Here is a 72089-nt window from a genome sequence, read left to right as displayed (position 1 = left end):
GCTTACGCAGAATACATATTGGCTGGTTTTCTTGAAATGTCGTTGATTGAGGATGTAGAAGGCTTTATGCGACCTCGAGAGAAGTGGCCGATCAGCTCAGCTACATCGTGTATGGATAAATTGTAGCAAACACCGCATAGGAAAACACCCGTTCTCGTTCGCAGTGAGTCCACCAACTGTAAGCAAATCTTAAGTTGTGCGCTACCGCTTAACTTGGCAGACATAGCGATATCTTTGAATCGAATAAGCGCGCAATGACAAGCAGCATTCGCCAACGATACTCAGCAATTACAGTTAGTTTTGAAGTGTATGTCTGGTTTCAAATTTCCAACCGTTACCTTTTGGCTTGCTAACTGTTTGGAATCCTGTCCGAATACGCCTCAATTTGGGCTGAAAAATGCGCAATTCTGGCTGACGACGGTAACGAATATATAACGCTGGAGTTTCTAGCCTCAGGTCTATAACTAGCAGAATACAGTCCCACTCTTTGACTAAGCGGAACCGGAAACTAGCATATCAGCACGTACTATACACATCTTAATTTGTTAGCAACAACCCAAGGGATTTCCAGGTGGTCCTGCGGGATGGGCTGCGCGCGGCTGATCCAGGGTCGCATCTGGCGGTCGTGAGTTCAAGTCTCAATATGTTATTAAAGGGGTTATTCTCGAACGGCTTGGGGGTCGAATAACTTCTCCCCCGATTGAGATTGGAACTCGGGCCGGGAAGAAAATCCCAGCCACGCCGAACATTTTTGTTGCTTTAATTAATCCATTGACTTATTTAGTTCTAATTTTTTTGGGGGGTTTTTTTAAGCCGCTTTGGTTTATTTTTTATTTTTTTATTGATTGATTAATTTTTTAAATTTCTTTTTCTTTTTATTTCTTGGTCTTCTTGGTTTTTTTTTTCCAAGCTGTTTGGTGCCGCAGTAGTATTTCTTAAATTGATTGACTGATTTTTGGATTTTTTGGATTTTTTGCAATTTGTTTGTATTTTGCTGTCGCTGTTGTGGTTGATGTTTCGGGTAAACGTTTCCCGTATTGCCGTCCATCTACAGATTTATTTTCTGCGTTATCGAGACTTGTTTGCTTTCAGTCTAAGCTTTGCTTTTGCCGAACTTTAAGAGTTTTAAGACCGAGGCAGTTCAGGGCCTAAACGATTTGTTAGTGGGAAGCAATTCCATGACTCGGTTTTCCAGCGGCCAATAGCGACATAAACAATTAACATGGGCCAACCTCTGGCTTACGCAGAATACATATTGGCTGGTTTTCTTGAAATGTCGTTGATTGAGGATGTAGAAGGCTTTATGCGACCTCGAGAGAAGTGGCCGATCAGCTCAGCTACATCGTGTATGGATAAATTGTAGCAAACACCGCATAGGAAAACACCCGTTCTCGTTCGCAGTGAGTCCACCAACTGTAAGCAAATCTTAAGTTGTGCGCTACCGCTTAACTTGGCAGACATAGCGATATCTTTGAATCGAATAAGCGCGCAATGACAAGCAGCATTCGCCAACGATACTCAGCAATTACAGTTAGTTTTGAAGTGTATGTCTGTTTTCAAATTTCCAACCGTTACCTTTTGGCTTGCTAACTGTTTGGAATCCTGTCCGAATACGCCTCAATTTGGGCTGAAAAATGCGCAATTCTGGCTGACGACGGTAACGAATATATAACGCTGGAGTTTCTAGCCTCAGGTCTATAACTAGCAGAATACAGTCCCACTCTTTGACTAAGCGGAACCGGAAACTAGCATATCAGCACGTACTATACACATCTTAATTTGTTAGCAACAACCCAAGGGATTTCCAGGTGGTCCTGCGGGATGGGCTGCGCGCGGCTGATCCAGGGTCGCATCTGGCGGTCGTGAGTTCAAGTCTCAATATGTTATTAAAGGGGTTATTCTCGAACGGCTTGGGGGTCGAATAACTTCTCCCCCGATTGAGATTGGAACTCGGGCCGGGAAGAAAATCCCAGCCACGCCGAACATTTTTGTTGCTTTAATTAATCCATTGACTTATTTAGTTCTAATTTTTTTTTGGGTTTTTTTTAAGCCGCTTTGGTTTATTTTTTATTTTTTTATTGATTGATTGATTTTTTAAATTTCTTTTTCTTTTTATTTCTTGGTCTTCTTGGTTTTTTTTTTCCAAGCTGTTTGGTGCCGCAGTAGTATTTCTTAAATTGATTGACTGATTTTTGGATTTTTTGGATTTTTTGCAATTTGTTTGTATTTTGCTGTCGCTGTTGTGGTTGATGTTTCGGGTAAACGTTTCCCGTATTGCCGTCCATCTACAGATTTATTTTCTGCGTTATCGAGACTTGTTTGCTTTCAGTCTAAGCTTTGCTTTTGCCGAACTTTAAGAGTTTTAAGACCGAGGCAGTTCAGGGCCTAAACGATTTGTTAGTGGGAAGCAATTCCATGACTCGGTTTTCCAGCGGCCAATAGCGACATAAACAATTAACATGGGCCAACCTCTGGCTTACGCAGAATACATATTGGCTGGTTTTCTTGAAATGTCGTTGATTGAGGATGTAGAAGGCTTTATGCGACCTCGAGAGAAGTGGCCGATCAGCTCAGCTACATCGTGTATGGATAAATTGTAGCAAACACCGCATAGGAAAACACCCGTTCTCGTTCGCAGTGAGTCCACCAACTGTAAGCAAATCTTAAGTTGTGCGCTACCGCTTAACTTGGCAGACATAGCGATATCTTTGAATCGAATAAGCGCGCAATGACAAGCAGCATTCGCCAACGATACTCAGCAATTACAGTTAGTTTTGAAGTGTATGTCTGTTTTCAAATTTCCAACCGTTACCTTTTGGCTTGCTAACTGTTTGGAATCCTGTCCGAATACGCCTCAATTTGGGCTGAAAAATGCGCAATTCTGGCTGACGACGGTAACGAATATATAACGCTGGAGTTTCTAGCCTCAGGTCTATAACTAGCAGAATACAGTCCCACTCTTTGACTAAGCGGAACCGGAAACTAGCATATCAGCACGTACTATACACATCTTAATTTGTTAGCAACAACCCAAGGGATTTCCAGGTGGTCCTGCGGGATGGGCTGCGCGCGGCTGATCCAGGGTCGCATCTGGCGGTCGTGAGTTCAAGTCTCAATATGTTATTAAAGGGGTTATTCTCGAACGGCTTGGGGGTCGAATAACTTCTCCCCCGATTGAGATTGGAACTCGGGCCGGGAAGAAAATCCCAGCCACGCCGAACATTTTTGTTGCTTTAATTAATCCATTGACTTATTTAGTTCTAATTTTTTTGGGGGTTTTTTTTAAGCCGCTTTGGTTTATTTTTTATTTTTTTATTGATTGATTGATTTTTTAAATTTCTTTTTCTTTTTATTTCTTGGTCTTCTTGGTTTTTTTTTTCCAAGCTGTTTGGTGCCGCAGTAGTATTTCTTAAATTGATTGACTGATTTTTGGATTTTTTGGATTTTTTGCAATTTGTTTGTATTTTGCTGTCGCTGTTGTGGTTGATGTTTCGGGTAAACGTTTCCCGTATTGCCGTCCCTCTACAGATTTATTTTCTGCGTTATCGAGACTTGTTTGCTTTCAGTCTAAGCTTTGCTTTTGCCGAACTTTAAGAGTTTTAAGACCGAGGCAGTTAAGGGCCTAAACGATTTGTTAGTGGGAAGCAATTCCATGACTCGGTTTTCCAGCGGCCAATAGCGACATAAACAATTAACATGGGCCAACCTCTGGCTTACGCAGAATACATATTGGCTGGTTTTCTTGAAATGTCGTTGATTGAGGATGTAGAAGGCTTTATGCGACCTCGAGAGAAGTGGCCGATCAGCTCAGCTACATCGTGTATGGATAAATTGTAGCAAACACCGCATAGGAAAACACCCGTTCTCGTTCGCAGTGAGTCCACCAACTGTAAGCAAATCTTAAGTTGTGCGCTACCGCTTAACTTGGCAGACATAGCGATATCTTTGAATCGAATAAGCGCGCAATGACAAGCAGCATTCGCCAACGATACTCAGCAATTACAGTTAGTTTTGAAGTGTATGTCTGTTTTCAAATTTCCAACCGTTACCTTTTGGCTTGCTAACTGTTTGGAATCCTGTCCGAATACGCCTCAATTTGGGCTGAAAAATGCGCAATTCTGGCTGACGACGGTAACGAATATATAACGCTGGAGTTTCTAGCCTCAGGTCTATAACTAGCAGAATACAGTCCCACTCTTTGACTAAGCGGAACCGGAAACTAGCATATCAGCACGTACTATACACATCTTAATTTGTTAGCAACAACCCAAGGGATTTCCAGGTGGTCCTGCGGGATGGGCTGCGCGCGGCTGATCCAGGGTCGCATCTGGCGGTCGTGAGTTCAAGTCTCAATATGTTATTAAAGGGGTTATTCTCGAACGGCTTGGGGGTCGAATAACTTCTCCCCCGATTGAGATTGGAACTCGGGCCGGGAAGAAAATCCCAGCCACGCCGAACATTTTTGTTGCTTTAATTAATCCATTGACTTATTTAGTTCTAATTTTTTTTTGGGTTTTTTTTAAGCCGCTTTGGTTTATTTTTTATTTTTTTATTGATTGATTGATTTTTTAAATTTCTTTTTCTTTTTATTTCTTGGTCTTCTTGGTTTTTTTTTTCCAAGCTGTTTGGTGCCGCAGTAGTATTTCTTAAATTGATTGACTGATTTTTGGATTTTTTGGATTTTTTGCAATTTGTTTGTATTTTGCTGTCGCTGTTGTGGTTGATGTTTCGGGTAAACGTTTCCCGTATTGCCGTCCATCTACAGATTTATTTTCTGCGTTATCGAGACTTGTTTGCTTTCAGTCTAAGCTTTGCTTTTGCCGAACTTTAAGAGTTTTAAGACCGAGGCAGTTAAGGGCCTAAACGATTTGTTAGTGGGAAGCAATTCCATGACTCGGTTTTCCAGCGGCCAATAGCGACATAAACAATTAACATGGGCCAACCTCTGGCTTACGCAGAATACATATTGGCTGGTTTTCTTGAAATGTCGTTGATTGAGGATGTAGAAGGCTTTATGCGACCTCGAGAGAAGTGGCCGATCAGCTCAGCTACATCGTGTATGGATAAATTGTAGCAAACACCGCATAGGAAAACACCCGTTCTCGTTCGCAGTGAGTCCACCAACTGTAAGCAAATCTTAAGTTGTGCGCTACCGCTTAACTTGGCAGACATAGCGATATCTTTGAATCGAATAAGCGCGCAATGACAAGCAGCATTCGCCAACGATACTCAGCAATTACAGTTAGTTTTGAAGTGTATGTCTGTTTTCAAATTTCCAACCGTTACCTTTTGGCTTGCTAACTGTTTGGAATCCTGTCCGAATACGCCTCAATTTGGGCTGAAAAATGCGCAATTCTGGCTGACGACGGTAACGAATATATAACGCTGGAGTTTCTAGCCTCAGGTCTATAACTAGCAGAATACAGTCCCACTCTTTGACTAAGCGGAACCGGAAACTAGCATATCAGCACGTACTATACACATCTTAATTTGTTAGCAACAACCCAAGGGATTTCCAGGTGGTCCTGCGGGATGGGCTGCGCGCGGCTGATCCAGGGTCGCATCTGGCGGTCGTGAGTTCAAGTCTCAATATGTTATTAAAGGGGTTATTCTCGAACGGCTTGGGGGTCGAATAACTTCTCCCCCGATTGAGATTGGAACTCGGGCCGGGAAGAAAATCCCAGCCACGCCGAACATTTTTGTTGCTTTAATTAATCCATTGACTTATTTAGTTCTAATTTTTTTTTGGGTTTTTTTTAAGCCGCTTTGGTTTATTTTTTATTTTTTTATTGATTGATTGATTTTTTAAATTTCTTTTTCTTTTTATTTCTTGGTCTTCTTGGTTTTTTTTTTCCAAGCTGTTTGGTGCCGCAGTAGTATTTCTTAAATTGATTGACTGATTTTTGGATTTTTTGGATTTTTTGCAATTTGTTTGTATTTTGCTGTCGCTGTTGTGGTTGATGTTTCGGGTAAACGTTTCCCGTATTGCCGTCCATCTACAGATTTATTTTCTGCGTTATCGAGACTTGTTTGCTTTCAGTCTAAGCTTTGCTTTTGCCGAACTTTAAGAGTTTTAAGACCGAGGCAGTTAAGGGCCTAAACGATTTGTTAGTGGGAAGCAATTCCATGACTCGGTTTTCCAGCGGCCAATAGCGACATAAACAATTAACATGGGCCAACCTCTGGCTTACGCAGAATACATATTGGCTGGTTTTCTTGAAATGTCGTTGATTGAGGATGTAGAAGGCTTTATGCGACCTCGAGAGAAGTGGCCGATCAGCTCAGCTACATCGTGTATGGATAAATTGTAGCAAACACCGCATAGGAAAACACCCGTTCTCGTTCGCAGTGAGTCCACCAACTGTAAGCAAATCTTAAGTTGTGCGCTACCGCTTAACTTGGCAGACATAGCGATATCTTTGAATCGAATAAGCGCGCAATGACAAGCAGCATTCGCCAACGATACTCAGCAATTACAGTTAGTTTTGAAGTGTATGTCTGTTTTCAAATTTCCAACCGTTACCTTTTGGCTTGCTAACTGTTTGGAATCCTGTCCGAATACGCCTCAATTTGGGCTGAAAAATGCGCAATTCTGGCTGACGACGGTAACGAATATATAACGCTGGAGTTTCTAGCCTCAGGTCTATAACTAGCAGAATACAGTCCCACTCTTTGACTAAGCGGAACCGGAAACTAGCATATCAGCACGTACTATACACATCTTAATTTGTTAGCAACAACCCAAGGGATTTCCAGGTGGTCCTGCGGGATGGGCTGCGCGCGGCTGATCCAGGGTCGCATCTGGCGGTCGTGAGTTCAAGTCTCAATATGTTATTAAAGGGGTTATTCTCGAACGGCTTGGGGGTCGAATAACTTCTCCCCCGATTGAGATTGGAACTCGGGCCGGGAAGAAAATCCCAGCCACGCCGAACATTTTTGTTGCTTTAATTAATCCATTGACTTATTTAGTTCTAATTTTTTTTTGGGTTTTTTTTAAGCCGCTTTGGTTTATTTTTTATTTTTTTATTGATTGATTGATTTTTTAAATTTCTTTTTCTTTTTATTTCTTGGTCTTCTTGGTTTTTTTTTTCCAAGCTGTTTGGTGCCGCAGTAGTATTTCTTAAATTGATTGACTGATTTTTGGATTTTTTGGATTTTTTGCAATTTGTTTGTATTTTGCTGTCGCTGTTGTGGTTGATGTTTCGGGTAAACGTTTCCCGTATTGCCGTCCATCTACAGATTTATTTTCTGCGTTATCGAGACTTGTTTGCTTTCAGTCTAAGCTTTGCTTTTGCCGAACTTTAAGAGTTTTAAGACCGAGGCAGTTCAGGGCCTAAACGATTTGTTAGTGGGAAGCAATTCCATGACTCGGTTTTCCAGCGGCCAATAGCGACATAAACAATTAACATGGGCCAACCTCTGGCTTACGCAGAATACATATTGGCTGGTTTTCTTGAAATGTCGTTGATTGAGGATGTAGAAGGCTTTATGCGACCTCGAGAGAAGTGGCCGATCAGCTCAGCTACATCGTGTATGGATAAATTGTAGCAAACACCGCATAGGAAAACACCCGTTCTCGTTCGCAGTGAGTCCACCAACTGTAAGCAAATCTTAAGTTGTGCGCTACCGCTTAACTTGGCAGACATAGCGATATCTTTGAATCGAATAAGCGCGCAATGACAAGCAGCATTCGCCAACGATACTCAGCAATTACAGTTAGTTTTGAAGTGTATGTCTGGTTTCAAATTTCCAACCGTTACCTTTTGGCTTGCTAACTGTTTGGAATCCTGTCCGAATACGCCTCAATTTGGGCTGAAAAATGCGCAATTCTGGCTGACGACGGTAACGAATATATAACGCTGGAGTTTCTAGCCTCAGGTCTATAACTAGCAGAATACAGTCCCACTCTTTGACTAAGCGGAACCGGAAACTAGCATATCAGCACGTACTATACACATCTTAATTTGTTAGCAACAACCCAAGGGATTTCCAGGTGGTCCTGCGGGATGGGCTGCGCGCGGCTGATCCAGGGTCGCATCTGGCGGTCGTGAGTTCAAGTCTCAATATGTTATTAAAGGGGTTATTCTCGAACGGCTTGGGGGTCGAATAACTTCTCCCCCGATTGAGATTGGAACTCGGGCCGGGAAGAAAATCCCAGCCACGCCGAACATTTTTGTTGCTTTAATTAATCCATTGACTTATTTAGTTCTAATTTTTTTGGGGGTTTTTTTTAAGCCGCTTTGGTTTATTTTTTATTTTTTTATTGATTGATTGATTTTTTAAATTTCTTTTTCTTTTTATTTCTTGGTCTTCTTGGTTTTTTTTTTCCAAGCTGTTTGGTGCCGCAGTAGTATTTCTTAAATTGATTGACTGATTTTTGGATTTTTTGGATTTTTTGCAATTTGTTTGTATTTTGCTGTCGCTGTTGTGGTTGATGTTTCGGGTAAACGTTTCCCGTATTGCCGTCCATCTACAGATTTATTTTCTGCGTTATCGAGACTTGTTTGCTTTCAGTCTAAGCTTTGCTTTTGCCGAACTTTAAGAGTTTTAAGACCGAGGCAGTTAAGGGCCTAAACGATTTGTTAGTGGGAAGCAATTCCATGACTCGGTTTTCCAGCGGCCAATAGCGACATAAACAATTAACATGGGCCAACCTCTGGCTTACGCAGAATACATATTGGCTGGTTTTCTTGAAATGTCGTTGATTGAGGATGTAGAAGGCTTTATGCGACCTCGAGAGAAGTGGCCGATCAGCTCAGCTACATCGTGTATGGATAAATTGTAGCAAACACCGCATAGGAAAACACCCGTTCTCGTTCGCAGTGAGTCCACCAACTGTAAGCAAATCTTAAGTTGTGCGCTACCGCTTAACTTGGCAGACATAGCGATATCTTTGAATCGAATAAGCGCGCAATGACAAGCAGCATTCGCCAACGATACTCAGCAATTACAGTTAGTTTTGAAGTGTATGTCTGTTTTCAAATTTCCAACCGTTACCTTTTGGCTTGCTAACTGTTTGGAATCCTGTCCGAATACGCCTCAATTTGGGCTGAAAAATGCGCAATTCTGGCTGACGACGGTAACGAATATATAACGCTGGAGTTTCTAGCCTCAGGTCTATAACTAGCAGAATACAGTCCCACTCTTTGACTAAGCGGAACCGGAAACTAGCATATCAGCACGTACTATACACATCTTAATTTGTTAGCAACAACCCAAGGGATTTCCAGGTGGTCCTGCGGGATGGGCTGCGCGCGGCTGATCCAGGGTCGCATCTGGCGGTCGTGAGTTCAAGTCTCAATATGTTATTAAAGGGGTTATTCTCGAACGGCTTGGGGGTCGAATAACTTCTCCCCCGATTGAGATTGGAACTCGGGCCGGGAAGAAAATCCCAGCCACGCCGAACATTTTTGTTGCTTTAATTAATCCATTGACTTATTTAGTTCTAATTTTTTTTTGGGTTTTTTTTAAGCCGCTTTGGTTTATTTTTTATTTTTTTATTGATTGATTGATTTTTTAAATTTCTTTTTCTTTTTATTTCTTGGTCTTCTTGGTTTTTTTTTCCAAGCTGTTTGGTGCCGCAGTAGTATTTCTTAAATTGATTGACTGATTTTTGGATTTTTTGGATTTTTTGCAATTTGTTTGTATTTTGCTGTCGCTGTTGTGGTTGATGTTTCGGGTAAACGTTTCCCGTATTGCCGTCCATCTACAGATTTATTTTCTGCGTTATCGAGACTTGTTTGCTTTCAGTCTAAGCTTTGCTTTTGCCGAACTTTAAGAGTTTTAAGACCGAGGCAGTTCAGGGCCTAAACGATTTGTTAGTGGGAAGCAATTCCATGACTCGGTTTTCCAGCGGCCAATAGCGACATAAACAATTAACATGGGCCAACCTCTGGCTTACGCAGAATACATATTGGCTGGTTTTCTTGAAATGTCGTTGATTGAGGATGTAGAAGGCTTTATGCGACCTCGAGAGAAGTGGCCGATCAGCTCAGCTACATCGTGTATGGATAAATTGTAGCAAACACCGCATAGGAAAACACCCGTTCTCGTTCGCAGTGAGTCCACCAACTGTAAGCAAATCTTAAGTTGTGCGCTACCGCTTAACTTGGCAGACATAGCGATATCTTTGAATCGAATAAGCGCGCAATGACAAGCAGCATTCGCCAACGATACTCAGCAATTACAGTTAGTTTTGAAGTGTATGTCTGTTTTCAAATTTCCAACCGTTACCTTTTGGCTTGCTAACTGTTTGGAATCCTGTCCGAATACGCCTCAATTTGGGCTGAAAAATGCGCAATTCTGGCTGACGACGGTAACGAATATATAACGCTGGAGTTTCTAGCCTCAGGTCTATAACTAGCAGAATACAGTCCCACTCTTTGACTAAGCGGAACCGGAAACTAGCATATCAGCACGTACTATACACATCTTAATTTGTTAGCAACAACCCAAGGGATTTCCAGGTGGTCCTGCGGGATGGGCTGCGCGCGGCTGATCCAGGGTCGCATCTGGCGGTCGTGAGTTCAAGTCTCAATATGTTATTAAAGGGGTTATTCTCGAACGGCTTGGGGGTCGAATAACTTCTCCCCCGATTGAGATTGGAACTCGGGCCGGGAAGAAAATCCCAGCCACGCCGAACATTTTTGTTGCTTTAATTAATCCATTGACTTATTTAGTTCTAATTTTTTTGGGGGGTTTTTTTAAGCCGCTTTGGTTTATTTTTTATTTTTTTATTGATTGATTGATTTTTTAAATTTCTTTTTCTTTTTATTTCTTGGTCTTCTTGGTTTTTTTTTTCCAAGCTGTTTGGTGCCGCAGTAGTATTTCTTAAATTGATTGACTGATTTTTGGATTTTTTGGATTTTTTGCAATTTGTTTGTATTTTGCTGTCGCTGTTGTGGTTGATGTTTCGGGTAAACGTTTCCCGTATTGCCGTCCATCTACAGATTTATTTTCTGCGTTATCGAGACTTGTTTGCTTTCAGTCTAAGCTTTGCTTTTGCCGAACTTTAAGAGTTTTAAGACCGAGGCAGTTAAGGGCCTAAACGATTTGTTAGTGGGAAGCAATTCCATGACTCGGTTTTCCAGCGGCCAATAGCGACATAAACAATTAACATGGGCCAACCTCTGGCTTACGCAGAATACATATTGGCTGGTTTTCTTGAAATGTCGTTGATTGAGGATGTAGAAGGCTTTATGCGACCTCGAGAGAAGTGGCCGATCAGCTCAGCTACATCGTGTATGGATAAATTGTAGCAAACACCGCATAGGAAAACACCCGTTCTCGTTCGCAGTGAGTCCACCAACTGTAAGCAAATCTTAAGTTGTGCGCTACCGCTTAACTTGGCAGACATAGCGATATCTTTGAATCGAATAAGCGCGCAATGACAAGCAGCATTCGCCAACGATACTCAGCAATTACAGTTAGTTTTGAAGTGTATGTCTGTTTTCAAATTTCCAACCGTTACCTTTTGGCTTGCTAACTGTTTGGAATCCTGTCCGAATACGCCTCAATTTGGGCTGAAAAATGCGCAATTCTGGCTGACGACGGTAACGAATATATAACGCTGGAGTTTCTAGCCTCAGGTCTATAACTAGCAGAATACAGTCCCACTCTTTGACTAAGCGGAACCGGAAACTAGCATATCAGCACGTACTATACACATCTTAATTTGTTAGCAACAACCCAAGGGATTTCCAGGTGGTCCTGCGGGATGGGCTGCGCGCGGCTGATCCAGGGTCGCATCTGGCGGTCGTGAGTTCAAGTCTCAATATGTTATTAAAGGGGTTATTCTCGAACGGCTTGGGGGTCGAATAACTTCTCCCCCGATTGAGATTGGAACTCGGGCCGGGAAGAAAATCCCAGCCACGCCGAACATTTTTGTTGCTTTAATTAATCCATTGACTTATTTAGTTCTAATTTTTTTGGGGGGTTTTTTTAAGCCGCTTTGGTTTATTTTTTATTTTTTTATTGATTGATTGATTTTTTAAATTTCTTTTTCTTTTTATTTCTTGGTCTTCTTGGTTTTTTTTTTCCAAGCTGTTTGGTGCCGCAGTAGTATTTCTTAAATTGATTGACTGATTTTTGGATTTTTTGGATTTTTTGCAATTTGTTTGTATTTTGCTGTCGCTGTTGTGGTTGATGTTTCGGGTAAACGTTTCCCGTATTGCCGTCCATCTACAGATTTATTTTCTGCGTTATCGAGACTTGTTTGCTTTCAGTCTAAGCTTTGCTTTTGCCGAACTTTAAGAGTTTTAAGACCGAGGCAGTTAAGGGCCTAAACGATTTGTTAGTGGGAAGCAATTCCATGACTCGGTTTTCCAGCGGCCAATAGCGACATAAACAATTAACATGGGCCAACCTCTGGCTTACGCAGAATACATATTGGCTGGTTTTCTTGAAATGTCGTTGATTGAGGATGTAGAAGGCTTTATGCGACCTCGAGAGAAGTGGCCGATCAGCTCAGCTACATCGTGTATGGATAAATTGTAGCAAACACCGCATAGGAAAACACCCGTTCTCGTTCGCAGTGAGTCCACCAACTGTAAGCAAATCTTAAGTTGTGCGCTACCGCTTAACTTGGCAGACATAGCGATATCTTTGAATCGAATAAGCGCGCAATGACAAGCAGCATTCGCCAACGATACTCAGCAATTACAGTTAGTTTTGAAGTGTATGTCTGTTTTCAAATTTCCAACCGTTACCTTTTGGCTTGCTAACTGTTTGGAATCCTGTCCGAATACGCCTCAATTTGGGCTGAAAAATGCGCAATTCTGGCTGACGACGGTAACGAATATATAACGCTGGAGTTTCTAGCCTCAGGTCTATAACTAGCAGAATACAGTCCCACTCTTTGACTAAGCGGAACCGGAAACTAGCATATCAGCACGTACTATACACATCTTAATTTGTTAGCAACAACCCAAGGGATTTCCAGGTGGTCCTGCGGGATGGGCTGCGCGCGGCTGATCCAGGGTCGCATCTGGCGGTCGTGAGTTCAAGTCTCAATATGTTATTAAAGGGGTTATTCTCGAACGGCTTGGGGGTCGAATAACTTCTCCCCCGATTGAGATTGGAACTCGGGCCGGGAAGAAAATCCCAGCCACGCCGAACATTTTTGTTGCTTTAATTAATCGATTGACTTATTTAGTTCTAATTTTTTTTTTGGGTTTTTTTTAAGCCGCTTTGGTTTATTTTTTATTTTTTTATTGATTGATTGATTTTTTAAATTTCTTTTTCTTTTTATTTCTTGGTCTTCTTGGTTTTTTTTTTCCAAGCTGTTTGGTGCCGCAGTAGTATTTCTTAAATTGATTGACTGATTTTTGGATTTTTTGGATTTTTTGCAATTTGTTTGTATTTTGCTGTCGCTGTTGTGGTTGATGTTTCGGGTAAACGTTTCCCGTATTGCCGTCCATCTACAGATTTATTTTCTGCGTTATCGAGACTTGTTTGCTTTCAGTCTAAGCTTTGCTTTTGCCGAACTTTAAGAGTTTTAAGACCGAGGCAGTTCAGGGCCTAAACGATTTGTTAGTGGGAAGCAATTCCATGACTCGGTTTTCCAGCGGCCAATAGCGACATAAACAATTAACATGGGCCAACCTCTGGCTTACGCAGAATACATATTGGCTGGTTTTCTTGAAATGTCGTTGATTGAGGATGTAGAAGGCTTTATGCGACCTCGAGAGAAGTGGCCGATCAGCTCAGCTACATCGTGTATGGATAAATTGTAGCAAACACCGCATAGGAAAACACCCGTTCTCGTTCGCAGTGAGTCCACCAACTGTAAGCAAATCTTAAGTTGTGCGCTACCGCTTAACTTGGCAGACATAGCGATATCTTTGAATCGAATAAGCGCGCAATGACAAGCAGCATTCGCCAACGATACTCAGCAATTACAGTTAGTTTTGAAGTGTATGTCTGTTTTCAAATTTCCAACCGTTACCTTTTGGCTTGCTAACTGTTTGGAATCCTGTCCGAATACGCCTCAATTTGGGCTGAAAAATGCGCAATTCTGGCTGACGACGGTAACGAATATATAACGCTGGAGTTTCTAGCCTCAGGTCTATAACTAGCAGAATACAGTCCCACTCTTTGACTAAGCGGAACCGGAAACTAGCATATCAGCACGTACTATACACATCTTAATTTGTTAGCAACAACCCAAGGGATTTCCAGGTGGTCCTGCGGGATGGGCTGCGCGCGGCTGATCCAGGGTCGCATCTGGCGGTCGTGAGTTCAAGTCTCAATATGTTATTAAAGGGGTTATTCTCGAACGGCTTGGGGGTCGAATAACTTCTCCCCCGATTGAGATTGGAACTCGGGCCGGGAAGAAAATCCCAGCCACGCCGAACATTTTTGTTGCTTTAATTAATCCATTGACTTATTTAGTTCTAATTTTTTTTGGGGTTTTTTTTAAGCCGCTTTGGTTTATTTTTTATTTTTTTATTGATTGATTGATTTTTTAAATTTCTTTTTCTTTTTATTTCTTGGTCTTCTTGGTTTTTTTTTTCCAAGCTGTTTGGTGCCGCAGTAGTATTTCTTAAATTGATTGACTGATTTTTGGATTTTTTGGATTTTTTGCAATTTGTTTGTATTTTGCTGTCGCTGTTGTGGTTGATGTTTCGGGTAAACGTTTCCCGTATTGCCGTCCATCTACAGATTTATTTTCTGCGTTATCGAGACTTGTTTGCTTTCAGTCTAAGCTTTGCTTTTGCCGAACTTTAAGAGTTTTAAGACCGAGGCAGTTCAGGGCCTAAACGATTTGTTAGTGGGAAGCAATTCCATGACTCGGTTTTCCAGCGGCCAATAGCGACATAAACAATTAACATGGGCCAACCTCTGGCTTACGCAGAATACATATTGGCTGGTTTTCTTGAAATGTCGTTGATTGAGGATGTAGAAGGCTTTATGCGACCTCGAGAGAAGTGGCCGATCAGCTCAGCTACATCGTGTATGGATAAATTGTAGCAAACACCGCATAGGAAAACACCCGTTCTCGTTCGCAGTGAGTCCACCAACTGTAAGCAAATCTTAAGTTGTGCGCTACCGCTTAACTTGGCAGACATAGCGATATCTTTGAATCGAATAAGCGCGCAATGACAAGCAGCATTCGCCAACGATACTCAGCAATTACAGTTAGTTTTGAAGTGTATGTCTGTTTTCAAATTTCCAACCGTTACCTTTTGGCTTGCTAACTGTTTGGAATCCTGTCCGAATACGCCTCAATTTGGGCTGAAAAATGCGCAATTCTGGCTGACGACGGTAACGAATATATAACGCTGGAGTTTCTAGCCTCAGGTCTATAACTAGCAGAATACAGTCCCACTCTTTGACTAAGCGGAACCGGAAACTAGCATATCAGCACGTACTATACACATCTTAATTTGTTAGCAACAACCCAAGGGATTTCCAGGTGGTCCTGCGGGATGGGCTGCGCGCGGCTGATCCAGGGTCGCATCTGGCGGTCGTGAGTTCAAGTCTCAATATGTTATTAAAGGGGTTATTCTCGAACGGCTTGGGGGTCGAATAACTTCTCCCCCGATTGAGATTGGAACTCGGGCCGGGAAGAAAATCCCAGCCACGCCGAACATTTTTGTTGCTTTAATTAATCGATTGACTTATTTAGTTCTAATTTTTTTGGGGGTTTTTTTTAAGCTGCTTTGGTTTATTTTTTATTTTTTTATTGATTGATTGATTTTTTAAATTTCTTTTTCTTTTTATTTCTTGGTCTTCTTGGTTTTTTTTCCAAGCTGTTTGGTGCCGCAGTAGTATTTCTTAAATTGATTGACTGATTTTTGGATTTTTTGGATTTTTTGCAATTTGTTTGTATTTTGCTGTCGCTGTTGTGGTTGATGTTTCGGGTAAACGTTTCCCGTATTGCCGTCCATCTACAGATTTATTTTCTGCGTTATCGAGACTTGTTTGCTTTCAGTCTAAGCTTTGCTTTTGCCGAACTTTAAGAGTTTTAAGACCGAGGCAGTTCAGGGCCTAAACGATTTGTTAGTGGGAAGCAATTCCATGACTCGGTTTTCCAGCGGCCAATAGCGACATAAACAATTAACATGGGCCAACCTCTGGCTTACGCAGAATACATATTGGCTGGTTTTCTTGAAATGTCGTTGATTGAGGATGTAGAAGGCTTTATGCGACCTCGAGAGAAGTGGCCGATCAGCTCAGCTACATCGTGTATGGATAAATTGTAGCAAACACCGCATAGGAAAACACCCGTTCTCGTTCGCAGTGAGTCCACCAACTGTAAGCAAATCTTAAGTTGTGCGCTACCGCTTAACTTGGCAGACATAGCGATATCTTTGAATCGAATAAGCGCGCAATGACAAGCAGCATTCGCCAACGATACTCAGCAATTACAGTTAGTTTTGAAGTGTATGTCTGTTTTCAAATTTCCAACCGTTACCTTTTGGCTTGCTAACTGTTTGGAATCCTGTCCGAATACGCCTCAATTTGGGCTGAAAAATGCGCAATTCTGGCTGACGACGGTAACGAATATATAACGCTGGAGTTTCTAGCCTCAGGTCTATAACTAGCAGAATACAGTCCCACTCTTTGACTAAGCGGAACCGGAAACTAGCATATCAGCACGTACTATACACATCTTAATTTGTTAGCAACAACCCAAGGGATTTCCAGGTGGTCCTGCGGGATGGGCTGCGCGCGGCTGATCCAGGGTCGCATCTGGCGGTCGTGAGTTCAAGTCTCAATATGTTATTAAAGGGGTTATTCTCGAACGGCTTGGGGGTCGAATAACTTCTCCCCCGATTGAGATTGGAACTCGGGCCGGGAAGAAAATCCCAGCCACGCCGAACATTTTTGTTGCTTTAATTAATCGATTGACTTATTTAGTTCTAATTTTTTTTTGGGTTTTTTTTAAGCCGCTTTGGTTTATTTTTTATTTTTTTATTGATTGATTGATTTTTTAAATTTCTTTTTCTTTTTATTTCTTGGTCTTCTTGGTTTTTTTTTTCCAAGCTGTTTGGTGCCGCAGTAGTATTTCTTAAATTGATTGACTGATTTTTGGATTTTTTGGATTTTTTGCAATTTGTTTGTATTTTGCTGTCGCTGTTGTGGTTGATGTTTCGGGTAAACGTTTCCCGTATTGCCGTCCATCTACAGATTTATTTTCTGCGTTATCGAGACTTGTTTGCTTTCAGTCTAAGCTTTGCTTTTGCCGAACTTTAAGAGTTTTAAGACCGAGGCAGTTCAGGGCCTAAACGATTTGTTAGTGGGAAGCAATTCCATGACTCGGTTTTCCAGCGGCCAATAGCGACATAAACAATTAACATGGGCCAACCTCTGGCTTACGCAGAATACATATTGGCTGGTTTTCTTGAAATGTCGTTGATTGAGGATGTAGAAGGCTTTATGCGACCTCGAGAGAAGTGGCCGATCAGCTCAGCTACATCGTGTATGGATAAATTGTAGCAAACACCGCATAGGAAAACACCCGTTCTCGTTCGCAGTGAGTCCACCAACTGTAAGCAAATCTTAAGTTGTGCGCTACCGCTTAACTTGGCAGACATAGCGATATCTTTGAATCGAATAAGCGCGCAATGACAAGCAGCATTCGCCAACGATACTCAGCAATTACAGTTAGTTTTGAAGTGTATGTCTGTTTTCAAATTTCCAACCGTTACCTTTTGGCTTGCTAACTGTTTGGAATCCTGTCCGAATACGCCTCAATTTGGGCTGAAAAATGCGCAATTCTGGCTGACGACGGTAACGAATATATAACGCTGGAGTTTCTAGCCTCAGGTCTATAACTAGCAGAATACAGTCCCACTCTTTGACTAAGCGGAACCGGAAACTAGCATATCAGCACGTACTATACACATCTTAATTTGTTAGCAACAACCCAAGGGATTTCCAGGTGGTCCTGCGGGATGGGCTGCGCGCGGCTGATCCAGGGTCGCATCTGGCGGTCGTGAGTTCAAGTCTCAATATGTTATTAAAGGGGTTATTCTCGAACGGCTTGGGGGTCGAATAACTTCTCCCCCGATTGAGATTGGAACTCGGGCCGGGAAGAAAATCCCAGCCACGCCGAACATTTTTGTTGCTTTAATTAATCGATTGACTTATTTAGTTCTAATTTTTTTTTGGGTTTTTTTTAAGCCGCTTTGGTTTATTTTTTATTTTTTTATTGATTGATTGATTTTTTAAATTTCTTTTTCTTTTTATTTCTTGGTCTTCTTGGTTTTTTTTTTCCAAGCTGTTTGGTGCCGCAGTAGTATTTCTTAAATTGATTGACTGATTTTTGGATTTTTTGGATTTTTTGCAATTTGTTTGTATTTTGCTGTCGCTGTTGTGGTTGATGTTTCGGGTAAACGTTTCCCGTATTGCCGTCCATCTACAGATTTATTTTCTGCGTTATCGAGACTTGTTTGCTTTCAGTCTAAGCTTTGCTTTTGCCGAACTTTAAGAGTTTTAAGACCGAGGCAGTTCAGGGCCTAAACGATTTGTTAGTGGGAAGCAATTCCATGACTCGGTTTTCCAGCGGCCAATAGCGACATAAACAATTAACATGGGCCAACCTCTGGCTTACGCAGAATACATATTGGCTGGTTTTCTTGAAATGTCGTTGATTGAGGATGTAGAAGGCTTTATGCGACCTCGAGAGAAGTGGCCGATCAGCTCAGCTACATCGTGTATGGATAAATTGTAGCAAACACCGCATAGGAAAACACCCGTTCTCGTTCGCAGTGAGTCCACCAACTGTAAGCAAATCTTAAGTTGTGCGCTACCGCTTAACTTGGCAGACATAGCGATATCTTTGAATCGAATAAGCGCGCAATGACAAGCAGCATTCGCCAACGATACTCAGCAATTACAGTTAGTTTTGAAGTGTATGTCTGTTTTCAAATTTCCAACCGTTACCTTTTGGCTTGCTAACTGTTTGGAATCCTGTCCGAATACGCCTCAATTTGGGCTGAAAAATGCGCAATTCTGGCTGACGACGGTAACGAATATATAACGCTGGAGTTTCTAGCCTCAGGTCTATAACTAGCAGAATACAGTCCCACTCTTTGACTAAGCGGAACCGGAAACTAGCATATCAGCACGTACTATACACATCTTAATTTGTTAGCAACAACCCAAGGGATTTCCAGGTGGTCCTGCGGGATGGGCTGCGCGCGGCTGATCCAGGGTCGCATCTGGCGGTCGTGAGTTCAAGTCTCAATATGTTATTAAAGGGGTTATTCTCGAACGGCTTGGGGGTCGAATAACTTCTCCCCCGATTGAGATTGGAACTCGGGCCGGGAAGAAAATCCCAGCCACGCCGAACATTTTTGTTGCTTTAATTAATCGATTGACTTATTTAGTTCTAATTTTTTTTTGGGTTTTTTTTAAGCCGCTTTGGTTTATTTTTTATTTTTTTATTGATTGATTGATTTTTTAAATTTCTTTTTCTTTTTATTTCTTGGTCTTCTTGGTTTTTTTTTTCCAAGCTGTTTGGTGCCGCAGTAGTATTTCTTAAATTGATTGACTGATTTTTGGATTTTTTGGATTTTTTGCAATTTGTTTGTATTTTGCTGTCGCTGTTGTGGTTGATGTTTCGGGTAAACGTTTCCCGTATTGCCGTCCATCTACAGATTTATTTTCTGCGTTATCGAGACTTGTTTGCTTTCAGTCTAAGCTTTGCTTTTGCCGAACTTTAAGAGTTTTAAGACCGAGGCAGTTCAGGGCCTAAACGATTTGTTAGTGGGAAGCAATTCCATGACTCGGTTTTCCAGCGGCCAATAGCGACATAAACAATTAACATGGGCCAACCTCTGGCTTACGCAGAATACATATTGGCTGGTTTTCTTGAAATGTCGTTGATTGAGGATGTAGAAGGCTTTATGCGACCTCGAGAGAAGTGGCCGATCAGCTCAGCTACATCGTGTATGGATAAATTGTAGCAAACACCGCATAGGAAAACACCCGTTCTCGTTCGCAGTGAGTCCACCAACTGTAAGCAAATCTTAAGTTGTGCGCTACCGCTTAACTTGGCAGACATAGCGATATCTTTGAATCGAATAAGCGCGCAATGACAAGCAGCATTCGCCAACGATACTCAGCAATTACAGTTAGTTTTGAAGTGTATGTCTGTTTTCAAATTTCCAACCGTTACCTTTTGGCTTGCTAACTGTTTGGAATCCTGTCCGAATACGCCTCAATTTGGGCTGAAAAATGCGCAATTCTGGCTGACGACGGTAACGAATATATAACGCTGGAGTTTCTAGCCTCAGGTCTATAACTAGCAGAATACAGTCCCACTCTTTGACTAAGCGGAACCGGAAACTAGCATATCAGCACGTACTATACACATCTTAATTTGTTAGCAACAACCCAAGGGATTTCCAGGTGGTCCTGCGGGATGGGCTGCGCGCGGCTGATCCAGGGTCGCATCTGGCGGTCGTGAGTTCAAGTCTCAATATGTTATTAAAGGGGTTATTCTCGAACGGCTTGGGGGTCGAATAACTTCTCCCCCGATTGAGATTGGAACTCGGGCCGGGAAGAAAATCCCAGCCACGCCGAACATTTTTGTTGCTTTAATTAATCGATTGACTTATTTAGTTCTAATTTTTTTTTGGGTTTTTTTTAAGCCGCTTTGGTTTATTTTTTATTTTTTTATTGATTGATTGATTTTTTAAATTTCTTTTTCTTTTTATTTCTTGGTCTTCTTGGTTTTTTTTTTCCAAGCTGTTTGGTGCCGCAGTAGTATTTCTTAAATTGATTGACTGATTTTTGGATTTTTTGGATTTTTTGCAATTTGTTTGTATTTTGCTGTCGCTGTTGTGGTTGATGTTTCGGGTAAACGTTTCCCGTATTGCCGTCCATCTACAGATTTATTTTCTGCGTTATCGAGACTTGTTTGCTTTCAGTCTAAGCTTTGCTTTTGCCGAACTTTAAGAGTTTTAAGACCGAGGCAGTTCAGGGCCTAAACGATTTGTTAGTGGGAAGCAATTCCATGACTCGGTTTTCCAGCGGCCAATAGCGACATAAACAATTAACATGGGCCAACCTCTGGCTTACGCAGAATACATATTGGCTGGTTTTCTTGAAATGTCGTTGATTGAGGATGTAGAAGGCTTTATGCGACCTCGAGAGAAGTGGCCGATCAGCTCAGCTACATCGTGTATGGATAAATTGTAGCAAACACCGCATAGGAAAACACCCGTTCTCGTTCGCAGTGAGTCCACCAACTGTAAGCAAATCTTAAGTTGTGCGCTACCGCTTAACTTGGCAGACATAGCGATATCTTTGAATCGAATAAGCGCGCAATGACAAGCAGCATTCGCCAACGATACTCAGCAATTACAGTTAGTTTTGAAGTGTATGTCTGTTTTCAAATTTCCAACCGTTACCTTTTGGCTTGCTAACTGTTTGGAATCCTGTCCGAATACGCCTCAATTTGGGCTGAAAAATGCGCAATTCTGGCTGACGACGGTAACGAATATATAACGCTGGAGTTTCTAGCCTCAGGTCTATAACTAGCAGAATACAGTCCCACTCTTTGACTAAGCGGAACCGGAAACTAGCATATCAGCACGTACTATACACATCTTAATTTGTTAGCAACAACCCAAGGGATTTCCAGGTGGTCCTGCGGGATGGGCTGCGCGCGGCTGATCCAGGGTCGCATCTGGCGGTCGTGAGTTCAAGTCTCAATATGTTATTAAAGGGGTTATTCTCGAACGGCTTGGGGGTCGAATAACTTCTCCCCCGATTGAGATTGGAACTCGGGCCGGGAAGAAAATCCCAGCCACGCCGAACATTTTTGTTGCTTTAATTAATCCATTGACTTATTTAGTTCTAATTTTTTTTTGGGTTTTTTTTAAGCCGCTTTGGTTTATTTTTTATTTTTTTATTGATTGATTGATTTTTTAAATTTCTTTTTCTTTTTATTTCTTGGTCTTCTTGGTTTTTTTTTTCCAAGCTGTTTGGTGCCGCAGTAGTATTTCTTAAATTGATTGACTGATTTTTGGATTTTTTGGATTTTTTGCAATTTGTTTGTATTTTGCTGTCGCTGTTGTGGTTGATGTTTCGGGTAAACGTTTCCCGTATTGCCGTCCATCTACAGATTTATTTTCTGCGTTATCGAGACTTGTTTGCTTTCAGTCTAAGCTTTGCTTTTGCCGAACTTTAAGAGTTTTAAGACCGAGGCAGTTCAGGGCCTAAACGATTTGTTAGTGGGAAGCAATTCCATGACTCGGTTTTCCAGCGGCCAATAGCGACATAAACAATTAACATGGGCCAACCTCTGGCTTACGCAGAATACATATTGGCTGGTTTTCTTGAAATGTCGTTGATTGAGGATGTAGAAGGCTTTATGCGACCTCGAGAGAAGTGGCCGATCAGCTCAGCTACATCGTGTATGGATAAATTGTAGCAAACACCGCATAGGAAAACACCCGTTCTCGTTCGCAGTGAGTCCACCAACTGTAAGCAAATCTTAAGTTGTGCGCTACCGCTTAACTTGGCAGACATAGCGATATCTTTGAATCGAATAAGCGCGCAATGACAAGCAGCATTCGCCAACGATACTCAGCAATTACAGTTAGTTTTGAAGTGTATGTCTGTTTTCAAATTTCCAACCGTTACCTTTTGGCTTGCTAACTGTTTGGAATCCTGTCCGAATACGCCTCAATTTGGGCTGAAAAATGCGCAATTCTGGCTGACGACGGTAACGAATATATAACGCTGGAGTTTCTAGCCTCAGGTCTATAACTAGCAGAATACAGTCCCACTCTTTGACTAAGCGGAACCGGAAACTAGCATATCAGCACGTACTATACACATCTTAATTTGTTAGCAACAACCCAAGGGATTTCCAGGTGGTCCTGCGGGATGGGCTGCGCGCGGCTGATCCAGGGTCGCATCTGGCGGTCGTGAGTTCAAGTCTCAATATGTTATTAAAGGGGTTATTCTCGAACGGCTTGGGGGTCGAATAACTTCTCCCCCGATTGAGATTGGAACTCGGGCCGGGAAGAAAATCCCAGCCACGCCGAACATTTTTGTTGCTTTAATTAATCGATTGACTTATTTAGTTCTAATTTTTTTTTGGGTTTTTTTTAAGCCGCTTTGGTTTATTTTTTATTTTTTTATTGATTGATTGATTTTTTAAATTTCTTTTTCTTTTTATTTCTTGGTCTTCTTGGTTTTTTTTTTCCAAGCTGTTTGGTGCCGCAGTAGTATTTCTTAAATTGATTGACTGATTTTTGGATTTTTTGGATTTTTTGCAATTTGTTTGTATTTTGCTGTCGCTGTTGTGGTTGATGTTTCGGGTAAACGTTTCCCGTATTGCCGTCCATCTACAGATTTATTTTCTGCGTTATCGAGACTTGTTTGCTTTCAGTCTAAGCTTTGCTTTTGCCGAACTTTAAGAGTTTTAAGACCGAGGCAGTTCAGGGCCTAAACGATTTGTTAGTGGGAAGCAATTCCATGACTCGGTTTTCCAGCGGCCAATAGCGACATAAACAATTAACATGGGCCAACCTCTGGCTTACGCAGAATACATATTGGCTGGTTTTCTTGAAATGTCGTTGATTGAGGATGTAGAAGGCTTTATGCGACCTCGAGAGAAGTGGCCGATCAGCTCAGCTACATCGTGTATGGATAAATTGTAGCAAACACCGCATAGGAAAACACCCGTTCTCGTTCGCAGTGAGTCCACCAACTGTAAGCAAATCTTAAGTTGTGCGCTACCGCTTAACTTGGCAGACATAGCGATATCTTTGAATCGAATAAGCGCGCAATGACAAGCAGCATTCGCCAACGATACTCAGCAATTACAGTTAGTTTTGAAGTGTATGTCTGTTTTCAAATTTCCAACCGTTACCTTTTGGCTTGCTAACTGTTTGGAATCCTGTCCGAATACGCCTCAATTTGGGCTGAAAAATGCGCAATTCTGGCTGACGACGGTAACGAATATATAACGCTGGAGTTTCTAGCCTCAGGTCTATAACTAGCAGAATACAGTCCCACTCTTTGACTAAGCGGAACCGGAAACTAGCATATCAGCACGTACTATACACATCTTAATTTGTTAGCAACAACCCAAGGGATTTCCAGGTGGTCCTGCGGGATGGGCTGCGCGCGGCTGATCCAGGGTCGCATCTGGCGGTCGTGAGTTCAAGTCTCAATATGTTATTAAAGGGGTTATTCTCGAACGGCTTGGGGGTCGAATAACTTCTCCCCCGATTGAGATTGGAACTCGGGCCGGGAAGAAAATCCCAGCCACGCCGAACATTTTTGTTGCTTTAATTAATCGATTGACTTATTTAGTTCTAATTTTTTTTTGGGTTTTTTTTAAGCCGCTTTGGTTTATTTTTTATTTTTTTATTGATTGATTGATTTTTTAAATTTCTTTTTCTTTTTATTTCTTGGTCTTCTTGGTTTTTTTTTTCCAAGCTGTTTGGTGCCGCAGTAGTATTTCTTAAATTGATTGACTGATTTTTGGATTTTTTGGATTTTTTGCAATTTGTTTGTATTTTGCTGTCGCTGTTGTGGTTGATGTTTCGGGTAAACGTTTCCCGTATTGCCGTCCATCTACAGATTTATTTTCTGCGTTATCGAGACTTGTTTGCTTTCAGTCTAAGCTTTGCTTTTGCCGAACTTTAAGAGTTTTAAGACCGAGGCAGTTCAGGGCCTAAACGATTTGTTAGTGGGAAGCAATTCCATGACTCGGTTTTCCAGCGGCCAATAGCGACATAAACAATTAACATGGGCCAACCTCTGGCTTACGCAGAATACATATTGGCTGGTTTTCTTGAAATGTCGTTGATTGAGGATGTAGAAGGCTTTATGCGACCTCGAGAGAAGTGGCCGATCAGCTCAGCTACATCGTGTATGGATAAATTGTAGCAAACACCGCATAGGAAAACACCCGTTCTCGTTCGCAGTGAGTCCACCAACTGTAAGCAAATCTTAAGTTGTGCGCTACCGCTTAACTTGGCAGACATAGCGATATCTTTGAATCGAATAAGCGCGCAATGACAAGCAGCATTCGCCAACGATACTCAGCAATTACAGTTAGTTTTGAAGTGTATGTCTGTTTTCAAATTTCCAACCGTTACCTTTTGGCTTGCTAACTGTTTGGAATCCTGTCCGAATACGCCTCAATTTGGGCTGAAAAATGCGCAATTCTGGCTGACGACGGTAACGAATATATAACGCTGGAGTTTCTAGCCTCAGGTCTATAACTAGCAGAATACAGTCCCACTCTTTGACTAAGCGGAACCGGAAACTAGCATATCAGCACGTACTATACACATCTTAATTTGTTAGCAACAACCCAAGGGATTTCCAGGTGGTCCTGCGGGATGGGCTGCGCGCGGCTGATCCAGGGTCGCATCTGGCGGTCGTGAGTTCAAGTCTCAATATGTTATTAAAGGGGTTATTCTCGAACGGCTTGGGGGTCGAATAACTTCTCCCCCGATTGAGATTGGAACTCGGGCCGGGAAGAAAATCCCAGCCACGCCGAACATTTTTGTTGCTTTAATTAATCGATTGACTTATTTAGTTCTAATTTTTTTTTGGGTTTTTTTTAAGCCGCTTTGGTTTATTTTTTATTTTTTTATTGATTGATTGATTTTTTAAATTTCTTTTTCTTTTTATTTCTTGGTCTTCTTGGTTTTTTTTTTCCAAGCTGTTTGGTGCCGCAGTAGTATTTCTTAAATTGATTGACTGATTTTTGGATTTTTTGGATTTTTTGCAATTTGTTTGTATTTTGCTGTCGCTGTTGTGGTTGATGTTTCGGGTAAACGTTTCCCGTATTGCCGTCCATCTACAGATTTATTTTCTGCGTTATCGAGACTTGTTTGCTTTCAGTCTAAGCTTTGCTTTTGCCGAACTTTAAGAGTTTTAAGACCGAGGCAGTTCAGGGCCTAAACGATTTGTTAGTGGGAAGCAATTCCATGACTCGGTTTTCCAGCGGCCAATAGCGACATAAACAATTAACATGGGCCAACCTCTGGCTTACGCAGAATACATATTGGCTGGTTTTCTTGAAATGTCGTTGATTGAGGATGTAGAAGGCTTTATGCGACCTCGAGAGAAGTGGCCGATCAGCTCAGCTACATCGTGTATGGATAAATTGTAGCAAACACCGCATAGGAAAACACCCGTTCTCGTTCGCAGTGAGTCCACCAACTGTAAGCAAATCTTAAGTTGTGCGCTACCGCTTAACTTGGCAGACATAGCGATATCTTTGAATCGAATAAGCGCGCAATGACAAGCAGCATTCGCCAACGATACTCAGCAATTACAGTTAGTTTTGAAGTGTATGTCTGTTTTCAAATTTCCAACCGTTACCTTTTGGCTTGCTAACTGTTTGGAATCCTGTCCGAATACGCCTCAATTTGGGCTGAAAAATGCGCAATTCTGGCTGACGACGGTAACGAATATATAACGCTGGAGTTTCTAGCCTCAGGTCTATAACTAGCAGAATACAGTCCCACTCTTTGACTAAGCGGAACCGGAAACTAGCATATCAGCACGTACTATACACATCTTAATTTGTTAGCAACAACCCAAGGGATTTCCAGGTGGTCCTGCGGGATGGGCTGCGCGCGGCTGATCCAGGGTCGCATCTGGCGGTCGTGAGTTCAAGTCTCAATATGTTATTAAAGGGGTTATTCTCGAACGGCTTGGGGGTCGAATAACTTCTCCCCCGATTGAGATTGGAACTCGGGCCGGGAAGAAAATCCCAGCCACGCCGAACATTTTTGTTGCTTTAATTAATCGATTGACTTATTTAGTTCTAATTTTTTTTTGGGTTTTTTTTAAGCCGCTTTGGTTTATTTTTTATTTTTTTATTGATTGATTGATTTTTTAAATTTCTTTTTCTTTTTATTTCTTGGTCTTCTTGGTTTTTTTTTTCCAAGCTGTTTGGTGCCGCAGTAGTATTTCTTAAATTGATTGACTGATTTTTGGATTTTTTGGATTTTTTGCAATTTGTTTGTATTTTGCTGTCGCTGTTGTGGTTGATGTTTCGGGTAAACGTTTCCCGTATTGCCGTCCATCTACAGATTTATTTTCTGCGTTATCGAGACTTGTTTGCTTTCAGTCTAAGCTTTGCTTTTGCCGAACTTTAAGAGTTTTAAGACCGAGGCAGTTCAGGGCCTAAACGATTTGTTAGTGGGAAGCAATTCCATGACTCGGTTTTCCAGCGGCCAATAGCGACATAAACAATTAACATGGGCCAACCTCTGGCTTACGCAGAATACATATTGGCTGGTTTTCTTGAAATGTCGTTGATTGAGGATGTAGAAGGCTTTATGCGACCTCGAGAGAAGTGGCCGATCAGCTCAGCTACATCGTGTATGGATAAATTGTAGCAAACACCGCATAGGAAAACACCCGTTCTCGTTCGCAGTGAGTCCACCAACTGTAAGCAAATCTTAAGTTGTGCGCTACCGCTTAACTTGGCAGACATAGCGATATCTTTGAATCGAATAAGCGCGCAATGACAAGCAGCATTCGCCAACGATACTCAGCAATTACAGTTAGTTTTGAAGTGTATGTCTGTTTTCAAATTTCCAACCGTTACCTTTTGGCTTGCTAACTGTTTGGAATCCTGTCCGAATACGCCTCAATTTGGGCTGAAAAATGCGCAATTCTGGCTGACGACGGTAACGAATATATAACGCTGGAGTTTCTAGCCTCAGGTCTATAACTAGCAGAATACAGTCCCACTCTTTGACTAAGCGGAACCGGAAACTAGCATATCAGCACGTACTATACACATCTTAATTTGTTAGCAACAACCCAAGGGATTTCCAGGTGGTCCTGCGGGATGGGCTGCGCGCGGCTGATCCAGGGTCGCATCTGGCGGTCGTGAGTTCAAGTCTCAATATGTTATTAAAGGGGTTATTCTCGAACGGCTTGGGGGTCGAATAACTTCTCCCCCGATTGAGATTGGAACTCGGGCCGGGAAGAAAATCCCAGCCACGCCGAACATTTTTGTTGCTTTAATTAATCGATTGACTTATTTAGTTCTAATTTTTTTTTGGGTTTTTTTTAAGCCGCTTTGGTTTATTTTTTATTTTTTTATTGATTGATTGATTTTTTAAATTTCTTTTTCTTTTTATTTCTTGGTCTTCTTGGTTTTTTTTTTCCAAGCTGTTTGGTGCCGCAGTAGTATTTCTTAAATTGATTGACTGATTTTTGGATTTTTTGGATTTTTTGCAATTTGTTTGTATTTTGCTGTCGCTGTTGTGGTTGATGTTTCGGGTAAACGTTTCCCGTATTGCCGTCCATCTACAGATTTATTTTCTGCGTTATCGAGACTTGTTTGCTTTCAGTCTAAGCTTTGCTTTTGCCGAACTTTAAGAGTTTTAAGACCGAGGCAGTTCAGGGCCTAAACGATTTGTTAGTGGGAAGCAATTCCATGACTCGGTTTTCCAGCGGCCAATAGCGACATAAACAATTAACATGGGCCAACCTCTGGCTTACGCAGAATACATATTGGCTGGTTTTCTTGAAATGTCGTTGATTGAGGATGTAGAAGGCTTTATGCGACCTCGAGAGAAGTGGCCGATCAGCTCAGCTACATCGTGTATGGATAAATTGTAGCAAACACCGCATAGGAAAACACCCGTTCTCGTTCGCAGTGAGTCCACCAACTGTAAGCAAATCTTAAGTTGTGCGCTACCGCTTAACTTGGCAGACATAGCGATATCTTTGAATCGAATAAGCGCGCAATGACAAGCAGCATTCGCCAACGATACTCAGCAATTACAGTTAGTTTTGAAGTGTATGTCTGTTTTCAAATTTCCAACCGTTACCTTTTGGCTTGCTAACTGTTTGGAATCCTGTCCGAATACGCCTCAATTTGGGCTGAAAAATGCGCAATTCTGGCTGACGACGGTAACGAATATATAACGCTGGAGTTTCTAGCCTCAGGTCTATAACTAGCAGAATACAGTCCCACTCTTTGACTAAGCGGAACCGGAAACTAGCATATCAGCACGTACTATACACATCTTAATTTGTTAGCAACAACCCAAGGGATTTCCAGGTGGTCCTGCGGGATGGGCTGCGCGCGGCTGATCCAGGGTCGCATCTGGCGGTCGTGAGTTCAAGTCTCAATATGTTATTAAAGGGGTTATTCTCGAACGGCTTGGGGGTCGAATAACTTCTCCCCCGATTGAGATTGGAACTCGGGCCGGGAAGAAAATCCCAGCCACGCCGAACATTTTTGTTGCTTTAATTAATCCATTGACTTATTTAGTTCTAATTTTTTTGGGGGTTTTTTTTAAGCCGCTTTGGTTTATTTTTTATTTTTTTATTGATTGATTGATTTTTTAAATTTCTTTTTCTTTTTATTTCTTGGTCTTCTTGGTTTTTTTTTTCCAAGCTGTTTGGTGCCGCAGTAGTATTTCTTAAATTGATTGACTGATTTTTGGATTTTTTGGATTTTTTGCAATTTGTTTGTATTTTGCTGTCGCTGTTGTGGTTGATGTTTCGGGTAAACGTTTCCCGTATTGCCGTCCATCTACAGATTTATTTTCTGCGTTATCGAGACTTGTTTGCTTTCAGTCTAAGCTTTGCTTTTGCCGAACTTTAAGAGTTTTAAGACCGAGGCAGTTCAGGGCCTAAACGATTTGTTAGTGGGAAGCAATTCCATGACTCGGTTTTCCAGCGGCCAATAGCGACATAAACAATTAACATGGGCCAACCTCTGGCTTACGCAGAATACATATTGGCTGGTTTTCTTGAAATGTCGTTGATTGAGGATGTAGAAGGCTTTATGCGACCTCGAGAGAAGTGGCCGATCAGCTCAGCTACATCGTGTATGGATAAATTGTAGCAAACACCGCATAGGAAAACACCCGTTCTCGTTCGCAGTGAGTCCACCAACTGTAAGCAAATCTTAAGTTGTGCGCTACCGCTTAACTTGGCAGACATAGCGATATCTTTGAATCGAATAAGCGCGCAATGACAAGCAGCATTCGCCAACGATACTCAGCAATTACAGTTAGTTTTGAAGTGTATGTCTGTTTTCAAATTTCCAACCGTTACCTTTTGGCTTGCTAACTGTTTGGAATCCTGTCCGAATACGCCTCAATTTGGGCTGAAAAATGCGCAATTCTGGCTGACGACGGTAACGAATATATAACGCTGGAGTTTCTAGCCTCAGGTCTATAACTAGCAGAATACAGTCCCACTCTTTGACTAAGCGGAACCGGAAACTAGCATATCAGCACGTACTATACACATCTTAATTTGTTAGCAACAACCCAAGGGATTTCCAGGTGGTCCTGCGGGATGGGCTGCGCGCGGCTGATCCAGGGTCGCATCTGGCGGTCGTGAGTTCAAGTCTCAATATGTTATTAAAGGGGTTATTCTCGAACGGCTTGGGGGTCGAATAACTTCTCCCCCGATTGAGATTGGAACTCGGGCCGGGAAGAAAATCCCAGCCACGCCGAACATTTTTGTTGCTTTAATTAATCGATTGACTTATTTAGTTCTAATTTTTTTTTGGGTTTTTTTTAAGCCGCTTTGGTTTATTTTTTATTTTTTTATTGATTGATTGATTTTTTAAATTTCTTTTTCTTTTTATTTCTTGGTCTTCTTGGTTTTTTTTTTCCAAGCTGTTTGGTGCCGCAGTAGTATTTCTTAAATTGATTGACTGATTTTTGGATTTTTTGGATTTTTTGCAATTTGTTTGTATTTTGCTGTCGCTGTTGTGGTTGATGTTTCGGGTAAACGTTTCCCGTATTGCCGTCCATCTACAGATTTATTTTCTGCGTTATCGAGACTTGTTTGCTTTCAGTCTAAGCTTTGCTTTTGCCGAACTTTAAGAGTTTTAAGACCGAGGCAGTTCAGGGCCTAAACGATTTGTTAGTGGGAAGCAATTCCATGACTCGGTTTTCCAGCGGCCAATAGCGACATAAACAATTAACATGGGCCAACCTCTGGCTTACGCAGAACACATATTGGCTGGTTTTCTTGAAATGTCGTTGATTGAGGATGTAGAAGGCTTTATGCGACCTCGAGAGAAGTGGCCGATCAGCTCAGCTACATCGTGTATGGATAAATTGTAGCAAACACCGCATAGGAAAACACCCGTTCTCGTTCGCAGTGAGTCCACCAACTGTAAGCAAATCTTAAGTTGTGCGCTACCGCTTAACTTGGCAGACATAGCGATATCTTTGAATCGAATAAGCGCGCAATGACAAGCAGCATTCGCCAACGATACTCAGCAATTACAGTTAGTTTTGAAGTGTATGTCTGTTTTCAAATTTCCAACCGTTACCTTTTGGCTTGCTAACTGTTTGGAATCCTGTCCGAATACGCCTCAATTTGGGCTGAAAAATGCGCAATTCTGGCTGACGACGGTAACGAATATATAACGCTGGAGTTTCTAGCCTCAGGTCTATAACTAGCAGAATACAGTCCCACTCTTTGACTAAGCGGAACCGGAAACTAGCATATCAGCACGTACTATACACATCTTAATTTGTTAGCAACAACCCAAGGGATTTCCAGGTGGTCCTGCGGGATGGGCTGCGCGCGGCTGATCCAGGGTCGCATCTGGCGGTCGTGAGTTCAAGTCTCAATATGTTATTAAAGGGGTTATTCTCGAACGGCTTGGGGGTCGAATAACTTCTCCCCCGATTGAGATTGGAACTCGGGCCGGGAAGAAAATCCCAGCCACGCCGAACATTTTTGTTGCTTTAATTAATCGATTGACTTATTTAGTTCTAATTTTTTTTGGGGTTTTTTTTAAGCCGCTTTGGTTTATTTTTTATTTTTTTATTGATTGATTGATTTTTTAAATTTCTTTTTCTTTTTATTTCTTGGTCTTCTTGGTTTTTTTTTTCCAAGCTGTTTGGTGCCGCAGTAGTATTTCTTAAATTGATTGACTGATTTTTGGATTTTTTGGATTTTTTGCAATTTGTTTGTATTTTGCTGTCGCTGTTGTGGTTGATGTTTCGGGTAAACGTTTCCCGTATTGCCGTCCATCTACAGATTTATTTTCTGCGTTATCGAGACTTGTTTGCTTTCAGTCTAAGCTTTGCTTTTGCCGAACTTTAAGAGTTTTAAGACCGAGGCAGTTCAGGGCCTAAACGATTTGTTAGTGGGAAGCAATTCCATGACTCGGTTTTCCAGCGGCCAATAGCGACATAAACAATTAACATGGGCCAACCTCTGGCTTACGCAGAATACATATTGGCTGGTTTTCTTGAAATGTCGTTGATTGAGGATGTAGAAGGCTTTATGCGACCTCGAGAGAAGTGGCCGATCAGCTCAGCTACATCGTGTATGGATAAATTGTAGCAAACACCGCATAGGAAAACACCCGTTCTCGTTCGCAGTGAGTCCACCAACTGTAAGCAAATCTTAAGTTGTGCGCTACCGCTTAACTTGGCAGACATAGCGATATCTTTGAATCGAATAAGCGCGCAATGACAAGCAGCATTCGCCAACGATACTCAGCAATTACAGTTAGTTTTGAAGTGTATGTCTGTTTTCAAATTTCCAACCGTTACCTTTTGGCTTGCTAACTGTTTGGAATCCTGTCCGAATACGCCTCAATTTGGGCTGAAAAATGCGCAATTCTGGCTGACGACGGTAACGAATATATAACGCTGGAGTTTCTAGCCTCAGGTCTATAACTAGCAGAATACAGTCCCACTCTTTGACTAAGCGGAACCGGAAACTAGCATATCAGCACGTACTATACACATCTTAATTTGTTAGCAACAACCCAAGGGATTTCCAGGTGGTCCTGCGGGATGGGCTGCGCGCGGCTGATCCAGGGTCGCATCTGGCGGTCGTGAGTTCAAGTCTCAATATGTTATTAAAGGGGTTATTCTCGAACGGCTTGGGGGTCGAATAACTTCTCCCCCGATTGAGATTGGAACTCGGGCCGGGAAGAAAATCCCAGCCACGCCGAACATTTTTGTTGCTTTAATTAATCGATTGACTTATTTAGTTCTAATTTTTTTTGGGGTTTTTTTTAAGCCGCTTTGGTTTATTTTTTATTTTTTTATTGATTGATTGATTTTTTAAATTTCTTTTTCTTTTTATTTCTTGGTCTTCTTGGTTTTTTTTTTCCAAGCTGTTTGGTGCCGCAGTAGTATTTCTTAAATTGATTGACTGATTTTTGGATTTTTTGGATTTTTTGCAATTTGTTTGTATTTTGCTGTCGCTGTTGTGGTTGATGTTTCGGGTAAACGTTTCCCGTATTGCCGTCCATCTACAGATTTATTTTCTGCGTTATCGAGACTTGTTTGCTTTCAGTCTAAGCTTTGCTTTTGCCGAACTTTAAGAGTTTTAAGACCGAGGCAGTTCAGGGCCTAAACGATTTGTTAGTGGGAAGCAATTCCATGACTCGGTTTTCCAGCGGCCAATAGCGACATAAACAATTAACATGGGCCAACCTCTGGCTTACGCAGAACACATATTGGCTGGTTTTCTTGAAATGTCGTTGATTGAGGATGTAGAAGGCTTTATGCGACCTCGAGAGAAGTGGCCGATCAGCTCAGCTACATCGTGTATGGATAAATTGTAGCAAACACCGCATAGGAAAACACCCGTTCTCGTTCGCAGTGAGTCCACCAACTGTAAGCAAATCTTAAGTTGTGCGCTACCGCTTAACTTGGCAGACATAGCGATATCTTTGAATCGAATAAGCGCGCAATGACAAGCAGCATTCGCCAACGATACTCAGCAATTACAGTTAGTTTTGAAGTGTATGTCTGTTTTCAAATTTCCAACCGTTACCTTTTGGCTTGCTAACTGTTTGGAATCCTGTCCGAATACGCCTCAATTTGGGCTGAAAAATGCGCAATTCTGGCTGACGACGGTAACGAATATATAACGCTGGAGTTTCTAGCCTCAGGTCTATAACTAGCAGAATACAGTCCCACTCTTTGACTAAGCGGAACCGGAAACTAGCATATCAGCACGTACTATACACATCTTAATTTGTTAGCAACAACCCAAGGGATTTCCAGGTGGTCCTGCGGGATGGGCTGCGCGCGGCTGATCCAGGGTCGCATCTGGCGGTCGTGAGTTCAAGTCTCAATATGTTATTAAAGGGGTTATTCTCGAACGGCTTGGGGGTCGAATAACTTCTCCCCCGATTGAGATTGGAACTCGGGCCGGGAAGAAAATCCCAGCCACGCCGAACATTTTTGTTGCTTTAATTAATCGATTGACTTATTTAGTTCTAATTTTTTTTGGGGTTTTTTTTAAGCCGCTTTGGTTTATTTTTTATTTTTTTATTGATTGATTGATTTTTTAAATTTCTTTTTCTTTTTATTTCTTGGTCTTCTTGGTTTTTTTTTTCCAAGCTGTTTGGTGCCGCAGTAGTATTTCTTAAATTGATTGACTGATTTTTGGATTTTTTGGATTTTTTGCAATTTGTTTGTATTTTGCTGTCGCTGTTGTGGTTGATGTTTCGGGTAAACGTTTCCCGTATTGCCGTCCATCTACAGATTTATTTTCTGCGTTATCGAGACTTGTTTGCTTTCAGTCTAAGCTTTGCTTTTGCCGAACTTTAAGAGTTTTAAGACCGAGGCAGTTCAGGGCCTAAACGATTTGTTAGTGGGAAGCAATTCCATGACTCGGTTTTCCAGCGGCCAATAGCGACATAAACAATTAACATGGGCCAACCTCTGGCTTACGCAGAATACATATTGGCTGGTTTTCTTGAAATGTCGTTGATTGAGGATGTAGAAGGCTTTATGCGACCTCGAGAGAAGTGGCCGATCAGCTCAGCTACATCGTGTATGGATAAATTGTAGCAAACACCGCATAGGAAAACACCCGTTCTCGTTCGCAGTGAGTCCACCAACTGTAAGCAAATCTTAAGTTGTGCGCTACCGCTTAACTTGGCAGACATAGCGATATCTTTGAATCGAATAAGCGCGCAATGACAAGCAGCATTCGCCAACGATACTCAGCAATTACAGTTAGTTTTGAAGTGTATGTCTGTTTTCAAATTTCCAACCGTTACCTTTTGGCTTGCTAACTGTTTGGAATCCTGTCCGAATACGCCTCAATTTGGGCTGAAAAATGCGCAATTCTGGCTGACGACGGTAACGAATATATAACGCTGGAGTTTCTAGCCTCAGGTCTATAACTAGCAGAATACAGTCCCACTCTTTGACTAAGCGGAACCGGAAACTAGCATATCAGCACGTACTATACACATCTTAATTTGTTAGCAACAACCCAAGGGATTTCCAGGTGGTCCTGCGGGATGGGCTGCGCGCGGCTGATCCAGGGTCGCATCTGGCGGTCGTGAGTTCAAGTCTCAATATGTTATTAAAGGGGTTATTCTCGAACGGCTTGGGGGTCGAATAACTTCTCCCCCGATTGAGATTGGAACTCGGGCCGGGAAGAAAATCCCAGCCACGCCGAACATTTTTGTTGCTTTAATTAATCGATTGACTTATTTAGTTCTAATTTTTTTTTGGGTTTTTTTTAAGCCGCTTTGGTTTATTTTTTATTTTTTTATTGATTGATTGATTTTTTAAATTTCTTTTTCTTTTTATTTCTTGGTCTTCTTGGTTTTTTTTTTCCAAGCTGTTTGGTGCCGCAGTAGTATTTCTTAAATTGATTGACTGATTTTTGGATTTTTTGGATTTTTTGCAATTTGTTTGTATTTTGCTGTCGCTGTTGTGGTTGATGTTTCGGGTAAACGTTTCCCGTATTGCCGTCCATCTACAGATTTATTTTCTGCGTTATCGAGACTTGTTTGCTTTCAGTCTAAGCTTTGCTTTTGCCGAACTTTAAGAGTTTTAAGACCGAGGCAGTTCAGGGCCTAAACGATTTGTTAGTGGGAAGCAATTCCATGACTCGGTTTTCCAGCGGCCAATAGCGACATAAACAATTAACATGGGCCAACCTCTGGCTTACGCAGAATACATATTGGCTGGTTTTCTTGAAATGTCGTTGATTGAGGATGTAGAAGGCTTTATGCGACCTCGAGAGAAGTGGCCGATCAGCTCAGCTACATCGTGTATGGATAAATTGTAGCAAACACCGCATAGGAAAACACCCGTTCTCGTTCGCAGTGAGTCCACCAACTGTAAGCAAATCTTAAGTTGTGCGCTACCGCTTAACTTGGCAGACATAGCGATATCTTTGAATCGAATAAGCGCGCAATGACAAGCAGCATTCGCCAACGATACTCAGCAATTACAGTTAGTTTTGAAGTGTATGTCTGTTTTCAAATTTCCAACCGTTACCTTTTGGCTTGCTAACTGTTTGGAATCCTGTCCGAATACGCCTCAATTTGGGCTGAAAAATGCGCAATTCTGGCTGACGACGGTAACGAATATATAACGCTGGAGTTTCTAGCCTCAGGTCTATAACTAGCAGAATACAGTCCCACTCTTTGACTAAGCGGAACCGGAAACTAGCATATCAGCACGTACTATACACATCTTAATTTGTTAGCAACAACCCAAGGGATTTCCAGGTGGTCCTGCGGGATGGGCTGCGCGCGGCTGATCCAGGGTCGCATCTGGCGGTCGTGAGTTCAAGTCTCAATATGTTATTAAAGGGGTTATTCTCGAACGGCTTGGGGGTCGAATAACTTCTCCCCCGATTGAGATTGGAACTCGGGCCGGGAAGAAAATCCCAGCCACGCCGAACATTTTTGTTGCTTTAATTAATCCATTGACTTATTTAGTTCTAATTTTTTTTGGGGTTTTTTTTAAGCCGCTTTGGTTTATTTTTTATTTTTTTATTGATTGATTGATTTTTTAAATTTCTTTTTCTTTTTATTTCTTGGTCTTCTTGGTTTTTTTTTTCCAAGCTGTTTGGTGCCGCAGTAGTATTTCTTAAATTGATTGACTGATTTTTGGATTTTTTGGATTTTTTGCAATTTGTTTGTATTTTGCTGTCGCTGTTGTGGTTGATGTTTCGGGTAAACGTTTCCCGTATTGCCGTCCATCTACAGATTTATTTTCTGCGTTATCGAGACTTGTTTGCTTTCAGTCTAAGCTTTGCTTTTGCCGAACTTTAAGAGTTTTAAGACCGAGGCAGTTCAGGGCCTAAACGATTTGTTAGTGGGAAGCAATTCCATGACTCGGTTTTCCAGCGGCCAATAGCGACATAAACAATTAACATGGGCCAACCTCTGGCTTACGCAGAATACATATTGGCTGGTTTTCTTGAAATGTCGTTGATTGAGGATGTAGAAGGCTTTATGCGACCTCGAGAGAAGTGGCCGATCAGCTCAGCTACATCGTGTATGGATAAATTGTAGCAAACACCGCATAGGAAAACACCCGTTCTCGTTCGCAGTGAGTCCACCAACTGTAAGCAAATCTTAAGTTGTGCGCTACCGCTTAACTTGGCAGACATAGCGATATCTTTGAATCGAATAAGCGCGCAATGACAAGCAGCATTCGCCAACGATACTCAGCAATTACAGTTAGTTTTGAAGTGTATGTCTGTTTTCAAATTTCCAACCGTTACCTTTTGGCTTGCTAACTGTTTGGAATCCTGTCCGAATACGCCTCAATTTGGGCTGAAAAATGCGCAATTCTGGCTGACGACGGTAACGAATATATAACGCTGGAGTTTCTAGCCTCAGGTCTATAACTAGCAGAATACAGTCCCACTCTTTGACTAAGCGGAACCGGAAACTAGCATATCAGCACGTACTATACACATCTTAATTTGTTAGCAACAACCCAAGGGATTTCCAGGTGGTCCTGCGGGATGGGCTGCGCGCGGCTGATCCAGGGTCGCATCTGGCGGTCGTGAGTTCAAGTCTCAATATGTTATTAAAGGGGTTATTCTCGAACGGCTTGGGGGTCGAATAACTTCTCCCCCGATTGAGATTGGAACTCGGGCCGGGAAGAAAATCCCAGCCACGCCGAACATTTTTGTTGCTTTAATTAATCCATTGACTTATTTAGTTCTAATTTTTTTTGGGGTTTTTTTTAAGCCGCTTTGGTTTATTTTTTATTTTTTTATTGATTGATTGATTTTTTAAATTTCTTTTTCTTTTTATTGCTTGGTCTTCTTGGTTTTTTTTTTCCAAGCTGTTTGGTGCCGCAGTAGTATTTCTTAAATTGATTGACTGATTTTTGGATTTTTTGGATTTTTTGCAATTTGTTTGTATTTTGCTGTCGCTGTTGTGGTTGATGTTTCGGGTAAACGTTTCCCGTATTGCCGTCCATCTACAGATTTATTTTCTGCGTTATCGAGACTTGTTTGCTTTCAGTCTAAGCTTTGCTTTTGCCGAACTTTAAGAGTTTTAAGACCGAGGCAGTTCAGGGCCTAAACGATTTGTTAGTGGGAAGCAATTCCATGACTCGGTTTTCCAGCGGCCAATAGCGACATAAACAATTAACATGGGCCAACCTCTGGCTTACGCAGAATACATATTGGCTGGTTTTCTTGAAATGTCGTTGATTGAGGATGTAGAAGGCTTTATGCGACCTCGAGAGAAGTGGCCGATCAGCTCAGCTACATCGTGTATGGATAAATTGTAGCAAACACCGCATAGGAAAACACCCGTTCTCGTTCGCAGTGAGTCCACCAACTGTAAGCAAATCTTAAGTTGTGCGCTACCGCTTAACTTGGCAGACATAGCGATATCTTTGAATCGAATAAGCGCGCAATGACAAGCAGCATTCGCCAACGATACTCAGCAATTACAGTTAGTTTTGAAGTGTATGTCTGTTTTCAAATTTCCAACCGTTACCTTTTGGCTTGCTAACTGTTTGGAATCCTGTCCGAATACGCCTCAATTTGGGCTGAAAAATGCGCAATTCTGGCTGACGACGGTAACGAATATATAACGCTGGAGTTTCTAGCCTCAGGTCTATAACTAGCAGAATACAGTCCCACTCTTTGACTAAGCGGAACCGGAAACTAGCATATCAGCACGTACTATACACATCTTAATTTGTTAGCAACAACCCAAGGGATTTCCAGGTGGTCCTGCGGGATGGGCTGCGCGCGGCTGATCCAGGGTCGCATCTGGCGGTCGTGAGTTCAAGTCTCAATATGTTATTAAAGGGGTTATTCTCGAACGGCTTGGGGGTCGAATAACTTCTCCCCCGATTGAGATTGGAACTCGGGCCGGGAAGAAAATCCCAGCCACGCCGAACATTTTTGTTGCTTTAATTAATCCATTGACTTATTTAGTTCTAATTTTTTTTGGGGTTTTTTTTAAGCCGCTTTGGTTTATTTTTTATTTTTTTATTGATTGATTGATTTTTTAAATTTCTTTTTCTTTTTATTGCTTGGTCTTCTTGGTTTTTTTTTTCCAAGCTGTTTGGTGCCGCAGTAGTATTTCTTAAATTGATTGACTGATTTTTGGATTTTTTGGATTTTTTGCAATTTGTTTGTATTTTGCTGTCGCTGTTGTGGTTGATGTTTCGGGTAAACGTTTCCCGTATTGCCGTCCATCTACAGATTTATTTTCTGCGTTATCGAGACTTGTTTGCTTTCAGTCTAAGCTTTGCTTTTGCCGAACTTTAAGAGTTTTAAGACCGAGGCAGTTCAGGGCCTAAACGATTTGTTAGTGGGAAGCAATTCCATGACTCGGTTTTCCAGCGGCCAATAGCGACATAAACAATTAACATGGGCCAACCTCTGGCTTACGCAGAATACATATTGGCTGGTTTTCTTGAAATGTCGTTGATTGAGGATGTAGAAGGCTTTATGCGACCTCGAGAGAAGTGGCCGATCAGCTCAGCTACATCGTGTATGGATAAATTGTAGCAAACACCGCATAGGAAAACACCCGTTCTCGTTCGCAGTGAGTCCACCAACTGTAAGCAAATCTTAAGTTGTGCGCTACCGCTTAACTTGGCAGACATAGCGATATCTTTGAATCGAATAAGCGCGCAATGACAAGCAGCATTCGCCAACGATACTCAGCAATTACAGTTAGTTTTGAAGTGTATGTCTGTTTTCAAATTTCCAACCGTTACCTTTTGGCTTGCTAACTGTTTGGAATCCTGTCCGAATACGCCTCAATTTGGGCTGAAAAATGCGCAATTCTGGCTGACGACGGTAACGAATATATAACGCTGGAGTTTCTAGCCTCAGGTCTATAACTAGCAGAATACAGTCCCACTCTTTGACTAAGCGGAACCGGAAACTAGCATATCAGCACGTACTATACACATCTTAATTTGTTAGCAACAACCCAAGGGATTTCCAGGTGGTCCTGCGGGATGGGCTGCGCGCGGCTGATCCAGGGTCGCATCTGGCGGTCGTGAGTTCAAGTCTCAATATGTTATTAAAGGGGTTATTCTCGAACGGCTTGGGGGTCGAATAACTTCTCCCCCGATTGAGATTGGAACTCGGGCCGGGAAGAAAATCCCAGCCACGCCGAACATTTTTGTTGCTTTAATTAATCCATTGACTTATTTAGTTCTAATTTTTTTTGGGGTTTTTTTTAAGCCGCTTTGGTTTATTTTTTATTTTTTTATTGATTGATTGATTTTTTAAATTTCTTTTTCTTTTTATTTCTTGGTCTTCTTGGTTTTTTTTTTCCAAGCTGTTTGGTGCCGCAGTAGTATTTCTTAAATTGATTGACTGATTTTTGGATTTTTTGGATTTTTTGCAATTTGTTTGTATTTTGCTGTCGCTGTTGTGGTTGATGTTTCGGGTAAACGTTTCCCGTATTGCCGTCCATCTACAGATTTATTTTCTGCGTTATCGAGACTTGTTTGCTTTCAGTCTAAGCTTTGCTTTTGCCGAACTTTAAGAGTTTTAAGACCGAGGCAGTTCAGGGCCTAAACGATTTGTTAGTGGGAAGCAATTCCATGACTCGGTTTTCCAGCGGCCAATAGCGACATAAACAATTAACATGGGCCAACCTCTGGCTTACGCAGAATACATATTGGCTGGTTTTCTTGAAATGTCGTTGATTGAGGATGTAGAAGGCTTTATGCGACCTCGAGAGAAGTGGCCGATCAGCTCAGCTACATCGTGTATGGATAAATTGTAGCAAACACCGCATAGGAAAACACCCGTTCTCGTTCGCAGTGAGTCCACCAACTGTAAGCAAATCTTAAGTTGTGCGCTACCGCTTAACTTGGCAGACATAGCGATATCTTTGAATCGAATAAGCGCGCAATGACAAGCAGCATTCGCCAACGATACTCAGCAATTACAGTTAGTTTTGAAGTGTATGTCTGTTTTCAAATTTCCAACCGTTACCTTTTGGCTTGCTAACTGTTTGGAATCCTGTCCGAATACGCCTCAATTTGGGCTGAAAAATGCGCAATTCTGGCTGACGACGGTAACGAATATATAACGCTGGAGTTTCTAGCCTCAGGTCTATAACTAGCAGAATACAGTCCCACTCTTTGACTAAGCGGAACCGGAAACTAGCATATCAGCACGTACTATACACATCTTAATTTGTTAGCAACAACCCAAGGGATTTCCAGGTGGTCCTGCGGGATGGGCTGCGCGCGGCTGATCCAGGGTCGCATCTGGCGGTCGTGAGTTCAAGTCTCAATATGTTATTAAAGGGGTTATTCTCGAACGGCTTGGGGGTCGAATAACTTCTCCCCCGATTGAGATTGGAACTCGGGCCGGGAAGAAAATCCCAGCCACGCCGAACATTTTTGTTGCTTTAATTAATCGATTGACTTATTTAGTTCTAATTTTTTTTTGGGTTTTTTTTAAGCCGCTTTGGTTTATTTTTTATTTTTTTATTGATTGATTGATTTTTTAAATTTCTTTTTCTTTTTATTTCTTGGTCTTCTTGGTTTTTTTTTTCCAAGCTGTTTGGTGCCGCAGTAGTATTTCTTAAATTGATTGACTGATTTTTGGATTTTTTGGATTTTTTGCAATTTGTTTGTATTTTGCTGTCGCTGTTGTGGTTGATGTTTCGGGTAAACGTTTCCCGTATTGCCGTCCATCTACAGATTTATTTTCTGCGTTATCGAGACTTGTTTGCTTTCAGTCTAAGCTTTGCTTTTGCCGAACTTTAAGAGTTTTAAGACCGAGGCAGTTCAGGGCCTAAACGATTTGTTAGTGGGAAGCAATTCCATGACTCGGTTTTCCAGCGGCCAATAGCGACATAAACAATTAACATGGGCCAACCTCTGGCTTACGCAGAATACATATTGGCTGGTTTTCTTGAAATGTCGTTGATTGAGGATGTAGAAGGCTTTATGCGACCTCGAGAGAAGTGGCCGATCAGCTCAGCTACATCGTGTATGGATAAATTGTAGCAAACACCGCATAGGAAAACACCCGTTCTCGTTCGCAGTGAGTCCACCAACTGTAAGCAAATCTTAAGTTGTGCGCTACCGCTTAACTTGGCAGACATAGCGATATCTTTGAATCGAATAAGCGCGCAATGACAAGCAGCATTCGCCAACGATACTCAGCAATTACAGTTAGTTTTGAAGTGTATGTCTGTTTTCAAATTTCCAACCGTTACCTTTTGGCTTGCTAACTGTTTGGAATCCTGTCCGAATACGCCTCAATTTGGGCTGAAAAATGCGCAATTCTGGCTGACGACGGTAACGAATATATAACGCTGGAGTTTCTAGCCTCAGGTCTATAACTAGCAGAATACAGTCCCACTCTTTGACTAAGCGGAACCGGAAACTAGCATATCAGCACGTACTATACACATCTTAATTTGTTAGCAACAACCCAAGGGATTTCCAGGTGGTCCTGCGGGATGGGCTGCGCGCGGCTGATCCAGGGTCGCATCTGGCGGTCGTGAGTTCAAGTCTCAATATGTTATTAAAGGGGTTATTCTCGAACGGCTTGGGGGTCGAATAACTTCTCCCCCGATTGAGATTGGAACTCGGGCCGGGAAGAAAATCCCAGCCACGCCGAACATTTTTGTTGCTTTAATTAATCCATTGACTTATTTAGTTCTAATTTTTTTTTGGGTTTTTTTTAAGCCGCTTTGGTTTATTTTTTATTTTTTTATTGATTGATTGATTTTTTAAATTTCTTTTTCTTTTTATTTCTTGGTCTTCTTGGTTTTTTTTTTCCAAGCTGTTTGGTGCCGCAGTAGTATTTCTTAAATTGATTGACTGATTTTTGGATTTTTTGGATTTTTTGCAATTTGTTTGTATTTTGCTGTCGCTGTTGTGGTTGATGTTTCGGGTAAACGTTTCCCGTATTGCCGTCCATCTACAGATTTATTTTCTGCGTTATCGAGACTTGTTTGCTTTCAGTCTAAGCTTTGCTTTTGCCGAACTTTAAGAGTTTTAAGACCGAGGCAGTTCAGGGCCTAAACGATTTGTTAGTGGGAAGCAATTCCATGACTCGGTTTTCCAGCGGCCAATAGCGACATAAACAATTAACATGGGCCAACCTCTGGCTTACGCAGAATACATATTGGCTGGTTTTCTTGAAATGTCGTTGATTGAGGATGTAGAAGGCTTTATGCGACCTCGAGAGAAGTGGCCGATCAGCTCAGCTACATCGTGTATGGATAAATTGTAGCAAACACCGCATAGGAAAACACCCGTTCTCGTTCGCAGTGAGTCCACCAACTGTAAGCAAATCTTAAGTTGTGCGCTACCGCTTAACTTGGCAGACATAGCGATATCTTTGAATCGAATAAGCGCGCAATGACAAGCAGCATTCGCCAACGATACTCAGCAATTACAGTTAGTTTTGAAGTGTATGTCTGTTTTCAAATTTCCAACCGTTACCTTTTGGCTTGCTAACTGTTTGGAATCCTGTCCGAATACGCCTCAATTTGGGCTGAAAAATGCGCAATTCTGGCTGACGACGGTAACGAATATATAACGCTGGAGTTTCTAGCCTCAGGTCTATAACTAGCAGAATACAGTCCCACTCTTTGACTAAGCGGAACCGGAAACTAGCATATCAGCACGTACTATACACATCTTAATTTGTTAGCAACAACCCAAGGGATTTCCAGGTGGTCCTGCGGGATGGGCTGCGCGCGGCTGATCCAGGGTCGCATCTGGCGGTCGTGAGTTCAAGTCTCAATATGTTATTAAAGGGGTTATTCTCGAACGGCTTGGGGGTCGAATAACTTCTCCCCCGATTGAGATTGGAACTCGGGCCGGGAAGAAAATCCCAGCCACGCCGAACATTTTTGTTGCTTTAATTAATCGATTGACTTATTTAGTTCTAATTTTTTTTGGGGTTTTTTTTAAGCCGCTTTGGTTTATTTTTTATTTTTTTATTGATTGATTGATTTTTTAAATTTCTTTTTCTTTTTATTTCTTGGTCTTCTTGGTTTTTTTTTTCCAAGCTGTTTGGTGCCGCAGTAGTATTTCTTAAATTGATTGACTGATTTTTGGATTTTTTGGATTTTTTGCAATTTGTTTGTATTTTGCTGTCGCTGTTGTGGTTGATGTTTCGGGTAAACGTTTCCCGTATTGCCGTCCATCTACAGATTTATTTTCTGCGTTATCGAGACTTGTTTGCTTTCAGTCTAAGCTTTGCTTTTGCCGAACTTTAAGAGTTTTAAGACCGAGGCAGTTCAGGGCCTAAACGATTTGTTAGTGGGAAGCAATTCCATGACTCGGTTTTCCAGCGGCCAATAGCGACATAAACAATTAACATGGGCCAACCTCTGGCTTACGCAGAATACATATTGGCTGGTTTTCTTGAAATGTCGTTGATTGAGGATGTAGAAGGCTTTATGCGACCTCGAGAGAAGTGGCCGATCAGCTCAGCTACATCGTGTATGGATAAATTGTAGCAAACACCGCATAGGAAAACACCCGTTCTCGTTCGCAGTGAGTCCACCAACTGTAAGCAAATCTTAAGTTGTGCGCTACCGCTTAACTTGGCAGACATAGCGATATCTTTGAATCGAATAAGCGCGCAATGACAAGCAGCATTCGCCAACGATACTCAGCAATTACAGTTAGTTTTGAAGTGTATGTCTGTTTTCAAATTTCCAACCGTTACCTTTTGGCTTGCTAACTGTTTGGAATCCTGTCCGAATACGCCTCAATTTGGGCTGAAAAATGCGCAATTCTGGCTGACGACGGTAACGAATATATAACGCTGGAGTTTCTAGCCTCAGGTCTATAACTAGCAGAATACAGTCCCACTCTTTGACTAAGCGGAACCGGAAACTAGCATATCAGCACGTACTATACACATCTTAATTTGTTAGCAACAACCCAAGGGATTTCCAGGTGGTCCTGCGGGATGGGCTGCGCGCGGCTGATCCAGGGTCGCATCTGGCGGTCGTGAGTTCAAGTCTCAATATGTTATTAAAGGGGTTATTCTCGAACGGCTTGGGGGTCGAATAACTTCTCCCCCGATTGAGATTGGAACTCGGGCCGGGAAGAAAATCCCAGCCACGCCGAACATTTTTGTTGCTTTAATTAATCCATTGACTTATTTAGTTCTAATTTTTTTTGGGGTTTTTTTTAAGCCGCTTTGGTTTATTTTTTATTTTTTTATTGATTGATTGATTTTTTAAATTTCTTTTTCTTTTTATTTCTTGGTCTTCTTGGTTTTTTTTTTCCAAGCTGTTTGGTGCCGCAGTAGTATTTCTTAAATTGATTGACTGATTTTTGGATTTTTTGGATTTTTTGCAATTTGTTTGTATTTTGCTGTCGCTGTTGTGGTTGATGTTTCGGGTAAACGTTTCCCGTATTGCCGTCCATCTACAGATTTATTTTCTGCGTTATCGAGACTTGTTTGCTTTCAGTCTAAGCTTTGCTTTTGCCGAACTTTAAGAGTTTTAAGACCGAGGCAGTTCAGGGCCTAAACGATTTGTTAGTGGGAAGCAATTCCATGACTCGGTTTTCCAGCGGCCAATAGCGACATAAACAATTAACATGGGCCAACCTCTGGCTTACGCAGAATACATATTGGCTGGTTTTCTTGAAATGTCGTTGATTGAGGATGTAGAAGGCTTTATGCGACCTCGAGAGAAGTGGCCGATCAGCTCAGCTACATCGTGTATGGATAAATTGTAGCAAACACCGCATAGGAAAACACCCGTTCTCGTTCGCAGTGAGTCCACCAACTGTAAGCAAATCTTAAGTTGTGCGCTACCGCTTAACTTGGCAGACATAGCGATATCTTTGAATCGAATAAGCGCGCAATGACAAGCAGCATTCGCCAACGATACTCAGCAATTACAGTTAGTTTTGAAGTGTATGTCTGTTTTCAAATTTCCAACCGTTACCTTTTGGCTTGCTAACTGTTTGGAATCCTGTCCGAATACGCCTCAATTTGGGCTGAAAAATGCGCAATTCTGGCTGACGACGGTAACGAATATATAACGCTGGAGTTTCTAGCCTCAGGTCTATAACTAGCAGAATACAGTCCCACTCTTTGACTAAGCGGAACCGGAAACTAGCATATCAGCACGTACTATACACATCTTAATTTGTTAGCAACAACCCAAGGGATTTCCAGGTGGTCCTGCGGGATGGGCTGCGCGCGGCTGATCCAGGGTCGCATCTGGCGGTCGTGAGTTCAAGTCTCAATATGTTATTAAAGGGGTTATTCTCGAACGGCTTGGGGGTCGAATAACTTCTCCCCCGATTGAGATTGGAACTCGGGCCGGGAAGAAAATCCCAGCCACGCCGAACATTTTTGTTGCTTTAATTAATCCATTGACTTATTTAGTTCTAATTTTTTTTGGGGTTTTTTTTAAGCCGCTTTGGTTTATTTTTTATTTTTTTATTGATTGATTGATTTTTTAAATTTCTTTTTCTTTTTATTGCTTGGTCTTCTTGGTTTTTTTTTTCCAAGCTGTTTGGTGCCGCAGTAGTATTTCTTAAATTGATTGACTGATTTTTGGATTTTTTGGATTTTTTGCAATTTGTTTGTATTTTGCTGTCGCTGTTGTGGTTGATGTTTCGGGTAAACGTTTCCCGTATTGCCGTCCATCTACAGATTTATTTTCTGCGTTATCGAGACTTGTTTGCTTTCAGTCTAAGCTTTGCTTTTGCCGAACTTTAAGAGTTTTAAGACCGAGGCAGTTCAGGGCCTAAACGATTTGTTAGTGGGAAGCAATTCCATGACTCGGTTTTCCAGCGGCCAATAGCGACATAAACAATTAACATGGGCCAACCTCTGGCTTACGCAGAATACATATTGGCTGGTTTTCTTGAAATGTCGTTGATTGAGGATGTAGAAGGCTTTATGCGACCTCGAGAGAAGTGGCCGATCAGCTCAGCTACATCGTGTATGGATAAATTGTAGCAAACACCGCATAGGAAAACACCCGTTCTCGTTCGCAGTGAGTCCACCAACTGTAAGCAAATCTTAAGTTGTGCGCTACCGCTTAACTTGGCAGACATAGCGATATCTTTGAATCGAATAAGCGCGCAATGACAAGCAGCATTCGCCAACGATACTCAGCAATTACAGTTAGTTTTGAAGTGTATGTCTGTTTTCAAATTTCCAACCGTTACCTTTTGGCTTGCTAACTGTTTGGAATCCTGTCCGAATACGCCTCAATTTGGGCTGAAAAATGCGCAATTCTGGCTGACGACGGTAACGAATATATAACGCTGGAGTTTCTAGCCTCAGGTCTATAACTAGCAGAATACAGTCCCACTCTTTGACTAAGCGGAACCGGAAACTAGCATATCAGCACGTACTATACACATCTTAATTTGTTAGCAACAACCCAAGGGATTTCCAGGTGGTCCTGCGGGATGGGCTGCGCGCGGCTGATCCAGGGTCGCATCTGGCGGTCGTGAGTTCAAGTCTCAATATGTTATTAAAGGGGTTATTCTCGAACGGCTTGGGGGTCGAATAACTTCTCCCCCGATTGAGATTGGAACTCGGGCCGGGAAGAAAATCCCAGCCACGCCGAACATTTTTGTTGCTTTAATTAATCCATTGACTTATTTAGTTCTAATTTTTTTTGGGGTTTTTTTTAAGCCGCTTTGGTTTATTTTTTATTTTTTTATTGATTGATTGATTTTTTAAATTTCTTTTTCTTTTTATTTCTTGGTCTTCTTGGTTTTTTTTTTCCAAGCTGTTTGGTGCCGCAGTAGTATTTCTTAAATTGATTGACTGATTTTTGGATTTTTTGGATTTTTTGCAATTTGTTTGTATTTTGCTGTCGCTGTTGTGGTTGATGTTTCGGGTAAACGTTTCCCGTATTGCCGTCCATCTACAGATTTATTTTCTGCGTTATCGAGACTTGTTTGCTTTCAGTCTAAGCTTTGCTTTTGCCGAACTTTAAGAGTTTTAAGACCGAGGCAGTTCAGGGCCTAAACGATTTGTTAGTGGGAAGCAATTCCATGACTCGGTTTTCCAGCGGCCAATAGCGACATAAACAATTAACATGGGCCAACCTCTGGCTTACGCAGAATACATATTGGCTGGTTTTCTTGAAATGTCGTTGATTGAGGATGTAGAAGGCTTTATGCGACCTCGAGAGAAGTGGCCGATCAGCTCAGCTACATCGTGTATGGATAAATTGTAGCAAACACCGCATAGGAAAACACCCGTTCTCGTTCGCAGTGAGTCCACCAACTGTAAGCAAATCTTAAGTTGTGCGCTACCGCTTAACTTGGCAGACATAGCGATATCTTTGAATCGAATAAGCGCGCAATGACAAGCAGCATTCGCCAACGATACTCAGCAATTACAGTTAGTTTTGAAGTGTATGTCTGTTTTCAAATTTCCAACCGTTACCTTTTGGCTTGCTAACTGTTTGGAATCCTGTCCGAATACGCCTCAATTTGGGCTGAAAAATGCGCAATTCTGGCTGACGACGGTAACGAATATATAACGCTGGAGTTTCTAGCCTCAGGTCTATAACTAGCAGAATACAGTCCCACTCTTTGACTAAGCGGAACCGGAAACTAGCATATCAGCACGTACTATACACATCTTAATTTGTTAGCAACAACCCAAGGGATTTCCAGGTGGTCCTGCGGGATGGGCTGCGCGCGGCTGATCCAGGGTCGCATCTGGCGGTCGTGAGTTCAAGTCTCAATATGTTATTAAAGGGGTTATTCTCGAACGGCTTGGGGGTCGAATAACTTCTCCCCCGATTGAGATTGGAACTCGGGCCGGGAAGAAAATCCCAGCCACGCCGAACATTTTTGTTGCTTTAATTAATCCATTGACTTATTTAGTTCTAATTTTTTTTTGGGTTTTTTTTAAGCCGCTTTGGTTTATTTTTTATTTTTTTATTGATTGATTGATTTTTTAAATTTCTTTTTCTTTTTATTTCTTGGTCTTCTTGGTTTTTTTTTTCCAAGCTGTTTGGTGCCGCAGTAGTATTTCTTAAATTGATTGACTGATTTTTGGATTTTTTGGATTTTTTGCAATTTGTTTGTATTTTGCTGTCGCTGTTGTGGTTGATGTTTCGGGTAAACGTTTCCCGTATTGCCGTCCATCTACAGATTTATTTTCTGCGTTATCGAGACTTGTTTGCTTTCAGTCTAAGCTTTGCTTTTGCCGAACTTTAAGAGTTTTAAGACCGAGGCAGTTCAGGGCCTAAACGATTTGTTAGTGGGAAGCAATTCCATGACTCGGTTTTCCAGCGGCCAATAGCGACATAAACAATTAACATGGGCCAACCTCTGGCTTACGCAGAATACATATTGGCTGGTTTTCTTGAAATGTCGTTGATTGAGGATGTAGAAGGCTTTATGCGACCTCGAGAGAAGTGGCCGATCAGCTCAGCTACATCGTGTATGGATAAATTGTAGCAAACACCGCATAGGAAAACACCCGTTCTCGTTCGCAGTGAGTCCACCAACTGTAAGCAAATCTTAAGTTGTGCGCTACCGCTTAACTTGGCAGACATAGCGATATCTTTGAATCGAATAAGCGCGCAATGACAAGCAGCATTCGCCAACGATACTCAGCAATTACAGTTAGTTTTGAAGTGTATGTCTGTTTTCAAATTTCCAACCGTTACCTTTTGGCTTGCTAACTGTTTGGAATCCTGTCCGAATACGCCTCAATTTGGGCTGAAAAATGCGCAATTCTGGCTGACGACGGTAACGAATATATAACGCTGGAGTTTCTAGCCTCAGGTCTATAACTAGCAGAATACAGTCCCACTCTTTGACTAAGCGGAACCGGAAACTAGCATATCAGCACGTACTATACACATCTTAATTTGTTAGCAACAACCCAAGGGATTTCCAGGTGGTCCTGCGGGATGGGCTGCGCGCGGCTGATCCAGGGTCGCATCTGGCGGTCGTGAGTTCAAGTCTCAATATGTTATTAAAGGGGTTATTCTCGAACGGCTTGGGGGTCGAATAACTTCTCCCCCGATTGAGATTGGAACTCGGGCCGGGAAGAAAATCCCAGCCACGCCGAACATTTTTGTTGCTTTAATTAATCCATTGACTTATTTAGTTCTAATTTTTTTTTGGGTTTTTTTTAAGCCGCTTTGGTTTATTTTTTATTTTTTTATTGATTGATTGATTTTTTAAATTTCTTTTTCTTTTTATTTCTTGGTCTTCTTGGTTTTTTTTTTCCAAGCTGTTTGGTGCCGCAGTAGTATTTCTTAAATTGATTGACTGATTTTTGGATTTTTTGGATTTTTTGCAATTTGTTTGTATTTTGCTGTCGCTGTTGTGGTTGATGTTTCGGGTAAACGTTTCCCGTATTGCCGTCCATCTACAGATTTATTTTCTGCGTTATCGAGACTTGTTTGCTTTCAGTCTAAGCTTTGCTTTTGCCGAACTTTAAGAGTTTTAAGACCGAGGCAGTTCAGGGCCTAAACGATTTGTTAGTGGGAAGCAATTCCATGACTCGGTTTTCCAGCGGCCAATAGCGACATAAACAATTAACATGGGCCAACCTCTGGCTTACGCAGAATACATATTGGCTGGTTTTCTTGAAATGTCGTTGATTGAGGATGTAGAAGGCTTTATGCGACCTCGAGAGAAGTGGCCGATCAGCTCAGCTACATCGTGTATGGATAAATTGTAGCAAACACCGCATAGGAAAACACCCGTTCTCGTTCGCAGTGAGTCCACCAACTGTAAGCAAATCTTAAGTTGTGCGCTACCGCTTAACTTGGCAGACATAGCGATATCTTTGAATCGAATAAGCGCGCAATGACAAGCAGCATTCGCCAACGATACTCAGCAATTACAGTTAGTTTTGAAGTGTATGTCTGTTTTCAAATTTCCAACCGTTACCTTTTGGCTTGCTAACTGTTTGGAATCCTGTCCGAATACGCCTCAATTTGGGCTGAAAAATGCGCAATTCTGGCTGACGACGGTAACGAATATATAACGCTGGAGTTTCTAGCCTCAGGTCTATAACTAGCAGAATACAGTCCCACTCTTTGACTAAGCGGAACCGGAAACTAGCATATCAGCACGTACTATACACATCTTAATTTGTTAGCAACAACCCAAGGGATTTCCAGGTGGTCCTGCGGGATGGGCTGCGCGCGGCTGATCCAGGGTCGCATCTGGCGGTCGTGAGTTCAAGTCTCAATATGTTATTAAAGGGGTTATTCTCGAACGGCTTGGGGGTCGAATAACTTCTCCCCCGATTGAGATTGGAACTCGGGCCGGGAAGAAAATCCCAGCCACGCCGAACATTTTTGTTGCTTTAATTAATCGATTGACTTATTTAGTTCTAATTTTTTTTTGGGTTTTTTTTAAGCCGCTTTGGTTTATTTTTTATTTTTTTATTGATTGATTGATTTTTTAAATTTCTTTTTCTTTTTATTTCTTGGTCTTCTTGGTTTTTTTTTTCCAAGCTGTTTGGTGCCGCAGTAGTATTTCTTAAATTGATTGACTGATTTTTGGATTTTTTGGATTTTTTGCAATTTGTTTGTATTTTGCTGTCGCTGTTGTGGTTGATGTTTCGGGTAAACGTTTCCCGTATTGCCGTCCATCTACAGATTTATTTTCTGCGTTATCGAGACTTGTTTGCTTTCAGTCTAAGCTTTGCTTTTGCCGAACTTTAAGAGTTTTAAGACCGAGGCAGTTCAGGGCCTAAACGATTTGTTAGTGGGAAGCAATTCCATGACTCGGTTTTCCAGCGGCCAATAGCGACATAAACAATTAACATGGGCCAACCTCTGGCTTACGCAGAATACATATTGGCTGGTTTTCTTGAAATGTCGTTGATTGAGGATGTAGAAGGCTTTATGCGACCTCGAGAGAAGTGGCCGATCAGCTCAGCTACATCGTGTATGGATAAATTGTAGCAAACACCGCATAGGAAAACACCCGTTCTCGTTCGCAGTGAGTCCACCAACTGTAAGCAAATCTTAAGTTGTGCGCTACCGCTTAACTTGGCAGACATAGCGATATCTTTGAATCGAATAAGCGCGCAATGACAAGCAGCATTCGCCAACGATACTCAGCAATTACAGTTAGTTTTGAAGTGTATGTCTGTTTTCAAATTTCCAACCGTTACCTTTTGGCTTGCTAACTGTTTGGAATCCTGTCCGAATACGCCTCAATTTGGGCTGAAAAATGCGCAATTCTGGCTGACGACGGTAACGAATATATAACGCTGGAGTTTCTAGCCTCAGGTCTATAACTAGCAGAATACAGTCCCACTCTTTGACTAAGCGGAACCGGAAACTAGCATATCAGCACGTACTATACACATCTTAATTTGTTAGCAACAACCCAAGGGATTTCCAGGTGGTCCTGCGGGATGGGCTGCGCGCGGCTGATCCAGGGTCGCATCTGGCGGTCGTGAGTTCAAGTCTCAATATGTTATTAAAGGGGTTATTCTCGAACGGCTTGGGGGTCGAATAACTTCTCCCCCGATTGAGATTGGAACTCGGGCCGGGAAGAAAATCCCAGCCACGCCGAACATTTTTGTTGCTTTAATTAATCGATTGACTTATTTAGTTCTAATTTTTTTTGGGGTTTTTTTTAAGCCGCTTTGGTTTATTTTTTATTTTTTTATTGATTGATTGATTTTTTAAATTTCTTTTTCTTTTTATTTCTTGGTCTTCTTGGTTTTTTTTTTCCAAGCTGTTTGGTGCCGCAGTAGTATTTCTTAAATTGATTGACTGATTTTTGGATTTTTTGGATTTTTTGCAATTTGTTTGTATTTTGCTGTCGCTGTTGTGGTTGATGTTTCGGGTAAACGTTTCCCGTATTGCCGTCCATCTACAGATTTATTTTCTGCGTTATCGAGACTTGTTTGCTTTCAGTCTAAGCTTTGCTTTTGCCGAACTTTAAGAGTTTTAAGACCGAGGCAGTTCAGGGCCTAAACGATTTGTTAGTGGGAAGCAATTCCATGACTCGGTTTTCCAGCGGCCAATAGCGACATAAACAATTAACATGGGCCAACCTCTGGCTTACGCAGAATACATATTGGCTGGTTTTCTTGAAATGTCGTTGATTGAGGATGTAGAAGGCTTTATGCGACCTCGAGAGAAGTGGCCGATCAGCTCAGCTACATCGTGTATGGATAAATTGTAGCAAACACCGCATAGGAAAACACCCGTTCTCGTTCGCAGTGAGTCCACCAACTGTAAGCAAATCTTAAGTTGTGCGCTACCGCTTAACTTGGCAGACATAGCGATATCTTTGAATCGAATAAGCGCGCAATGACAAGCAGCATTCGCCAACGATACTCAGCAATTACAGTTAGTTTTGAAGTGTATGTCTGTTTTCAAATTTCCAACCGTTACCTTTTGGCTTGCTAACTGTTTGGAATCCTGTCCGAATACGCCTCAATTTGGGCTGAAAAATGCGCAATTCTGGCTGACGACGGTAACGAATATATAACGCTGGAGTTTCTAGCCTCAGGTCTATAACTAGCAGAATACAGTCCCACTCTTTGACTAAGCGGAACCGGAAACTAGCATATCAGCACGTACTATACACATCTTAATTTGTTAGCAACAACCCAAGGGATTTCCAGGTGGTCCTGCGGGATGGGCTGCGCGCGGCTGATCCAGGGTCGCATCTGGCGGTCGTGAGTTCAAGTCTCAATATGTTATTAAAGGGGTTATTCTCGAACGGCTTGGGGGTCGAATAACTTCTCCCCCGATTGAGATTGGAACTCGGGCCGGGAAGAAAATCCCAGCCACGCCGAACATTTTTGTTGCTTTAATTAATCGATTGACTTATTTAGTTCTAATTTTTTTTGGGGTTTTTTTTAAGCCGCTTTGGTTTATTTTTTATTTTTTTATTGATTGATTGATTTTTTAAATTTCTTTTTCTTTTTATTTCTTGGTCTTCTTGGTTTTTTTTTTCCAAGCTGTTTGGTGCCGCAGTAGTATTTCTTAAATTGATTGACTGATTTTTGGATTTTTTGGATTTTTTGCAATTTGTTTGTATTTTGCTGTCGCTGTTGTGGTTGATGTTTCGGGTAAACGTTTCCCGTATTGCCGTCCATCTACAGATTTATTTTCTGCGTTATCGAGACTTGTTTGCTTTCAGTCTAAGCTTTGCTTTTGCCGAACTTTAAGAGTTTTAAGACCGAGGCAGTTCAGGGCCTAAACGATTTGTTAGTGGGAAGCAATTCCATGACTCGGTTTTCCAGCGGCCAATAGCGACATAAACAATTAACATGGGCCAACCTCTGGCTTACGCAGAATACATATTGGCTGGTTTTCTTGAAATGTCGTTGATTGAGGATGTAGAAGGCTTTATGCGACCTCGAGAGAAGTGGCCGATCAGCTCAGCTACATCGTGTATGGATAAATTGTAGCAAACACCGCATAGGAAAACACCCGTTCTCGTTCGCAGTGAGTCCACCAACTGTAAGCAAATCTTAAGTTGTGCGCTACCGCTTAACTTGGCAGACATAGCGATATCTTTGAATCGAATAAGCGCGCAATGACAAGCAGCATTCGCCAACGATACTCAGCAATTACAGTTAGTTTTGAAGTGTATGTCTGTTTTCAAATTTCCAACCGTTACCTTTTGGCTTGCTAACTGTTTGGAATCCTGTCCGAATACGCCTCAATTTGGGCTGAAAAATGCGCAATTCTGGCTGACGACGGTAACGAATATATAACGCTGGAGTTTCTAGCCTCAGGTCTATAACTAGCAGAATACAGTCCCACTCTTTGACTAAGCGGAACCGGAAACTAGCATATCAGCACGTACTATACACATCTTAATTTGTTAGCAACAACCCAAGGGATTTCCAGGTGGTCCTGCGGGATGGGCTGCGCGCGGCTGATCCAGGGTCGCATCTGGCGGTCGTGAGTTCAAGTCTCAATATGTTATTAAAGGGGTTATTCTCGAACGGCTTGGGGGTCGAATAACTTCTCCCCCGATTGAGATTGGAACTCGGGCCGGGAAGAAAATCCCAGCCACGCCGAACATTTTTGTTGCTTTAATTAATCCATTAACTTATTTAGTTCTAATTTTTTTTGGGGTTTTTTTTAAGCCGCTTTGGTTTATTTTTTATTTTTTTATTGATTGATTGATTTTTTAAATTTCTTTTTCTTTTTATTTCTTGGTCTTCTTGGTTTTTTTTTTCCAAGCTGTTTGGTGCCGCAGTAGTATTTCTTAAATTGATTGACTGATTTTTGGATTTTTTGGATTTTTTGCAATTTGTTTGTATTTTGCTGTCGCTGTTGTGGTTGATGTTTCGGGTAAACGTTTCCCGTATTGCCGTCCATCTACAGATTTATTTTCTGCGTTATCGAGACTTGTTTGCTTTCAGTCTAAGCTTTGCTTTTGCCGAACTTTAAGAGTTTTAAGACCGAGGCAGTTCAGGGCCTAAACGATTTGTTAGTGGGAAGCAATTCCATGACTCGGTTTTCCAGCGGCCAATAGCGACATAAACAATTAACATGGGCCAACCTCTGGCTTACGCAGAATACATATTGGCTGGTTTTCTTGAAATGTCGTTGATTGAGGATGTAGAAGGCTTTATGCGACCTCGAGAGAAGTGGCCGATCAGCTCAGCTACATCGTGTATGGATAAATTGTAGCAAACACCGCATAGGAAAACACCCGTTCTCGTTCGCAGTGAGTCCACCAACTGTAAGCAAATCTTAAGTTGTGCGCTACCGCTTAACTTGGCAGACATAGCGATATCTTTGAATCGAATAAGCGCGCAATGACAAGCAGCATTCGCCAACGATACTCAGCAATTACAGTTAGTTTTGAAGTGTATGTCTGTTTTCAAATTTCCAACCGTTACCTTTTGGCTTGCTAACTGTTTGGAATCCTGTCCGAATACGCCTCAATTTGGGCTGAAAAATGCGCAATTCTGGCTGACGACGGTAACGAATATATAACGCTGGAGTTTCTAGCCTCAGGTCTATAACTAGCAGAATACAGTCCCACTCTTTGACTAAGCGGAACCGGAAACTAGCATATCAGCACGTACTATACACATCTTAATTTGTTAGCAACAACCCAAGGGATTTCCAGGTGGTCCTGCGGGATGGGCTGCGCGCGGCTGATCCAGGGTCGCATCTGGCGGTCGTGAGTTCAAGTCTCAATATGTTATTAAAGGGGTTATTCTCGAACGGCTTGGGGGTCGAATAACTTCTCCCCCGATTGAGATTGGAACTCGGGCCGGGAAGAAAATCCCAGCCACGCCGAACATTTTTGTTGCTTTAATTAATCGATTGACTTATTTAGTTCTAATTTTTTTTGGGGTTTTTTTTAAGCCGCTTTGGTTTATTTTTTATTTTTTTATTGATTGATTGATTTTTTAAATTTCTTTTTCTTTTTATTTCTTGGTCTTCTTGGTTTTTTTTTTCCAAGCTGTTTGGTGCCGCAGTAGTATTTCTTAAATTGATTGACTGATTTTTGGATTTTTTGGATTTTTTGCAATTTGTTTGTATTTTGCTGTCGCTGTTGTGGTTGATGTTTCGGGTAAACGTTTCCCGTATTGCCGTCCATCTACAGATTTATTTTCTGCGTTATCGAGACTTGTTTGCTTTCAGTCTAAGCTTTGCTTTTGCCGAACTTTAAGAGTTTTAAGACCGAGGCAGTTAAGGGCCTAAACGATTTGTTAGTGGGAAGCAATTCCATGACTCGGTTTTCCAGCGGCCAATAGCGACATAAACAATTAACATGGGCCAACCTCTGGCTTACGCAGAATACATATTGGCTGGTTTTCTTGAAATGTCGTTGATTGAGGATGTAGAAGGCTTTATGCGACCTCGAGAGAAGTGGCCGATCAGCTCAGCTACATCGTGTATGGATAAATTGTAGCAAACACCGCATAGGAAAACACCCGTTCTCGTTCGCAGTGAGTCCACCAACTGTAAGCAAATCTTAAGTTGTGCGCTACCGCTTAACTTGGCAGACATAGCGATATCTTTGAATCGAATAAGCGCGCAATGACAAGCAGCATTCGCCAACGATACTCAGCAATTACAGTTAGTTTTGAAGTGTATGTCTGTTTTCAAATTTCCAACCGTTACCTTTTGGCTTGCTAACTGTTTGGAATCCTGTCCGAATACGCCTCAATTTGGGCTGAAAAATGCGCAATTCTGGCTGACGACGGTAACGAATATATAACGCTGGAGTTTCTAGCCTCAGGTCTATAACTAGCAGAATACAGTCCCACTCTTTGACTAAGCGGAACCGGAAACTAGCATATCAGCACGTACTATACACATCTTAATTTGTTAGCAACAACCCAAGGGATTTCCAGGTGGTCCTGCGGGATGGGCTGCGCGCGGCTGATCCAGGGTCGCATCTGGCGGTCGTGAGTTCAAGTCTCAATATGTTATTAAAGGGGTTATTCTCGAACGGCTTGGGGGTCGAATAACTTCTCCCCCGATTGAGATTGGAACTCGGGCCGGGAAGAAAATCCCAGCCACGCCGAACATTTTTGTTGCTTTAATTAATCGATTGACTTATTTAGTTCTAATTTTTTTGGGGGTTTTTTTTAAGCCGCTTTGGTTTATTTTTTATTTTTTTATTGATTGATTGATTTTTTAAATTTCTTTTTCTTTTTATTTCTTGGTCTTCTTGGTTTTTTTTTTCCAAGCTGTTTGGTGCCGCAGTAGTATTTCTTAAATTGATTGACTGATTTTTGGATTTTTTGGATTTTTTGCAATTTGTTTGTATTTTGCTGTCGCTGTTGTGGTTGATGTTTCGGGTAAACGTTTCCCGTATTGCCGTCCCTCTACAGATTTATTTTCTGCGTTATCGAGACTTGTTTGCTTTCAGTCTAAGCTTTGCTTTTGCCGAACTTTAAGAGTTTTAAGACCGAGGCAGTTAAGGGCCTAAACGATTTGTTAGTGGGAAGCAATTCCATGACTCGGTTTTCCAGCGGCCAATAGCGACATAAACAATTAACATGGGCCAACCTCTGGCTTACGCAGAATACATATTGGCTGGTTTTCTTGAAATGTCGTTGATTGAGGATGTAGAAGGCTTTATGCGACCTCGAGAGAAGTGGCCGATCAGCTCAGCTACATCGTGTATGGATAAATTGTAGCAAACACCGCATAGGAAAACACCCGTTCTCGTTCGCAGTGAGTCCACCAACTGTAAGCAAATCTTAAGTTGTGCGCTACCGCTTAACTTGGCAGACATAGCGATATCTTTGAATCGAATAAGCGCGCAATGACAAGCAGCATTCGCCAACGATACTCAGCAATTACAGTTAGTTTTGAAGTGTATGTCTGTTTTCAAATTTCCAACCGTTACCTTTTGGCTTGCTAACTGTTTGGAATCCTGTCCGAATACGCCTCAATTTGGGCTGAAAAATGCGCAATTCTGGCTGACGACGGTAACGAATATATAACGCTGGAGTTTCTAGCCTCAGGTCTATAACTAGCAGAATACAGTCCCACTCTTTGACTAAGCGGAACCGGAAACTAGCATATCAGCACGTACTATACACATCTTAATTTGTTAGCAACAACCCAAGGGATTTCCAGGTGGTCCTGCGGGATGGGCTGCGCGCGGCTGATCCAGGGTCGCATCTGGCGGTCGTGAGTTCAAGTCTCAATATGTTATTAAAGGGGTTATTCTCGAACGGCTTGGGGGTCGAATAACTTCTCCCCCGATTGAGATTGGAACTCGGGCCGGGAAGAAAATCCCAGCCACGCCGAACATTTTTGTTGCTTTAATTAATCCATTGACTTATTTAGTTCTAATTTTTTTGGGGGTTTTTTTTAAGCCGCTTTGGTTTATTTTTTATTTTTTTATTGATTGATTGATTTTTTAAATTTCTTTTTCTTTTTATTTCTTGGTCTTCTTGGTTTTTTTTTTCCAAGCTGTTTGGTGCCGCAGTAGTATTTCTTAAATTGATTGACTGATTTTTGGATTTTTTGGATTTTTTGCAATTTGTTTGTATTTTGCTGTCGCTGTTGTGGTTGATGTTTCGGGTAAACGTTTCCCGTATTGCCGTCCCTCTACAGATTTATTTTCTGCGTTATCGAGACTTGTTTGCTTTCAGTCTAAGCTTTGCTTTTGCCGAACTTTAAGAGTTTTAAGACCGAGGCAGTTAAGGGCCTAAACGATTTGTTAGTGGGAAGCAATTCCATGACTCGGTTTTCCAGCGGCCAATAGCGACATAAACAATTAACATGGGCCAACCTCTGGCTTACGCAGAATACATATTGGCTGGTTTTCTTGAAATGTCGTTGATTGAGGATGTAGAAGGCTTTATGCGACCTCGAGAGAAGTGGCCGATCAGCTCAGCTACATCGTGTATGGATAAATTGTAGCAAACACCGCATAGGAAAACACCCGTTCTCGTTCGCAGTGAGTCCACCAACTGTAAGCAAATCTTAAGTTGTGCGCTACCGCTTAACTTGGCAGACATAGCGATATCTTTGAATCGAATAAGCGCGCAATGACAAGCAGCATTCGCCAACGATACTCAGCAATTACAGTTAGTTTTGAAGTGTATGTCTGTTTTCAAATTTCCAACCGTTACCTTTTGGCTTGCTAACTGTTTGGAATCCTGTCCGAATACGCCTCAATTTGGGCTGAAAAATGCGCAATTCTGGCTGACGACGGTAACGAATATATAACGCTGGAGTTTCTAGCCTCAGGTCTATAACTAGCAGAATACAGTCCCACTCTTTGACTAAGCGGAACCGGAAACTAGCATATCAGCACGTACTATACACATCTTAATTTGTTAGCAACAACCCAAGGGATTTCCAGGTGGTCCTGCGGGATGGGCTGCGCGCGGCTGATCCAGGGTCGCATCTGGCGGTCGTGAGTTCAAGTCTCAATATGTTATTAAAGGGGTTATTCTCGAACGGCTTGGGGGTCGAATAACTTCTCCCCCGATTGAGATTGGAACTCGGGCCGGGAAGAAAATCCCAGCCACGCCGAACATTTTTGTTGCTTTAATTAATCGATTGACTTATTTAGTTCTAATTTTTTTTTGGGTTTTTTTTAAGCCGCTTTGGTTTATTTTTTATTTTTTTATTGATTGATTGATTTTTTAAATTTCTTTTTCTTTTTATTTCTTGGTCTTCTTGGTTTTTTTTTTCCAAGCTGTTTGGTGCCGCAGTAGTATTTCTTAAATTGATTGACTGATTTTTGGATTTTTTGGATTTTTTGCAATTTGTTTGTATTTTGCTGTCGCTGTTGTGGTTGATGTTTCGGGTAAACGTTTCCCGTATTGCCGTCCATCTACAGATTTATTTTCTGCGTTATCGAGACTTGTTTGCTTTCAGTCTAAGCTTTGCTTTTGCCGAACTTTAAGAGTTTTAAGACCGAGGCAGTTAAGGGCCTAAACGATTTGTTAGTGGGAAGCAATTCCATGACTCGGTTTTCCAGCGGCCAATAGCGACATAAACAATTAACATGGGCCAACCTCTGGCTTACGCAGAATACATATTGGCTGGTTTTCTTGAAATGTCGTTGATTGAGGATGTAGAAGGCTTTATGCGACCTCGAGAGAAGTGGCCGATCAGCTCAGCTACATCGTGTATGGATAAATTGTAGCAAACACCGCATAGGAAAACACCCGTTCTCGTTCGCAGTGAGTCCACCAACTGTAAGCAAATCTTAAGTTGTGCGCTACCGCTTAACTTGGCAGACATAGCGATATCTTTGAATCGAATAAGCGCGCAATGACAAGCAGCATTCGCCAACGATACTCAGCAATTACAGTTAGTTTTGAAGTGTATGTCTGTTTTCAAATTTCCAACCGTTACCTTTTGGCTTGCTAACTGTTTGGAATCCTGTCCGAATACGCCTCAATTTGGGCTGAAAAATGCGCAATTCTGGCTGACGACGGTAACGAATATATAACGCTGGAGTTTCTAGCCTCAGGTCTATAACTAGCAGAATACAGTCCCACTCTTTGACTAAGCGGAACCGGAAACTAGCATATCAGCACGTACTATACACATCTTAATTTGTTAGCAACAACCCAAGGGATTTCCAGGTGGTCCTGCGGGATGGGCTGCGCGCGGCTGATCCAGGGTCGCATCTGGCGGTCGTGAGTTCAAGTCTCAATATGTTATTAAAGGGGTTATTCTCGAACGGCTTGGGGGTCGAATAACTTCTCCCCCGATTGAGATTGGAACTCGGGCCGGGAAGAAAATCCCAGCCACGCCGAACATTTTTGTTGCTTTAATTAATCGATTGACTTATTTAGTTCTAATTTTTTTTTGGGTTTTTTTTAAGCCGCTTTGGTTTATTTTTTATTTTTTTATTGATTGATTGATTTTTTAAATTTCTTTTTCTTTTTATTTCTTGGTCTTCTTGGTTTTTTTTTTCCAAGCTGTTTGGTGCCGCAGTAGTATTTCTTAAATTGATTGACTGATTTTTGGATTTTTTGGATTTTTTGCAATTTGTTTGTATTTTGCTGTCGCTGTTGTGGTTGATGTTTCGGGTAAACGTTTCCCGTATTGCCGTCCATCTACAGATTTATTTTCTGCGTTATCGAGACTTGTTTGCTTTCAGTCTAAGCTTTGCTTTTGCCGAACTTTAAGAGTTTTAAGACCGAGGCAGTTAAGGGCCTAAACGATTTGTTAGTGGGAAGCAATTCCATGACTCGGTTTTCCAGCGGCCAATAGCGACATAAACAATTAACATGGGCCAACCTCTGGCTTACGCAGAATACATATTGGCTGGTTTTCTTGAAATGTCGTTGATTGAGGATGTAGAAGGCTTTATGCGACCTCGAGAGAAGTGGCCGATCAGCTCAGCTACATCGTGTATGGATAAATTGTAGCAAACACCGCATAGGAAAACACCCGTTCTCGTTCGCAGTGAGTCCACCAACTGTAAGCAAATCTTAAGTTGTGCGCTACCGCTTAACTTGGCAGACATAGCGATATCTTTGAATCGAATAAGCGCGCAATGACAAGCAGCATTCGCCAACGATACTCAGCAATTACAGTTAGTTTTGAAGTGTATGTCTGTTTTCAAATTTCCAACCGTTACCTTTTGGCTTGCTAACTGTTTGGAATCCTGTCCGAATACGCCTCAATTTGGGCTGAAAAATGCGCAATTCTGGCTGACGACGGTAACGAATATATAACGCTGGAGTTTCTAGCCTCAGGTCTATAACTAGCAGAATACAGTCCCACTCTTTGACTAAGCGGAACCGGAAACTAGCATATCAGCACGTACTATACACATCTTAATTTGTTAGCAACAACCCAAGGGATTTCCAGGTGGTCCTGCGGGATGGGCTGCGCGCGGCTGATCCAGGGTCGCATCTGGCGGTCGTGAGTTCAAGTCTCAATATGTTATTAAAGGGGTTATTCTCGAACGGCTTGGGGGTCGAATAACTTCTCCCCCGATTGAGATTGGAACTCGGGCCGGGAAGAAAATCCCAGCCACGCCGAACATTTTTGTTGCTTTAATTAATCCATTGACTTATTTAGTTCTAATTTTTTTTTGGGTTTTTTTTAAGCCGCTTTGGTTTATTTTTTATTTTTTTATTGATTGATTGATTTTTTAAATTTCTTTTTCTTTTTATTTCTTGGTCTTCTTGGTTTTTTTTTTCCAAGCTGTTTGGTGCCGCAGTAGTATTTCTTAAATTGATTGACTGATTTTTGGATTTTTTGGATTTTTTGCAATTTGTTTGTATTTTGCTGTCGCTGTTGTGGTTGATGTTTCGGGTAAACGTTTCCCGTATTGCCGTCCATCTACAGATTTATTTTCTGCGTTATCGAGACTTGTTTGCTTTCAGTCTAAGCTTTGCTTTTGCCGAACTTTAAGAGTTTTAAGACCGAGGCAGTTCAGGGCCTAAACGATTTGTTAGTGGGAAGCAATTCCATGACTCGGTTTTCCAGCGGCCAATAGCGACATAAACAATTAACATGGGCCAACCTCTGGCTTACGCAGAATACATATTGGCTGGTTTTCTTGAAATGTCGTTGATTGAGGATGTAGAAGGCTTTATGCGACCTCGAGAGAAGTGGCCGATCAGCTCAGCTACATCGTGTATGGATAAATTGTAGCAAACACCGCATAGGAAAACACCCGTTCTCGTTCGCAGTGAGTCCACCAACTGTAAGCAAATCTTAAGTTGTGCGCTACCGCTTAACTTGGCAGACATAGCGATATCTTTGAATCGAATAAGCGCGCAATGACAAGCAGCATTCGCCAACGATACTCAGCAATTACAGTTAGTTTTGAAGTGTATGTCTGTTTTCAAATTTCCAACCGTTACCTTTTGGCTTGCTAACTGTTTGGAATCCTGTCCGAATACGCCTCAATTTGGGCTGAAAAATGCGCAATTCTGGCTGACGACGGTAACGAATATATAACGCTGGAGTTTCTAGCCTCAGGTCTATAACTAGCAGAATACAGTCCCACTCTTTGACTAAGCGGAACCGGAAACTAGCATATCAGCACGTACTATACACATCTTAATTTGTTAGCAACAACCCAAGGGATTTCCAGGTGGTCCTGCGGGATGGGCTGCGCGCGGCTGATCCAGGGTCGCATCTGGCGGTCGTGAGTTCAAGTCTCAATATGTTATTAAAGGGGTTATTCTCGAACGGCTTGGGGGTCGAATAACTTCTCCCCCGATTGAGATTGGAACTCGGGCCGGGAAGAAAATCCCAGCCACGCCGAACATTTTTGTTGCTTTAATTAATCCATTGACTTATTTAGTTCTAATTTTTTTGGGGGGTTTTTTTAAGCCGCTTTGGTTTATTTTTTATTTTTTTATTGATTGATTGATTTTTTAAATTTCTTTTTCTTTTTATTTCTTGGTCTTCTTGGTTTTTTTTCCAAGCTGTTTGGTGCCGCAGTAGTATTTCTTAAATTGATTGACTGATTTTTGGATTTTTTGGATTTTTTGCAATTTGTTTGTATTTTGCTGTCGCTGTTGTGGTTGATGTTTCGGGTAAACGTTTCCCGTATTGCCGTCCATCTACAGATTTATTTTCTGCGTTATCGAGACTTGTTTGCTTTCAGTCTAAGCTTTGCTTTTGCCGAACTTTAAGAGTTTTAAGACCGAGGCAGTTAAGGGCCTAAACGATTTGTTAGTGGGAAGCAATTCCATGACTCGGTTTTCCAGCGGCCAATAGCGACATAAACAATTAACATGGGCCAACCTCTGGCTTACGCAGAATACATATTGGCTGGTTTTCTTGAAATGTCGTTGATTGAGGATGTAGAAGGCTTTATGCGACCTCGAGAGAAGTGGCCGATCAGCTCAGCTACATCGTGTATGGATAAATTGTAGCAAACACCGCATAGGAAAACACCCGTTCTCGTTCGCAGTGAGTCCACCAACTGTAAGCAAATCTTAAGTTGTGCGCTACCGCTTAACTTGGCAGACATAGCGATATCTTTGAATCGAATAAGCGCGCAATGACAAGCAGCATTCGCCAACGATACTCAGCAATTACAGTTAGTTTTGAAGTGTATGTCTGTTTTCAAATTTCCAACCGTTACCTTTTGGCTTGCTAACTGTTTGGAATCCTGTCCGAATACGCCTCAATTTGGGCTGAAAAATGCGCAATTCTGGCTGACGACGGTAACGAATATATAACGCTGGAGTTTCTAGCCTCAGGTCTATAACTAGCAGAATACAGTCCCACTCTTTGACTAAGCGGAACCGGAAACTAGCATATCAGCACGTACTATACACATCTTAATTTGTTAGCAACAACCCAAGGGATTTCCAGGTGGTCCTGCGGGATGGGCTGCGCGCGGCTGATCCAGGGTCGCATCTGGCGGTCGTGAGTTCAAGTCTCAATATGTTATTAAAGGGGTTATTCTCGAACGGCTTGGGGGTCGAATAACTTCTCCCCCGATTGAGATTGGAACTCGGGCCGGGAAGAAAATCCCAGCCACGCCGAACATTTTTGTTGCTTTAATTAATCCATTGACTTATTTAGTTCTAATTTTTTTTTGGGTTTTTTTTAAGCCGCTTTGGTTTATTTTTTATTTTTTTATTGATTGATTGATTTTTTAAATTTCTTTTTCTTTTTATTGCTTGGTCTTCTTGGTTTTTTTTTTCCAAGCTGTTTGGTGCCGCAGTAGTATTTCTTAAATTGATTGACTGATTTTTGGATTTTTTGGATTTTTTGCAATTTGTTTGTATTTTGCTGTCGCTGTTGTGGTTGATGTTTCGGGTAAACGTTTCCCGTATTGCCGTCCATCTACAGATTTATTTTCTGCGTTATCGAGACTTGTTTGCTTTCAGTCTAAGCTTTGCTTTTGCCGAACTTTAAGAGTTTTAAGACCGAGGCAGTTAAGGGCCTAAACGATTTGTTAGTGGGAAGCAATTCCATGACTCGGTTTTCCAGCGGCCAATAGCGACATAAACAATTAACATGGGCCAACCTCTGGCTTACGCAGAATACATATTGGCTGGTTTTCTTGAAATGTCGTTGATTGAGGATGTAGAAGGCTTTATGCGACCTCGAGAGAAGTGGCCGATCAGCTCAGCTACATCGTGTATGGATAAATTGTAGCAAACACCGCATAGGAAAACACCCGTTCTCGTTCGCAGTGAGTCCACCAACTGTAAGCAAATCTTAAGTTGTGCGCTACCGCTTAACTTGGCAGACATAGCGATATCTTTGAATCGAATAAGCGCGCAATGACAAGCAGCATTCGCCAACGATACTCAGCAATTACAGTTAGTTTTGAAGTGTATGTCTGTTTTCAAATTTCCAACCGTTACCTTTTGGCTTGCTAACTGTTTGGAATCCTGTCCGAATACGCCTCAATTTGGGCTGAAAAATGCGCAATTCTGGCTGACGACGGTAACGAATATATAACGCTGGAGTTTCTAGCCTCAGGTCTATAACTAGCAGAATACAGTCCCACTCTTTGACTAAGCGGAACCGGAAACTAGCATATCAGCACGTACTATACACATCTTAATTTGTTAGCAACAACCCAAGGGATTTCCAGGTGGTCCTGCGGGATGGGCTGCGCGCGGCTGATCCAGGGTCGCATCTGGCGGTCGTGAGTTCAAGTCTCAATATGTTATTAAAGGGGTTATTCTCGAACGGCTTGGGGGTCGAATAACTTCTCCCCCGATTGAGATTGGAACTCGGGCCGGGAAGAAAATCCCAGCCACGCCGAACATTTTTGTTGCTTTAATTAATCCATTGACTTATTTAGTTCTAATTTTTTTTTGGGTTTTTTTTAAGCCGCTTTGGTTTATTTTTTATTTTTTTATTGATTGATTGATTTTTTAAATTTCTTTTTCTTTTTATTTCTTGGTCTTCTTGGTTTTTTTTTTCCAAGCTGTTTGGTGCCGCAGTAGTATTTCTTAAATTGATTGACTGATTTTTGGATTTTTTGGATTTTTTGCAATTTGTTTGTATTTTGCTGTCGCTGTTGTGGTTGATGTTTCGGGTAAACGTTTCCCGTATTGCCGTCCATCTACAGATTTATTTTCTGCGTTATCGAGACTTGTTTGCTTTCAGTCTAAGCTTTGCTTTTGCCGAACTTTAAGAGTTTTAAGACCGAGGCAGTTCAGGGCCTAAACGATTTGTTAGTGGGAAGCAATTCCATGACTCGGTTTTCCAGCGGCCAATAGCGACATAAACAATTAACATGGGCCAACCTCTGGCTTACGCAGAATACATATTGGCTGGTTTTCTTGAAATGTCGTTGATTGAGGATGTAGAAGGCTTTATGCGACCTCGAGAGAAGTGGCCGATCAGCTCAGCTACATCGTGTATGGATAAATTGTAGCAAACACCGCATAGGAAAACACCCGTTCTCGTTCGCAGTGAGTCCACCAACTGTAAGCAAATCTTAAGTTGTGCGCTACCGCTTAACTTGGCAGACATAGCGATATCTTTGAATCGAATAAGCGCGCAATGACAAGCAGCATTCGCCAACGATACTCAGCAATTACAGTTAGTTTTGAAGTGTATGTCTGTTTTCAAATTTCCAACCGTTACCTTTTGGCTTGCTAACTGTTTGGAATCCTGTCCGAATACGCCTCAATTTGGGCTGAAAAATGCGCAATTCTGGCTGACGACGGTAACGAATATATAACGCTGGAGTTTCTAGCCTCAGGTCTATAACTAGCAGAATACAGTCCCACTCTTTGACTAAGCGGAACCGGAAACTAGCATATCAGCACGTACTATACACATCTTAATTTGTTAGCAACAACCCAAGGGATTTCCAGGTGGTCCTGCGGGATGGGCTGCGCGCGGCTGATCCAGGGTCGCATCTGGCGGTCGTGAGTTCAAGTCTCAATATGTTATTAAAGGGGTTATTCTCGAACGGCTTGGGGGTCGAATAACTTCTCCCCCGATTGAGATTGGAACTCGGGCCGGGAAGAAAATCCCAGCCACGCCGAACATTTTTGTTGCTTTAATTAATCGATTGACTTATTTAGTTCTAATTTTTTTGGGGGGTTTTTTTAAGCCGCTTTGGTTTATTTTTTATTTTTTTATTGATTGATTGATTTTTTAAATTTCTTTTTCTTTTTATTTCTTGGTCTTCTTGGTTTTTTTTTTCCAAGCTGTTTGGTGCCGCAGTAGTATTTCTTAAATTGATTGACTGATTTTTGGATTTTTTGGATTTTTTGCAATTTGTTTGTATTTTGCTGTCGCTGTTGTGGTTGATGTTTCGGGTAAACGTTTCCCGTATTGCCGTCCATCTACAGATTTATTTTCTGCGTTATCGAGACTTGTTTGCTTTCAGTCTAAGCTTTGCTTTTGCCGAACTTTAAGAGTTTTAAGACCGAGGCAGTTCAGGGCCTAAACGATTTGTTAGTGGGAAGCAATTCCATGACTCGGTTTTCCAGCGGCCAATAGCGACATAAACAATTAACATGGGCCAACCTCTGGCTTACGCAGAATACATATTGGCTGGTTTTCTTGAAATGTCGTTGATTGAGGATGTAGAAGGCTTTATGCGACCTCGAGAGAAGTGGCCGATCAGCTCAGCTACATCGTGTATGGATAAATTGTAGCAAACACCGCATAGGAAAACACCCGTTCTCGTTCGCAGTGAGTCCACCAACTGTAAGCAAATCTTAAGTTGTGCGCTACCGCTTAACTTGGCAGACATAGCGATATCTTTGAATCGAATAAGCGCGCAATGACAAGCAGCATTCGCCAACGATACTCAGCAATTACAGTTAGTTTTGAAGTGTATGTCTGTTTTCAAATTTCCAACCGTTACCTTTTGGCTTGCTAACTGTTTGGAATCCTGTCCGAATACGCCTCAATTTGGGCTGAAAAATGCGCAATTCTGGCTGACGACGGTAACGAATATATAACGCTGGAGTTTCTAGCCTCAGGTCTATAACTAGCAGAATACAGTCCCACTCTTTGACTAAGCGGAACCGGAAACTAGCATATCAGCACGTACTATACACATCTTAATTTGTTAGCAACAACCCAAGGGATTTCCAGGTGGTCCTGCGGGATGGGCTGCGCGCGGCTGATCCAGGGTCGCATCTGGCGGTCGTGAGTTCAAGTCTCAATATGTTATTAAAGGGGTTATTCTCGAACGGCTTGGGGGTCGAATAACTTCTCCCCCGATTGAGATTGGAACTCGGGCCGGGAAGAAAATCCCAGCCACGCCGAACATTTTTGTTGCTTTAATTAATCGATTGACTTATTTAGTTCTAATTTTTTTGGGGGGTTTTTTTAAGCCGCTTTGGTTTATTTTTTATTTTTTTATTGATTGATTGATTTTTTAAATTTCTTTTTCTTTTTATTTCTTGGTCTTCTTGGTTTTTTTTTTCCAAGCTGTTTGGTGCCGCAGTAGTATTTCTTAAATTGATTGACTGATTTTTGGATTTTTTGGATTTTTTGCAATTTGTTTGTATTTTGCTGTCGCTGTTGTGGTTGATGTTTCGGGTAAACGTTTCCCGTATTGCCGTCCATCTACAGATTTATTTTCTGCGTTATCGAGACTTGTTTGCTTTCAGTCTAAGCTTTGCTTTTGCCGAACTTTAAGAGTTTTAAGACCGAGGCAGTTCAGGGCCTAAACGATTTGTTAGTGGGAAGCAATTCCATGACTCGGTTTTCCAGCGGCCAATAGCGACATAAACAATTAACATGGGCCAACCTCTGGCTTACGCAGAATACATATTGGCTGGTTTTCTTGAAATGTCGTTGATTGAGGATGTAGAAGGCTTTATGCGACCTCGAGAGAAGTGGCCGATCAGCTCAGCTACATCGTGTATGGATAAATTGTAGCAAACACCGCATAGGAAAACACCCGTTCTCGTTCGCAGTGAGTCCACCAACTGTAAGCAAATCTTAAGTTGTGCGCTACCGCTTAACTTGGCAGACATAGCGATATCTTTGAATCGAATAAGCGCGCAATGACAAGCAGCATTCGCCAACGATACTCAGCAATTACAGTTAGTTTTGAAGTGTATGTCTGTTTTCAAATTTCCAACCGTTACCTTTTGGCTTGCTAACTGTTTGGAATCCTGTCCGAATACGCCTCAATTTGGGCTGAAAAATGCGCAATTCTGGCTGACGACGGTAACGAATATATAACGCTGGAGTTTCTAGCCTCAGGTCTATAACTAGCAGAATACAGTCCCACTCTTTGACTAAGCGGAACCGGAAACTAGCATATCAGCACGTACTATACACATCTTAATTTGTTAGCAACAACCCAAGGGATTTCCAGGTGGTCCTGCGGGATGGGCTGCGCGCGGCTGATCCAGGGTCGCATCTGGCGGTCGTGAGTTCAAGTCTCAATATGTTATTAAAGGGGTTATTCTCGAACGGCTTGGGGGTCGAATAACTTCTCCCCCGATTGAGATTGGAACTCGGGCCGGGAAGAAAATCCCAGCCACGCCGAACATTTTTGTTGCTTTAATTAATCCATTGACTTATTTAGTTCTAATTTTTTTTGGGGTTTTTTTTAAGCCGCTTTGGTTTATTTTTTATTTTTTTATTGATTGATTGATTTTTTAAATTTCTTTTTCTTTTTATTTCTTGGTCTTCTTGGTTTTTTTTTTCCAAGCTGTTTGGTGCCGCAGTAGTATTTCTTAAATTGATTGACTGATTTTTGGATTTTTTGGATTTTTTGCAATTTGTTTGTATTTTGCTGTCGCTGTTGTGGTTGATGTTTCGGGTAAACGTTTCCCGTATTGCCGTCCATCTACAGATTTATTTTCTGCGTTATCGAGACTTGTTTGCTTTCAGTCTAAGCTTTGCTTTTGCCGAACTTTAAGAGTTTTAAGACCGAGGCAGTTCAGGGCCTAAACGATTTGTTAGTGGGAAGCAATTCCATGACTCGGTTTTCCAGCGGCCAATAGCGACATAAACAATTAACATGGGCCAACCTCTGGCTTACGCAGAATACATATTGGCTGGTTTTCTTGAAATGTCGTTGATTGAGGATGTAGAAGGCTTTATGCGACCTCGAGAGAAGTGGCCGATCAGCTCAGCTACATCGTGTATGGATAAATTGTAGCAAACACCGCATAGGAAAACACCCGTTCTCGTTCGCAGTGAGTCCACCAACTGTAAGCAAATCTTAAGTTGTGCGCTACCGCTTAACTTGGCAGACATAGCGATATCTTTGAATCGAATAAGCGCGCAATGACAAGCAGCATTCGCCAACGATACTCAGCAATTACAGTTAGTTTTGAAGTGTATGTCTGTTTTCAAATTTCCAACCGTTACCTTTTGGCTTGCTAACTGTTTGGAATCCTGTCCGAATACGCCTCAATTTGGGCTGAAAAATGCGCAATTCTGGCTGACGACGGTAACGAATATATAACGCTGGAGTTTCTAGCCTCAGGTCTATAACTAGCAGAATACAGTCCCACTCTTTGACTAAGCGGAACCGGAAACTAGCATATCAGCACGTACTATACACATCTTAATTTGTTAGCAACAACCCAAGGGATTTCCAGGTGGTCCTGCGGGATGGGCTGCGCGCGGCTGATCCAGGGTCGCATCTGGCGGTCGTGAGTTCAAGTCTCAATATGTTATTAAAGGGGTTATTCTCGAACGGCTTGGGGGTCGAATAACTTCTCCCCCGATTGAGATTGGAACTCGGGCCGGGAAGAAAATCCCAGCCACGCCGAACATTTTTGTTGCTTTAATTAATCCATTGACTTATTTAGTTCTAATTTTTTTTTGGGTTTTTTTTAAGCCGCTTTGGTTTATTTTTTATTTTTTTATTGATTGATTGATTTTTTAAATTTCTTTTTCTTTTTATTTCTTGGTCTTCTTGGTTTTTTTTTTCCAAGCTGTTTGGTGCCGCAGTAGTATTTCTTAAATTGATTGACTGATTTTTGGATTTTTTGGATTTTTTGCAATTTGTTTGTATTTTGCTGTCGCTGTTGTGGTTGATGTTTCGGGTAAACGTTTCCCGTATTGCCGTCCATCTACAGATTTATTTTCTGCGTTATCGAGACTTGTTTGCTTTCAGTCTAAGCTTTGCTTTTGCCGAACTTTAAGAGTTTTAAGACCGAGGCAGTTCAGGGCCTAAACGATTTGTTAGTGGGAAGCAATTCCATGACTCGGTTTTCCAGCGGCCAATAGCGACATAAACAATTAACATGGGCCAACCTCTGGCTTACGCAGAATACATATTGGCTGGTTTTCTTGAAATGTCGTTGATTGAGGATGTAGAAGGCTTTATGCGACCTCGAGAGAAGTGGCCGATCAGCTCAGCTACATCGTGTATGGATAAATTGTAGCAAACACCGCATAGGAAAACACCCGTTCTCGTTCGCAGTGAGTCCACCAACTGTAAGCAAATCTTAAGTTGTGCGCTACCGCTTAACTTGGCAGACATAGCGATATCTTTGAATCGAATAAGCGCGCAATGACAAGCAGCATTCGCCAACGATACTCAGCAATTACAGTTAGTTTTGAAGTGTATGTCTGTTTTCAAATTTCCAACCGTTACCTTTTGGCT

Source organism: Orbicella faveolata, unplaced genomic scaffold (genome assembly GCF_042242905.1).
Source record: "Orbicella faveolata isolate gen_17 unplaced genomic scaffold, um_ofav_v1 contig_3, whole genome shotgun sequence".
NCBI classification, from domain to species: domain Eukaryota; kingdom Metazoa; phylum Cnidaria; class Anthozoa; order Scleractinia; family Merulinidae; genus Orbicella; species Orbicella faveolata.
This window is presented reverse-complemented; position numbering follows the sequence as displayed.